Source organism: Cinclus cinclus, chromosome 14, assembly GCF_963662255.1.
Source record: "Cinclus cinclus chromosome 14, bCinCin1.1, whole genome shotgun sequence".
NCBI classification, from domain to species: domain Eukaryota; kingdom Metazoa; phylum Chordata; class Aves; order Passeriformes; family Cinclidae; genus Cinclus; species Cinclus cinclus.
In genome coordinates, this window is record NC_085059.1 from 16,965,409 (window position 1) to 17,037,497 (window position 72,089).

The window sequence follows — 72,089 nt, forward strand, 5'->3', positions numbered from 1 at the left end:
TCTTTTTTTGCTCCATTAATTAAAAAAAAAAAAAAAAAAAAAAGACTTTAGGTGTACAAGATGAAGGCACCAGCTTACTCAGGAAGCAGCCTGCAGTGACCCAGCTGGGCAGGGTGTGAGGGCAGGAGTGAGCAGCAAGAGCCACGCAGGCATCAGTCCAAGGGGGGGAATGGCTCCAGGCTGAAAGAGGCTAAGTTGAGGTTAGATATTAGAGAGAAACTCTTGGCTGTGAGGGTGTTGAAGCCTTGGCACAGGTTGCCCAGAGAAGCCGTGGCTGTCCCATGCCTGGAAGTGCTCAAGGCCAGGCTGGATGGGACTCTGAGCAATGTCGGTTGGTTAGCGGGAGGAATTGGATGATATTTAAATTCCGTTCCAACCCAAACTATTCCATGATTCTATGAAGACCCTTCCTCAAAGAGAATGGTGGGAAAACCAGCTCAAGCTCCCCCACTTGCTGTGAGTCTGGCCCTGGAACAGGAGCAGAGGCCCCGGGGGAGCCCGGGGAGGAGGTGGCAGTGCGATCCCATCCATCGGGCCGCTCCGGGCCAGAGGCTGCGGGGCTGACACAGCGGCTGTGCCGCAGCTCCGGCCGTTCCCTCTCTGCAGCTCTCGGCTCTCCGGCGCGCACCAGGTCGGTGCCTTTGCCCCAGCACCGTTTGCCTCTTGTCAGGTTCGAGGGCTGAAGGCAGAGGCAGACCCTCTCCCTGCCTGTGCGCTGGACCGTGCTCTGCTGGCCGTCATTCCCGAGGCCCAGAGCCGCTGAGATGCTGAATGCTGGGGAGAGGGGAGACCGGGGCAGCTCCTCCGCTCAGCGCAGTTTGTGTCTAATTAAGTTCAAAACTGTCATCCTTTCTCTCCTCCTGCCTGCAGCCAGCCCGAGGCCTCGGCCAGAGGCCGTGGGCAGCTGACCCTCATCACTACGGCTGCCCCACACTGCAGGCCAGAAAGCTCCCATAATTTTTCCAACTTTTTTTTTTTTTTTTTTTTTTTTTGTTCGCAGGTATATGAGGTTTCCCATGAGCTGCAAGCCCCAGCACAGGGAACAGGAGGTGACGAGCACCTGGTGTGGTTCTTCCACATCCCAAAGGCAACGCCCATGGGACAGAGCTCGGGTATGACTTTCAGCAGTCAACAACTCCCTTTGTATGCCCAGTGCCACTTTCCTGAGAAGGGAAGTGGATCTGTGACAGTTGTATGTATATGAGAGAAAGATGGAAAATGGCTCAGCACCACATAAGGACATTTATGCACATCAGACTGGGCTGGAAAACTACTTGGACGCCAGTTCAGGAAGCTCAAGGTGGGAGCAGACACTTCCTCATCTCCTCGGGAGGATGTGCTTTCTTGTCCGGAAGGTGGAGGGACGAGAGGCAGAAGCAGGTAGAGAGAAAACTGAAAGAACCAAATTTCCTGGCTTTTAGGAATTTAACCCTTAGTGCTCTCCAATCCTGGATTTTGTTTGCAAATCAAAAATAGGAAAAGGTTTTGGTAACCTTAGAGTATCACCAACAGTTTGTTAAAGGACTAATTGCCAAGTAGCTTATGCATGTGGGACCATTAGTAATTCTGTAGCTATGCAAATTAAAACAGTGATGTATGATTTATAGCTTTAATAATGTTCTGAAGGCTCTTAAATTTTAATCACTTGCAACATCCTTTTTAATATTCAATTACTTTATTAACTAATTAGGTCACTTGCTGAAAAAGCACATAAGGCTGGTGCTATTTTAATATCAGCTGAACATCACAAAATACCTTTGAAATAGTGTAAATGGTTTATTTATTTTAAATAGATCATTAAGATGCTGTAATTAATAAATCAATTACAGAAAAAAAGACAAGAAATTGATAGATGCCAAATCACAATTGTAGTGGCTTCTCTGCTTACTTTATAATTGTTCACAGGGATGCTGAACTTGGTGGACGTGGCCACTGAAGCACCTTCCTGGATAATTCGTATTCAGCTGAAGGGATAAGATTTGAAGTATGCTTGGTTCATTATAGATGCTTTTTGTATGGATTTAGCTTTCTGATTGATAAAAGCTCTACAAATGACCTTGAAAAGTGAAAGTACTTAAAAGGACAGCCCTCCTTTGCCTCGTACTCTTTTGTCTGCCTCAAAAAAGATAAAACCGTGGCATCTGTGAGCGCTGCTGAGGCCGGGCTGAAAGGGAGAGCTCCGGGGAGGGCAGTGGGCAGCTCTCGCTGACCAGCCCGCTCTGCTCACCATGGGCAGCCCTTGCTGCTGCCCAGGAAGGAGAGAAAATTCCAGCCCTGCAGAAGCCAGGAAGATGCTCGGCTGCAGTGCAGAGGTTTACACCTCCCCTTTATACCAAGCCTTGAAGTAAAACTTCGAGTCTCAGAAGTTAAACTTGTCACCGGTGCACTGCAACTCTGAAAGAGATTTTGAGTAATCCACTGTCCTTAAAACTAAGGGTAAGACAAACACTATTCTAGGAATTAACTCAATCTTATTAAGAGATTTTTGGTTTAAATTATATTGATGTGATGATACAAAGTGCAAATTTTTTCTCTTGAGAAGCTGCTAGTAAAATCTGCAGTAATTACAGAGCACTCAACTTCCCATTTTAACTTCTCTTGCTTCCATTTCCTTGTAACAAAAATCTGTAAATCCAGGGGCAAAAAGCTTAATGTTTTAATTTCTGCTAAACTGAAAGCTGCCCTTTACAATTGAGCTGCAAAAAAACTACTCCAAATCTCAATTTATAGAGTTTCCTGGGAACTGAAACATACTTGGTGTAAGTCTGGCTCTCAAGCAGAGTCCGAGTGAGGTACCAGACTGCTACTCCAGCTCCCAAACCCAAAAATAAATACTCGCCCTGCCCCCATCCCAAGGGCTCCTGCAGCCCAGCTCTACTGCAGCTGACAGTGCCCTGTTCCAGTAGTGGTTTGAGCTGAAATAACAGATTTTCTCCTGGGAAAATGTCACCTAGGTACCATTTCTCACTGCTTTGAGAGGTCACTGCGTTGGGTGACCACCCCTTGAAAGGAAGGACACACTGGACTGGCACAGGCTGTGCAGAAGGGATGGAGAACTCTAAAATAAATCCATTTCACATTTTATGTGAGCTGCCACAGGAAACAAAGGTGCAGAACAACTGCAAGGTAACAAATGCTGGTACAGCCTGGGACAACATACCAGCTTCCTGCCTTGGAACAAGTGCAGATACAACTCTTAAGGGGTCAGAGATACCTGTACAGTCACATGAGGTACTGCTTTAGGGGGATTTATTTCACCCTACAACACTGAGGTTGTACAACACGGCTCAGGGGCTGTTCTGAGCCTCCTTACAAAGCCCCAGGTCTCAGTCAAACTGGTGCATTTTTATCACATTCCTTAACTTCTCCCCAGTCATTTATTCACGTGAGCGATTCCTGCGCTGCTCGAATCATTTGTGTGGGAAACCCCACGTCCTCCTCTGTCAGCCCCAAAACGACACAACTGCTGGAGTGGTGAATAAAAGGCCAGCGGTACCTCAAACCCAACCGGTACCAGGAGAAAGGAGGAGGCAAGAGGCAGCAGCAGCCACCCGCAGAGCTCGGCGGGCACAGCCCTGGCCCTCCCCGGCGCTGGAGCCGCTTCTCCGCCTTCTCCACCACCGAGCCGCCGTTACCCTCCCCGGCTCGATTCAATGTGACAGTGACACTTCACAGCACATTGCATCCAATCTCATTTGAAGCTGACAAAGATTGTTTCTGTTTTATATCTATTGGTTTATTAATGGCCTACAGCCTCTTAAGCAGATGCATATTCATTAGATAGCCAGCTGTTAGGAGGTTCCCAGATGTCGAAAGTAGCTCTGTCTTGGTATACATTCTTCCCCCCCCCCCCCCATGAAACAAAGTAATTGTAGCTCGATTAAAGAACCAGTTAATTAGTGAGCCAGTACCTTATGGCACGATTAAAAAAAAAAAAGTTGGGAATTTGTGAGGAGTAAAGACTTTTTAAAAAACAGATGAGCTGAGCCTTTGCTGTGTTGAATAGATGCAGGATTTACACAGAGACTGAATTACTCCATGTAAAGAAGCCCCAGCTGCAGAATCCAGTGATACACTGACTTCTGCAAACACACCTTTCTTCATTTTCCCCTTTCTGCAGATTTCCTCTTATCATTCCTTAGGCAAATGGAGGATGCAGAAACACATAAAAAATGAAAATGAGACATATCTGTTTATAAAGGTCATTTTACAAGGAGAAGAAAAACTCCACAGCATCCCAGCTAGATAAAACTGTGACCAGATCATTGAACAAGCTGTAGAGATTGACTTACAAATTCCAGGGGCCATCCTTCTGAGTCTCACAACATTAACCCAGCTTACCAAGGTGTCATTGCAACTTCTTTCCTCAAAGCTCTAAAAGCAGCTCCCAAAAGCAGGGCTACCACCACCATCCTCCCACCACCACCTCCAGGAAGCCCCTTGCCCGTGGAAATGTTGAAAACTTTGAAGTCAGCTCCAGGTTCACGGGATCTGGGCAAAAAAGGTTCCTGGGGATTGTGATTTCTGGCTAACTGCACACAGCAACAGCCCCACTCTGCCCCAAGGAGCTGCACTTCCATCACCAGGAGAGGAAGAGCAGTTTGAAATCCTGAAACAATTGAAAACTTGAAACAATTCGAAATTTTAGTCAGTGACACCTTGCAATAAAACCCGCGAGGAAGGGAAAAAAAGTTAAAACCAAAAATGCCCTCACAGCATTAAAAGCCTTAATCAGAAGCCAGCGATGGCACTACTATAAAATGTCATCTGCTGTGAGTGTTTACAGGCAAGCACAGAGGAACATGGAGGCAATTTTGTAGAGTGACTCCTGGAGCAAAGGCCTCTGAGAATAAAAGTGTCTTTAGATATTTGTTATCCTGTTATAGCTGGTATCACCTTGAGTATACAATGCCTGCCTGCATTATGTAAACACTTCATTGATAAATCCCTCCCCCACCTCCCCTACGCTGTGTCAGACTGCTCTTAGCTGACAGATAGAGCTGAAACAGATGCTGCTATAAATACCCTTGTTTAGCTGTTTAGAATATAATTTCTTTTGTAGAACATGGTGGATGCTCTAGTTATCACTGAACTTGCACCTGTGCTGGAATTTATTACTCCTTTGTACACATCAAGATGCACTTTTTTTTAATGATTCTATAAAAATCCAAATACAGAGCTGGGCTCTGCTGCCCTTTCATCCCTTCTGAAGCAAAGACAACCTTTACAAAGGATTGCACTCAATTTAATTGAACTCGTTTAAAGTTTAGAAGCTACAGATTCCAGAGGTGGTAAAAGTTTAACTCTCAGGACCAAACACACAAGTTATAGAATCATGTAATTCTATTATTGAATTCTATGTTTCTGTATACAGATAAACAATACCCAGCCAGCCAAGCCCTTCTGGAAAGATCACAGGCACAGCCAGACCTGGCTTGAAAAACGAAGAAAGCAGTTGTAGTAACACACCAGCACAATTTTGGTTGTATTTGAATTCTACCATGCAGCAGCTGATAACTGGTAGATCTGTCCCCATTCACACAGTAGCTCATTTGTATTTTCACCCCAAAAGGTAATTTCTAGCTTAAAGTTATTATTTTGTTCATAGCTGAAACATCAGAGATGGAAACATTTTATGGCATTTATCTTAAACAAGTTCAATATTGTTTTCAGCAAATACCCATTTTATATTCAGTCTTTAAATAAAGATGTAAACCACATTCTGCTAAGCACTGCTACTTGTGATCCATGTACTTGAAATGGGGAGAAAACTTCAAGGGTTTCACCACTGCAGAAAAGATGTACGGGGATGCACCTGGCCCACGTTCTCAAGGAGTCTTTCCAGGATTTCTTTTCTGATGTTTATTTTGGTTTGAAGGACCTGGTTGGCTGACAAAACTGCTTCTCACACTCCACACACCCTGCTTTGTAAGGTAGATATGGGATGAACAGAGATCAGCTCACCCCGTCTGTTCCCTGAGCCAGGGCACCCTGGACTAAAGTGGAGTGGCACAACCACAAAGACACACCCCACAGTGACCACGTTTTCCACTGGAGTTACCCCAAGCCCTGACAAATCTACTTTGTTGCCACCAATGTCAATTAGAAACAAAACCAAGGGTTCCTCTGAAGAGACCTGCACAACCAGGACAAGGTCCTTAACTCAGAGCTGACTATTTCACTGGCCAAAGCCACCTTAGAGGGCCAGCACGAGGAACAGACTCATCCTATTCATCCCCAAACCTTCCAAGCAGGATTGAGAAGCACTGCACCCAACAGCACGACAGGATAACAACACTGACTCCAGGTTCAGCTTTCCCCAGGCCCATCCCCAGCCCTGGAAGGAGCTTCCTTCCCACCACAATTCTGCATACATTGAACCAGTCTGAGCCTTCCCATCTGTTCCAACAAGAGGGTTTGAAGATGATTATTCCAAGTAAGTGTAAAGGTTTCAGAACAGGAACCAGAGCCATCTCTCCTACTCAGCCACTGAAGGCTGCCTTGATTACTTTGATGTAACAACACTTGAAAGCTCCTATTCTTTGAAACTAATTTAAACACATTGAATTGTTGAAAGATTAAAAACCGCAGTCAGCTAATTACACTCACTCTCATCTCTTATTCAGCAAATGAATCACTTTTCATTACCACTTAGCTGAAGTACATGAATTTCTGCCTAATTAGAAATGTTGTAGATGGAGCATTAGCAAGGCTGGAGCGGGTCAGGATATCTTGCCTGCTTCATTTTTAATTCCTAACGGTAGAGCCAGATAGGAAAGGCTTCAGATAAGAAGTCATTAAGCAATTTTAAATTATTTATAAAAATTACTTTGCCCAAATTATAATTATTTTTTTTTCCCAAATGCTCTCATAAACGTCAAATGGAATGAAAGGAAAAGCAGCCCCACATTGATTTTAATGAACATTTTAATGTTATGTATAACAGAACATTATGAATACAATGGAAACAAAGTTTTATCAATTTAATAATAAAAAAAGAAATCCAACATAAGAAAAGGGAGGCAATAAATTTCATACCTATAGTATAGTGCTTATTCTTAACAATACTCCCAATATTGTGAATATAACAATGTCTGTGTTCCAGATTCTAAAATCTTGATTCATGTGAACTTAAATGCAGAATTACAGAAGGAAAAAACAACCCCCCCAAAACCTTAATTCATTCTCTTGCTTTCAGTAAATCAGTAAAATCTTTGACTGCTACAGGTCTCCTTTATTAATATATATATATATATGTTTTTTTACTCCTCTATTGGTTTCCACAGCTGCTAATGCCATATTTACACAAAAGAATCACCAAGTGTTGTATAAAAGTCAGGATCCAATGCCATTAGATTAAGTTAGGTTCTAGATTTACATCTCTGAACTGTGATTCACCTGCTGCTGATGCCCTAAACCAGTGGCTCCTTAGGGACATTGCTGCTATAAAGGGTGCCAAGTGCCACTGGAGAAGAACTCCAAGAAAGTGCATTTTCTGGAGTTTTCTGAAAGGAAACCTTCCAGCAGTCTTGGATAAAGCTTCTCCCAGACTTGCACAGGGTATGAGTTGTAACATTAGAAGCACGTTAAGACCCCAAAAATCTGTTGATCACCAAATTGCTGAGAGAGGATTTTTACAATAAAAATTTGGGTAATACAGCAGTGTGGCTGGAACATTAGCAAAAGTATATATACATTCCAGGTCCCTTTGAATTAGCCATAGTCACATATGTAAGCCAGTTCTGGACAAAAATATATATTCTTATAAAAAACTGATCATAGTACTTGAGTGACTTCACAATCGTGGACTCAGTGGTAGTAAAAGGAATGATCCAATCATGACAAAGCGATCAGGGAGAGGGGGAAAAGAAAGTCAAAGCTCTTCAAGAAAAAAGAAAAGTATAAAATTAGATTCAAACATTTTTTACTCAGTCCCCAATCCAGTCTTCCATCAAGTCTCAAAGTTAAAATTGGTTCTTCTACGTAGGAAAGGCTTTTTGATGGTCTTAATACAAATTATTTTGCAAAATCATCCAACACATTCCTTAAAAGAATCTCTGACCTCTCCAGAATTTGAACACTAGTTATTTCAACACTTAGAAAATAGCTTTTGGTTCTTTATGTAGACACTTTAACTGATAAAGAAAAAAAACTGATCCGTGTTTCCCATCCCTTCCCCAGCTATATTTGTGCAGCTAAAAATCCTTCATTCAGTCTGCCCATTTATTTTATTTTAACCTCATTTTATGTACTTATTTTACAATCTTTATTTGCTAAAATTGGCAAAATTTGCAAAGGCATCTTGCTTGGGTTGCACAGTCCCAGGAGTCAGAGAGGCCATAGCCATGCTGGGTACCCCCATTCCTAGAGTGCCCATGTTCATGCCCATCATTCCCTGGTTCATCATGGGCGTGGGGGCCATGGAGGCCATGCCCACGGTACCTGCCATGACCCCGGGCACCGCCAGCCCCACGGGCCCTCCCAGCAGCGCGCCGCCCTGGGCTCGCACAGGCATCATGCCGGGCTGAGGGCTGAGGTTCACAGCTGCAAAGTTCTGCGTTATGACATTCATCGGTTGTTGCATATCTGCAGCAAAGACAAAGAGCACAAAAATCACTGAGTGAAACCTGCTCGCACTGAAGGAGCTCGTGTACATCGAGAAACTTGTGTGAACATGGATACGATGGCCAGGCCCGCAGCCATTTCCCAATTTGGACATCAGCAGAAATTTCTTTACTGCAACGGGGGTCAGGCACTGAGAGGAGCTGCCCAGGGACATCTGGAGTCCCCGAGGAAGGGCTGGACGTGGCACTCAGGGCTCTGGGTTGGGTGACAAGGTGAGGATGGGTGACAGGTTGGACTCAGTGATCCCTGAGGTCTTTTCCAACCTTAATGATTCTATGATTCTACTGCACATGTTCTGCATGAACACTCAGAAAACTTCCATGGAAGGTATGAATTTCATTTTGTACCAATAAATACTCGAGAGAAGTTCTAAAGATTAGGAAGCTCAAAGTCAAGATACAGCAATGATGCAAGCTCTACAGCAGAACCTGCACAGACACAGCCTCCTGACACACCAATCTCCATTTAAAGAACATCACTTGTGTCACAATGTCACACTGGTTTATGAAACAAGTGTGACTAAAGGAAGGAAAACAGCAATGGACAGGAGACTTGGATCTCATGGACAGCCTATGGAACATAGACAGGGCTCAACAAAACATTGCAATCATCACTTACTCTGTTGTTGCATCATGGTGTTAAGCGATGGCTGTTGGGGTTTGGAAGGCTGCATCCCAGGTACTAAATTGTCCAAACTGATATTTACACTGGGATCTGACCAAGTTGAGGGAAGAGTTTTGCTTGCATTTTTCTGGACTATCTCTGTCCTTGCATTATAAAGTGAGTTAGGCTTCGGCATCATTGGATTCAGGCTTTGCAGAGGCTAAAAAAGAAAAGTTTGTTGGGATTCACTTGAAACAATTTACTGGTAGGAAACAGGACTAAATAACAAGTATTTAAGAAGATAATAAAACCCCACAAGGCCACGAACTTTAGCTCTTCCAAAGCAGGGCTGCCAGGTGCTGTTCCACAGTTAGATGAGCATTTGTAAGCAGAGATCAAGTCCCACATCAATGTGGAGTGACAGTGACCAGCAGCAGCCAAGGACTGAACTCAAACATGCTTGATTCCTCCTAATACCAAGCTGATCCATTACAGTTTTCAAACCACTCTCCACTGCAGCAGGCACTTCTGTCTTTTCCAGTCCTCACCTCCACCTACTTGAGGCTGGAAATCTGTAGCCATCTATGGAGAATGGCTTTACACTACCAAACTCAACTGCTCCAAAAAAGCAGCTGCACTTCCTAGAGCAACGAAGCCTATCTTCAGGAAGAGACTTTTCTGTTTAGGAGACAATTGAAACATTTTGACAAAATGCTGATCACATTTGAGTGATCAGGTCTAATGCACTCCAGGAGAGGAATGGATTCATTTTCAGTGCTTCAGAAGAGAGGAAGGTCATTAGCGAAGCGTAATAACAGCAGCATACCTGTGACCTGGACATGGGTAAACTGACGCCCATGGAATTGGAACTCATCATGGAGAAATTCATGCTTTGTGAGGAGGTCATGGTTGTCTGAGAGGGTCCCATCAAATCAAAAAGATCCATAGAATTGGAAGCAGCTGGAGGCTGGCTTGGAGCTGGCTGTGAGCCACTGAAGAGCTCTAGAGCTGGCTGCTGCACTGTGCTGCTGAAGAGCTCTTCAGATGAAGCACTGGCACAAGGAGAAGCTTGGTTGAAGGCACTCCAGTCACCAAAATCTCCATTTCCACTTGTTACTGTACCTGAAGGAAAGGCAAGTGTGGGAAGAAGGAAGAGAAGAAAGACAAGACTTAGAGAAAGGCACAGAGCAAATGCCATATTCCATGAACTGAAACAAATGAGAGCTGATCTGTGTCCGTCCAGATTAACATCTGCAGGTAGAACCTCCATCTGGACATCATTCCCTCTCATGAATATTCCAACATTTTAACAAGGTACGAAAGGAACTATGAAACACCCGTACACAGAAAGTAGATGTTTGATAAGATGTCACCTGTGGATTCCAGCTGGGCAAGTGGGGACAAGTTCGCTTCAGCTGAAGTACAACTGGAAGATAACTTAGGGTAGACTGGAGACTACAGTCAGAACAACACTGAGAACTTGGATAATATTTATCAACCTTTCATCTTGGCATTCTGGTATTTGCAGAGAGAGCAGTTGTCAGGAACAAGCAACTGGATAAAGCAAATTCCATCGTGATAAAGACAACTACATCCAAATTTGGTTGTATACACAACTGTGGCTTTTTGCATAAAACCATGCTGAAGGGAATAAAACCCAGAACTTTGAGAGAAGGTTGCCAAGGCAAGCTTATTTGAGGTGATAAGGAATAAGCACTTCCCATCCATGAAGTGCTCATGTAAAACACATTGGGTTTTTAAAATATGATTCCTGAACTAAATGCCTTTATTTGAAGCAGAAATTCAGTCTTGGGTCAATCATTTCTCTCAGCAGCAGCTTTGCTGAACTCTTGTAGTTCATCACTTAAACACTGTTCCATTTCAATAGATGGGGTTTTTGGAGACAAGTGCTTAAATCAGAACACAGAACTCAGAGTTCTCTCCGTATTTCTCTGTGAAGGCAGATCCAACAGCATGAGCTGTTTGTAGACACCTGCAAAGGCACCTCTTCAGCATCACAGATGTTGTGACACAAACCAGTGAACTGAGAGCATGTCAAACCTTGGAGTCAAACAGGAGGAGATGTTCCCTCCCTCAAAACATGTGTTTCCCTATTAACAGGGAAAGTGTTGATTCACAGCAGTGATGGGGGAAGAAAAGCTTAAAACAGCATTTGCAGACGATGCTGAATATAAAGCCACACCATTTAAACAGGTCACAGGCTACACAGTGAATCTCACTGAGCTTGGGCCACTGGCCAGATCAGCTTTTTGCTTCTCTCACTGATTCACTTTCGGTATTTCAGCTGCATCACAAACAACAGCACTACCATAGGAAATGAACTTTGAGTGCTGCTGAACATGCAAATAATCTCTTGGATTTCTTCAGCTGACTGAACCAAGACTCAAACATGTAGAGCAGGGGCAGCTGAATCCTGTGCCAGTTGCTGTTTCCTGCCCTATGCAATGGCTGCTTCCATAATGTACTCCACCCACTCATGGGTAACTGCAGCACTCTTTTACCCTTTCTGTAAATATTTATCAACAGACACCTTCAGCCTTTAGTCACCTCCCTTTACCAACACATTATAATTTAATGAATAGTAGAAGAGTAAATTTGTTCACAAAATCCAAGTATTGCCAACAACTTCAGTGCATGAAGTGGGCTAATATTCATTAGCTCAGGGCCTTACTAGAACATTTGCTTTGATCTTCCTCACAAAGAGGCACCATGTTAGAATGTTTCAATTAGTATTACATATTAAAAATTAAAACCTACTTTAAATATTCTTGATAGATAAGTAAATGCTGAGTGTGCTCCTTCTGCGTTCAGACCTGTGCACTGAGCACCAATAATGGAAGTGGGGGTAAAAGGGAGAAGGTTTTGCCCCTTCACTATGACTTCAAAGATGATTAATCAAGAAGGAAAAGATTTCTAGAGGGGCTTACACTGTTCAGGAATGATTAATCATTTCACAGGACTCCTTGTCCCTTGCATAATGGTGATTGGAATAGATTAATCATGTTAATGCAGATAAAGGATTGTATCAATTTAGGCTGTATTAACACAGGAGTTATTTGCATAGTAGGCAGCTTTGTGTTTGCAAAACAACTTGGGTTTGACTTATGAAAGCCTGTAAAAAACCAGAGCACTTCTTTCCTACCAAGTAAACTGAAGCTCTATTAACTAACCCAGGCCCAGCAGAGCCTTCCCAACACTGCAAAATAAAGGAGGAGATGTAAACATGCTGACTAAAAGCTGGCTCCCAGGTAGATTTGCTGCCCAGCCTCTTTGCTGTTCTTTTCTTATTTTATATTTGATCCTGCAGCCTGGCTGAGAACCCCCTGTCACAAACAGCACTCCTACTAAAATTAACTTCACAAAGGACAGCCAGCCAGCTCTCCCCACTCCAGGGCTGCCTGCAGCCCTGCTGGATCCCACAAACGTTCCACCAAAGGAAAATGGATCACTTTTGGTGGTTTCCAAGCATATTTTATTGATTTCTAGTTCAATTTTAAGGGAAACCTTTTCAGATGGTGGCCATGTCTCCTGATAAGCTTGCCTGTCTGCAGGTAAAATGTCTGCACATGCACTGAGCCAGGCTGCATCTTCCTTCCTCCCAGAGCACTTGTGGTCCAGCTACACACACAGAGTTTACCCTGGAAAGGGAAGGGACTTTCAATAATGCCCCATGGCATCTCTTGCCCTCCTTCCACCCTCCAGCAGCACTGCAATCCCTAAATCAGTCCTACCTTGTGACGATGGGAAACTCGCTGAAGCAGCAGGTGAACTAAAATCAGCAAATCCTCCAAATGGGTCACTTGATCCACCTAGGAACAGAGGGAAGCCAAAAGCTGTTACAGGACTGTGCAAAGCTCCACTGCAACAACTGCATGTGGGATTTATGAAGAAAAGCTGTTCTGCACTTGACACGATGGATTTATTGATTCTACTTAAGCTCTGATTCCTAAGCTGGCTCTGTTTTCCTGTTCATCCTCACACCATGTTTATACAAGCCTGAGCAACAATAAACTGGATTATTTCCAACTGCCTCGTAGATCTTGCAGTTTTGTTTTCCATGGGAGGAACTAAAACATGTAAGTTTTTGTCACCTCTAAAAACAAGTTCTGAGATATTAAAAAGATTAACAAGTTTTTAACTAGGGAGTGATGCTACAAGTCTGGCACTTTGTAAAATTAAAAATTCGCAAGCATAATATAAAAAGGCTGAACATTCTTACTGCATAAAAATTAATTTATTATGCTTCCTATGAAAAATTACATGTCACCTTATATTTAGTTTTTGTGTTACTTAAAGCATGAATGGTTCTGCAACGATCTTGAATTAGGATTTCAGGGACAGAGCTTGCATTTGTGTTCATTTTTTAATAAGTTTGCTTCCTTTCTACAGCAAAAACATTAAGTTTTCCAACTAGACATTTGTATACAGCATATAAATTATTAACTTCTGAATACAGCATACTAACAATTTTTCACTAAAAAGATATAGTCACGGTATAAAAGCAGAAGATTTAAGAACCATACTGTAAAGCTGATTTTTAAAATAAACTCAGAAAAGTTACAAAGATCACCTAGATATGGTTGGTACTGCTTTTCAGCTGGGATTCCACTGACCAGAGGAATCCAAGAAGTTGACCTTATTTGTTTGTCCTCAAAGATTTCACCTCCAAGCAGTCCCACCCTCAGAAGAAGCTGCAGCAGTTCAATTATTTTGCTTTTAGTGTTCTGAGAACATTATATAGGTTACATCACAGCTGCTTAGCCTGCAGTGCTTAGGAGGCAGCCAGGTGGGACTGGAACATCTGTGCTGCACTCAAACACCACCAGGGACAGCTTCCAACATCTGGTGCCATTTCGGAATTGTCTTATCGCTGCAAGACATTCTGCCCCATCTGCTACTCTCAACTGGGTTAATTAAACCAGAACCATCTTCTTTTTAATAAATGGCCAGCAGTAATAAAAGGAACCATTCACTTCCTAATACATGTGTACTTGTATTTCTTTTTAATGTTATTTTACTGTAGACATTGCCAGGGAGGCGACTGCTCCTCCAAGGGGAAATGTCTTCTTGCTGAGAGTGCAGGATATAAAACACGAGCAGAGAATGCAAGGATGGTCTCTGAATTTTCAGACACAGCACTACAGAAACTGTTTTAAAACACCTTTTCAAGAGGGAAACAACTTCACACCAAGTTAAATAAGTTCTTCAACAAACATTCTGAAGTGATCTAATAAGCATCTCATGTTGTTTAAATACAAGTTTTGTTCTGACCCCCAAGAATGAAGAAGGGACAGTGAAATATAAACTAAAAACCTGATCTGATCCTGTTTGCCCTGTCTACTGCAATGAACATTTTCAAGTAATTTCTTCCTCACATATGTGCTTCCAGAGTTCAGAACAGGTTAATGGTTTGAGAGTTTATATGCTGAACGAGCAACACAGATGACACACTCCTGACCACATGCCTGAAGGAAAAAATAAAACTCAGTGCTCCCTGCTACACCCATTATCCTTGGGCTGCCTGACAGTGCCTAGGGATTAATTTAATTTTAAAAACAGAACTAGGTTCAAACCCAAAATAACCCTTAACATCTTCAGTCAAGTTTAACTTTTCCTCCCCATCTCTTGCCTGTTTTCAAGTGAAACTGAATTTCAGAGAGAGGTGACAGATTAAGCTGGATGCAGTAACTCCCTAAACAAAGGAACCTCAGCTCAGTAACACCAAGAAGTCCTGCCAGCAGGTCTAACCAGGGATTTTACATCTTCTCTTTTATGGGAACCATGCACCCCCTCACATACAAACTGTGCTCCTCCAGTAAAGAGTAACACTGAGCCAAATCAACCCCTTCACATCTCTGCACCTGAAAATACAGATAAGCAAACCCTAAGTTGCCTGAATTCACATCACTTCCCTGCCAGTTCCTTGACAGGACACATCAAAGGCTGCATCTGACCCCTTCCCTCTGCCTTGCCTGACACTGGGAACGTTCCCACACCCTGTGCTGCAAGGAGCAGTGGTCAGAACAAGTGACCTGCACGTGAAGGACAGTGCTAATCTTCTCAACATGAGCAAGCCTCAAAGATTCCCACACGTGATCTGTCACTACAAATGAACCCTTTCCACCTGCCTGCTCAGGTCAGCAGAGGTTATTTAGCAGGACTGGCTGGAAATGTGCCTCTTCTCAGCACCATTCCTAAATGCTGCTTTGGAAAAAGGAGGAAAAAAGATTTAAAAAAAAAGAAAAAAAAAAAAGAAAAAAGGCTGACTACAGCAACGAGTCAAACTGATGAGAATTCAAGCACACTGTAGTATAGAAGCTGCCATAGTTCTGTTTGAAATACAGGCAGGTTCACTTTGAAGTGGAAATATCTATTCTCAATGAGATCTTATTTTTATAAAAATAAAAACATACACATTGCATATAAAACAAAAGAGGTTCCAATCTCTTCTGCCATAAGAATTAGAAAAAAATTCAGTATTGACTTGGGACAGTGCTTTGGACCCAGGATCTTAAACTTTCATGGAACTGTGGGAACTCTGGTGTACCATGAACACCTTTGTATGTGAAACTAAAACAATAGGAAACAGAACAAAATTAAGTAGTTCCTTAAATTTACACATTTGTGCATAAAAACAGACACATGAAATGAATTGTATTTCTTAATCTCTAGGAATTAACTCATTTCAGAACAGATATGAAACACTGTCTACTTGCCCAAAAAATAAAAGTGAGCAAAGTTTTAAAGATCTACTCAAAACAAGATTAAGACAGATGTCTGATACCAAAGGAAAACCACGACAGTTTTCCTCCCCTGCAGTAGAGTTGTGATATATTTTCTGGTGTATTAAACACTTACAGAGGTAGGGTAGTGATGAAAGGAATCACAGTCACACAGAATGGTCACAGAACTGCCTTTGGTCACCCAGGATAATCACACAGGCCTGGTGTGACCCTACAACACCCCCAGGAGTGGTGTAGCTTCAGTTAGGTGTGAGCAAAAGCAGACCTTACAGACCCTGACTGCAGCCACAGGGCCACTCTGAACTGGCACTCCTTGGTGCAGCCTCTGTCATCTCACCTTGTCTTTAAAGCAAGGGCCCAGCAGAGCCTTGGCTCAGTGAGATACACACAGCTCTCTGCAGTGCCAGCACCACCCTGTCCACCAGGGGACATTCCTCATTTGCAATGGCAAGGTCTCTGAAAGGTTTCTCTCTAGAGAAATGCTCCCATATATTTGCTACTCAAAGTGGTCTCATGCTACAGCTCACTTTCTCCCAACTGTGCCACCAGACCACAAGTGCACAGAGTTCTATTCCATGCCACCACAAACCCACTGACACCAGGAACCTGTAAGAACAATAACAACGCTAAATTTCAAGTCTTGGGTTTTGAAAAGCAAAGCACCAATCCTCTGAACTCCTACCAATCCCATAAGAATGCACTGAAATTTAACACGCTCCTAAAAAGAATTTGCATTTTGGGAGCATAAGGGTAAGTCCATGTGAAGATTAACAGATTTGCTACACATTTAGAGAGTGAGGATGTGTTTTAAAATTAATAATTTCACTTTTAAGTAACAATTTCTATTTGGTTTTAGGTTTTGGATCAACCAAGTGCCAAGAGAAAATGAGACAAAGAAACAAGTTTGCCATATACCTCGGAAGAAAGCTTCCATGAGGATTTTCCAACTCCACCTGCCCAGCCTTTTAATTGCAATATGAGAAATGCTTGAATATGAATGGATTGTGCTTGCTTTTAGAGTTAATTATAAATAACTGCACTACATACACAGTTTCTGACAGACTGATCTTGATCTAGCAGTTAATCTTTGTGCTCCTAACATTTATTAGTCCCATGCCATAGCACACACAAATACCTTGCCACAAAGGGTTCTTTCTAGGTAGTTTTACAGGTTTTTTTCAAGCATTAATTTCTCAATTTATCTATTTTATCTTTATTCTAGCAACAAACAAACTTCTCCTCAGAACTGGAACAGACCCCAAACCTACCTGTGGAAGCTGGCTGGCTGGCTCCATCAAACAACAGGTCCACCAGGTCATTAGAGGACTTGCTGCTGGAGGGGACAGCTGCCTGGAGAAGAAATTACACCAGATCTCAACTCATGATGTCATTAATCAAATGATATTTACAAATTTCCTGGGGTTTTGAGGGATTTTTTTTGCTTTGAAGAGATAACAGATTTGTCTTTAAACCAACAATCATGTGGCTAAATGTGAAATCAAGTACTGAAAAGCTAAAGGCTCATAGGTTTTTTTATAACTGAAGCATTTGGTAAGTTTTCAGTAAGTATGCAGCTTCATGCAAAATCTTTAACACTTCGTGCCAAAATTCTCTTTGCTGTCCTGAAGAGAGCGAAACATGCTAATGACTATATTTAAAAAATTCTGTACCTTAAAACAATCACAATTAATTACACTTATACTGTTCCACAGACTGTGATAAGTCCAACTAAACATTTTTGATAAAACAACTCCCTTGAAGGCTACATCACAAAACCTACCCTAAATTAAAAACTGTCTTAGAGGATAGAAGAAAACAGCTTCCAAAAGGATGTGTTGTCCTGCTGTCTCACCTTTGTTGTAGGCTGTGCAGGATGAGCAGCAGAGTTCTGTTCTGGACTTGCTTTATCTCCTGTGTAATGAGCTGCTGCTCCCAAGTCAATGGTTTTTGAAGGGTTTGCTGAGCGTTTCTGTCTGATGGTAGTAATTTCTGTAGCTTGTGCAATATGAATGTGTTTTGTTGTCACAGTCTCCTCTTCATCTTTAAATTCAGCTTTGGGAGATTTGCCTCTTCTTGATTTTTCTTCATCACTGTCACTAGAAAAACAAAAGTGATAGCACAGCATTTGTGATGGAGTCCCTCAGTTCCTTGAGCAGACATCTGGCTTAAGCTACAAGAACTTTGGTTACTGCAGTTTCTTGTAGCAACAGTTCAAGATAAAAATGCTGCTTTTTCCTACATTTGAGAGAGAACTGTTTCAGCCTTACATAACACATCACATCACACAGCATTGCACCTGTTGCACAGCAGCAGTGGAGAAAAGCAGGTTATGTTGTTAAACATGAACTGCAAGTCCACGACAGAGGATAATAGGAAATCAGTGTTTAAACCCAGTACATTGAATCACCTGCTGACAGGAACTCCCCCACACATTATGTAACACTTCAGCAACAGAAAGTTAAGTTGGCAGGTGTGCTCAGTACTCACACCAAGAGACAGGAAGCAGTGAACCATACTCTGTACTGTCTTTCAGGTTTGAACAACTCCATTTATATTTCAGCTCATTTTCTTTTCCAGGGAAACAAGCTTTCATATTCTTTAAGATGTTTGTGGGAAAAGAATGCTCCCAAAATTATGCAATGCAATGTCACCATTATCAGAGCAGGCACAGTTGTTCTCAAAATGCAAAAGAATAAAAATACCACCATTTAAGGCAAAAACATTTTAGATGTTGCTACACATTATTTGATTCATTTGTTACATTTTCTACTTCTGCATTTTAAGTCTTTCACAAAGAAAGTAACTGGCCTCCACCAGCAGTCATGTTTCCTGTTATCAGGATTTGTACATAACAGTGAGAACTGCTGTAGAGAAAGCTTAAATACATTGGAATGCATTTTGAAATCATAATTCCCTTCGCAACAGAGTTGAAAGTGGAAGGGTTTTATATTTTAATAATGCATTAGAATACTAAAGCTGAAAAATTTAAGAAAGGCTGTCCCTTTGTCAGAGGGAATGTGACAGTAACTGCAATATACTTTGCGGGGGGAGCCTTTGTTCCCTGCTAACAATGGTGGCTTTTGGGGAACACGTTGCATGTGCCATTTCCTCTGTGCATGTACCTGCTCACCACTGGGGATGGCTTAGTTCAGTAACATCACTCAACACAAATGCTCACTTCCTTCTGCAATTCTTCTACTGTTAAAAAGCTAAATTTCACAGCTGCTGATCAACCAGCAGCTCCTTGGCTTGAGCCAGCCTTTCACAGATAAGGGAGATCAAATGGCATCATTTAACTTTATTTTTCCAAAGCACTTCAACCCTGCCATGTGAGCAAAGCTCTGCTGCCCCTCCTGTGTGCACAAACCCCCAGAGGGGACCACAGCCACAATTCCATTTGTGACATCAGGGCTTTAACAGGAGCCCCCAGGGCAGAGGGATCTGAACATTATCATGGTGTACACATGGAGGGTGTAAAGGAGGGTGGAGGATGCTGCTGGAAGCATCCAAGAGCAGGACAACACAACTAAGGCCCAGTCTCTCCATAGATTGTATTTAATACCTGCAATGCATTTCTTGTTCACACTACCGAGTCCAAGAATGTTTTGTGGGCTGAGGAAATAAGTGATAAGCAAAGTCTGATTGATACAGCACTGCTACAGATCAATCTAATCTCACTAATGCAAGAGTGAAAAAAGTCAGTCTTTGGTGATACACAGCAAAATAAATGACTACATGCTCTGAGGAACAAAATTAAACGTACATGCCTGAAAGGAGAATAAATATTACAAGACTCAATTTTCTATGACAACCTGTACTGCTTCCAAACTCTCTCAGGAGATACACTTTTTATTTTTCTTTAATGGTCACATTAACAAAAAAAATATTACAGATTAATGTTAGCTCTAAGTGTGTTTACTGTGCTCAAGAAAATTGCAGTATTTCACCTGAGAATTACAGAGACAACTTAAAAATAAAATTATAGCAATGTACCAAATAATTATAAAACATCTGCAAAGAAAGTATATAATTACAACTTTGAGAAAACAGAGTATGGACACACATTCTTTTCCTTTATTTAAGTTTTTCATAGTGTGGGGTTTTTTTAACAAGCTTTAAGAAAACAAAAACAGCTTACTGACATTTTAAGTATATCTAAATTACACCCCAATATAAAAGTAATTCTTTAGATTCAAGTTGCCTTTAAACATGGCTGTTGCCTCCTTTCAGGAGCACTGGAACCTTTGCTTTCTTTCTACTCTGTTACCTGCACTAACCTGAGTACTGGAGAAACAAGGATTAACAGAGTTTTAAAAATTGTCAGGGAAAAAGTGCAGAGTTTTAGAGCCACCTCTGTGCTTCTGCAGGTAATTCAGAAAGAATTTCAGTGTGCAGTGCTGGACTCACGACAGCAGCTGGTTTATTCACCTAAGAACTAACAAGCACTAAGAAAGAAAACCAGAGGTTTTCCCACCCCATGGGGTATTGCTTGTGGTTTTCACTACTTGCATAGGGACATATTACTGGAAAAAAGAATCCATTTCCCCATAACACTGTTAGAATTTTTAGTCTAAATTAAAAAAAAAAAAAAAAAAAAAAAAGGCAGCAGACTTGGCTTCTCCAAAGCTCACTGTGTAAAGCAGTTGCACTGAAATTTACTGTACACTCAACATTTCATCATTTAGCTCTCTGGTAAAATGCTTATTTCTTTCAAGCATTTTTTTTCCATCTATGCAAACCACTGACTTGGCAAGGAAAGTCAGAAATCCACAAGTTTCGCCAAGTTCTTCTGCTCTGTAAAGATCAGGGCTTCCAAATTTTGCTGGCCACAGGTAAGAAGTATAAGACAAATTTATTCTTTGTGCTTCAAGGTTTTTATTGGCTTTACAGTACTCAAGCAATAATGGTTTATAAAGATATTAATACAAAAACAATAGAACATAACAGCACGTTTGCCAGCTGAGTATCACCATTTAGCCACTTTTCCAAGTGAAATGGCAACTTAATTGTTATTATATGGCAGCAGGCTACAGATAAGCCAGCACATTTTTGGCACTGTTTTCTACAAAAAAATTGCTGAGGTGTGAAAACACAAATCCAGAGATTTCATGAGGCATTTACAAAATATTATTTTGAGCCAAAGTTATATGATAATTAAAATTTCATGCCACCTTCAGTTTTAATATTTAAGTATATTTTGCTAATAGAGCATGCACTAAAGCATGTATTTACAGTACCTTTAAGGATAAATATAGACATTCTAAACCTTCAGTTCAATCTTCTAAGATCTTCTGGTGGCTTCTGTAGAAACTTGTTCATTCAAACCCTTGCATAAAATCCCTTCCATAGTATTTTATCCCCATGCCAAAAGAAGAGAAAAAGAAATTCCAGGCTGGGATTTGAAGCTGAAATGGCACAGCCTGGATTCCTTCTCACAGCAGAATAATCTACAACCAAACTGCCTTTGCTCATCTATGTCCCAAAAATTCCTCCCTTTATTCTGAGACCTAAACTTATCACTTTTATCAATTTTGAGACAAATACCCCACCCGGCATAACCAAAAAAATAGGAGAAAAATCAAACAGAAGAGACAAGTGTTACAAAAGCAAAGCAAAAATGAAAAAAAAATAGTATTAGCCAGAGAAAAAGATCAGTGTAACCTGGGGTAGAGATGCACAGTGAAGTCATCAGCATAAACTGTTTCTGCTAAAGATTAGACTTCAGAAAGGACTATCTACAACACAGAAAAATACAAGACTTCATCAACACAAATATGCCATTCAGAAATAAAACAAAGGAAGTAAGATTAAAAAAAAAAAAAAGAATTTTACTGTATATCCCCTATGTGAAATGTGGCTGGTGAGGTCTGCAGACATCATGGGACAAGTGGCTTTTGAAAGATAAGTACAGAAATGCACATAGAAATGCACCATTGTTACATGTGAAATTGTTTACTTTTCTTCTGATCCCTTCTCTTTGTAGTCCATTGATATTAAGTTCTAAGAGGGAACCCTGATGTGTGCAAAGAATACCAGTTTTATGATTTATTAATGCCCCAGCAAGAGGATCACATGGGCTTTCCCCCAGAAATGCTGCCATTATTATTTTTTATTTCTGTGCAAAATTGCTTTAGTTTTGCATCACACAGATGTGTGCATGTGTATTTTTACGTTCATATACATGTGACTATCTAATGATATTCTTGTAAAAAATAGTAATCAAATCTCAGTTCAAATTTGAATTTTCAGTTGTTTCCCAAAAGGGAATAATTTCAATATACTTGAGCACCTTCTCTACAGCAGTTTCAGATTCTGTTAAGCACAAACCTGATCTCCAGATAATTAAATTCAATGTACCTGTTGAAGTCTGACAGATGTAAAGTTCTTTCCGTAGCCAAAGCAGGGTAGATTTTCTCCCATACTGAAGAAATTTAATTACCAGATGTAAAGTACCAGAACCTTCTTGAAAAGCCTCAACTGAAATGGACTTTTTTTTTTTTTAAGAAATCACCTGCAGGCTGTTCTTTCTAAGATCAGCTCAGGGAAGGAGCACTGTATCAAAGCAATTTCAATTTTCTTCCTTGGCACTCCAGCATTCAGAGCGTGTGCAGCATTAGCAGCCTTCAGTACGCTGGCACATAAGCACTGAATTGCTGAGACAAGGAAAAGCTGTGGATATTTCAGCCAAATTCCCTGCTTTGCCAGCAGCTGGGGCAGTAATGGAAAGCAGCCAAGAGCAGTTAACTGCTGCCAGAGCCACGCTGCTCCCCAAGGCCAGGGGACCTGCAGAAGCCCAGGAAGCAGGTACTGGACCCAAATATGCTTCCCCCTACAGACAAAAAAGAATGGCAGAGGATTCTAAGTCTTATCCAGCAATGTCAAACTTCTTCCTAAGAGCAATCTCACAGATAATTTCAGGCTAGAACAGCTCCAGTACCTGCACCTTTCTGGAGAGTCTTCTCTATCTTTCCTTCGGAACTTGCTGATGGTGTCATCGATCGTGCTGCCAATTTTGTCACTGAGCTCCCCCAATTTATCACTGAAAGGAAAAGATGACTTCTTATCCCATTCTTCATCCCATTTGGACTTGGGCTCAGGATCGTATCTTTCACCTGGTAAGACAAAGATAAGGGCTATTAAAGGTACCAAAAAAAAAATGTCTGTGGTCTTTCTGAATCCCTCTCAAGCCCCCCTGCCCTACACACATGAGCTGTGCAAGTTCACAGAGCAAACTGAAGGCTCCCTCAGTGCTGAATCAACTCTTACAGCAAGGCACAGCATGGAATGTCCATCATTAAGTGGCACGAATGGAGACTCAGAGACTTTTGTTTGTGACAATGACACAAGCTCAATGCACAGCACATCAGGAAGCTGCTGGGCTCTGCTAGAGAAGCAGAGGCACAAGCAGCCCTGGCTGCAGAAGCAGCTGGTCAGGAAGGGCTCATGGCACTTCTAGAACAGCCCCTTAGTGCAGGACATTCCATTCCTGGCTGAGCTCTGGGATCACAGGTAAATCACTGGGGATTTTATACACTGACATTAATACACAAAACCACCGTACCAAAATACTGAAATAATGTGCATAATGACTCTTCATTTTCCACACTTAGCCATTAAAAAAAGTTGAAAAAATTTTCCTGAAGAGATGAAAAAAGAAAAGGCAGTAAAGCAACTCACCTTTTCAGGGGCCGTTGAATACCCTGAACCTCTTTCCTGAGCACTATTATCAAGAAATAAAAAACTTTTCCCTCTAATTTAGTATTCCAGACCTCCATACTGGTATTTTAGATTACAAACAGCTGCCAGTTTTACTTGAAATAAGCACATTCGTTGTACAATCCCATCGAGGAAGTCCACAACACTAAAGTCTTGTTTATTTATACACAGACAGACAACTTCAGTTGAACTGAGTTGAAAAACCCAACATTTTAACAAAGACTTGACTATCAGAAGCACTGCCCACTTCAGCTTGTATTGTGATCTTGTATCAGATCTTCTGCTCAAAATATAGATGTATAAAGCAAACCAAACCAGCTCAGTTTCTAGACATTTGTAGGCAAACATTTTATATTGAGCTATTATACACATGAAGCAAGCCATTTTTGTACATATTTTAAAAATGCGAAACAAATTTTTTTTGTATTTAGGCAGAGTAAAATTGAGTAGCAGAAAGGGAAGACAGTGAAACAATCCCTACTTCAAGTTACATACAAATGATATTGTAGCTCATGTGATGTTCAAGGTCTATTCAATTAAGCCATTTTATTAAAAAAAAAATATGATTCCAGCACAAGGTGCAAAATTTGAATTATACCTGTCTGATAATAACTTCATATCATATAAGGTGTATTTGCTTAGTAAAGACATAGGTGCAAGTCTCCAATGGCCTCTGTTTAGATCCATAGAACTTTTCCAGTAGAGAACCTGCTACAAATCCATGAGATACTCAGTGAGATCTTTATCATTGGAAAAGGAGACACTGCTCAGAAATGTATTGCTGTTAAATTTTGCAGGAGAATAAAATGGTCTTATTTCAGTTTATGTTAGGCTCTCAAGCATTTTAATGCAGATTCCTTTAGAGGGGTTTTCCTGTGCAACAGAAATTCTAAAATTAAAGCAGACACCAACTAGGAGCTCAGCATTTTCAGGACAAAATAAATTAATGAAAAATCTTAGTACAAGCATTTTGTATTTAAATAACTAGAATCTTTTTTGATTAGAAATCTCACCTGGGAAAGGGTTTGTTTTGCATTGCTAGACAGACTTCTTTTTATCTTCACTCAACAAATGAAGAAATAATTCAAAACCCTTAACCACAAAAATTAAATACAAGACAAAGAAACTAGTCCTTTAAATTAAAAAATCTGAATGATACCTAAAGAGCACATGCAGAAATGATTCTATCCAGCCTGCAAGGATAGATCACGACTCTGCACAGAGAAGTCAAAGATAAGCTCAGTGAAAGAACAGAGGGACAGGCACTCAAAGTACAAATACAGTGACTCATAAGTATTTCCTAAAAAGAGCATCACCACAATTCCAAGCGGGCAGCAAAAGGCAAAAGGAATGTAATAAAATGAGAAATATCCTGCCTTGGAAATTTTTCACTATTCTGCATATGAGGAAAAGGGAGAATGGAGAAGCAACCTGTCAAAAACAGAAGGGATCAAATCTAAGTGGAAGGCCGACAAAGAAGAGTAAAAATCCCAAAAAGCATCAGACACAAACAGGTGAGATTTGAGCCCTGCAGAGATACTACTGAGCTCTTACAGCAAACCCTTCTCTCAAAGAAATCAGTTCTAGCAAACCAGAGCCTTATGCCATTGGGACTTTGGTACTTGTCCCTTACTAAAAGCAGCCAAGGACTTACTCAGGCCAAAGAAAACACAGACTGGCAGCTGGATCATGGATGGCATGCTGGGATACATCAGATGGAAGCCCCAGTGCAAGCTCAGATCCCTGCTACATACTATGGCAGGCATTGGGAGCAAGGAGAAACATTGGTGCCTGAACTTTAAGTCAGATCTGACAGACCCCAGGAAACACACACAAAATCCACAGATGTATTTCAAGGCTCCAAAAAGTATTATTTGGGAAAGCAAAAACAGATTCCAATCCTTGCCCAAGGCAGCCCAGTACTCACTGTATCTGAACCCTCCAACACTGTCCGAGGACACCCCAATGTATTTGTCTTTGTTCTTCTTTGCTTTCTTCCTCTCTTCCCGAAGCCGATCGTCGTCTTGAGCAAACTCAACCATCTCCTTCACCTTCTGGCGGATGTTTATCCCCTGGTCTTTGCCATTCTCATCTGTGCAGGTAATGCAGGACAGAGGTGATGGATAGAAGATGGGAGGGAAAAAGGAAAATGATGAGTAAGAGGCAGCAATACTGAACAACGAATTGATAAAAAAATTTGAATCATAAACACAGCGGTCAAAGATTTTGTGACTACTGCATGAGGTCCACTGCATCTGTTTAAAAGGCACCAATTAACACAAAATTTAGATAAATGAGTTTGCACTGAATGGTGTACTTAAACATAGGAGAGATTAACAAAGACTGAGACAGAACTCGTACTCTCCACTTGAACAATTTTAACCCCTCAAAACACCACCCTTTTTCCTCAGTCTTTTTGCAAGTTTCATAGCAAGAACTCAGTCTCATGGCAGAACTGATTTTTTGAAAAACTGCTTTCAGTTGGGAAGTACTATAAGCTAAATGTGCTCCTTTCCAGCCTTTTTCAAATTCAAAACACATACTGGCCTTGCTGCCTTTGCACTGTAAATATTATTTGGTGGGAGGAAAAAACCCCAGCTTCAAACAGATGTGTGTGTTTTGGAGCTCTAACCTTTTCTTCCCATATGATTAAAGCTATTCCTTTACGGACACCACAGGGGACCAGTCTCTAGTGCATATTTTAATATAAACCCCAACACTCATGTTGTGTTGGTTCTGTTGTTATTAGCCAGTCTTTTCTGCAAGTTCTTGTCTTCACTAATTAATACTCTAGGGCCCCCGTCTTGGATTCTGCACTCTTCACACAACTGGCAACAGTCACATTTTAATTAGACTGGGGAAGCTTCTAAGCTGGTTCAGGTGACTGACAACTCCAACTACTGTTTTAATTTGCGTATAGGATTTTTCTATTGCTCACCTACAAAGTGGTAATTTTCCAGGGATCGCAAATCATAAATGTGTTCTCTGGCACTTGTAACAACACGCTCTGATCCATTCCTTATGAGGTAAGCTAGGAGCAGCAAAGACTATAAAATACAAAGCACTTCATGATTGCATGAACAAAAATTCTACTTTTTTTTTTTTTTTTGGTAAAAAACCCCAAACCTACCCCCCTCCCCAAAATAGTAAATAATAACTTTCACTTTTAAAATAAATGTTTATTATACAGGTCTCATGGAAAAAATTTTTCCTCATATGAATCTTTTGCTCTTTAAACTATCAAAATTGTATTTTTAAAACTTTAGCTTGTTACTACTAAAAACAAGTAGTTACCTTTTTCAGCTATTGCTTGTTTTAAGATAAAGCAGTAGCAATTAAGGAGAAAAAGTTAACCTGTGCATGAAGTGTTTTCTTTTGTTCATAATTTTCCAATGGCTTTCACTGAAAAGTAACTTGTACAGGAATTTAAGAAGCCTTCTGCAGGATTCAATGGATATAAAAAACTGCATTTCAGGATGATTTTAGACAAGTGACAAAACAAATGAAGTTTAAAATATACTTTAATTTCAGTTCTTTTTGTTGAGGATTAATATCTAGAAAGAAATAATACACTTTCTCTGAAGTAGTACCTTTATCAGCTAAAACTATCATTTCATTTCAACCAATCCAAACCTGATAAGCAATTCCAAGAAGTCTTTATAACATCAAGTAGCTATGTGTGACAGAATTAAATATTAATTTTTATTGTACTTCAGGGAAAACAATTGCTATGACTACAAAACATCAAGCACCTGTGAAAAGCACAAACCATGCTTTAGAATTAATTGTGTCTTACTACAATCCTGGCATCAAGAAAAATAAAATATAACCCAGTCTAATACATCAATACTAAAAAAGGAGGTTATATTTGCATAATTCAGTGAACACTGAACACCACTTTAAGTATAGCACAACACAATCTCAAGCAAAAACTTTCTGCACCAAAGACAAGTAAAATGCAAATGACTCTGATCTTTTCCAAAACACAATTAGGACATAAAACTGTCATGTAAGATCTGCAAGGAAATTTGGCCTACTCAAAGGTAAACTACAATTTTTCAAGTATTACAAATTGGCAGAAAATTAAGATTAGTTTGCATTTTATTTCAGGTGTTCCTGAATTCCATCAGAAAATGTATTCCTGATAGCACTGTAATTTAACATTTCGTTCTCATGGAGCTGTGTAGCTGCTACTTTGGGTCAATTAAAACAGAGTAGTCTGCTACTGAATAGTAGCAAAATGGAATTGCTCTGTGTTTATTAAGTAACATCTTAATGTGCTCCTAAAACCAGAAATTCTGTGGATTTTTCATATACAGCATTTGAAAACACCAACAGAATTATAAAACAGGAAGAAATGCTAGGTTGCTAGAGGAGGAAGTGCTGCAGGATTATGTGAACAAGAACTCCACCAGGACACTGCAGGAGCACCTAGCCTTGATCCTTACACACCTTGTAAACTCTCCTCCAGTTCTTTTTGTTGTCTTTCAGCATCCGAGTCCACAGCATGTTCATGAGCTCTGGAAACTGCTCGTACATAAACGTAGCCCTAAGGAAGGGAACAAAAGCAGCACAGAAATGTCATTTTCCCGGGTTTGCCACAAGAGCTTGTTCAGACTCGGGGCTGGCAGTAGATGGCAGGAGTGATCTAAGCCCAGGCACATCGGATGACATTACAGAGAAAAAGCCTCCCTGTTTTAACTCCTAGATCAGTCATTTACATCCCAGGACTACAAAATAAAAGAGTAATTCTAAAAGGCTGGGGCAATAAAAGAGCCTTTTATCATTTGTAATGAAAATAATGCTGAATATGAATACCCTAGTAATCACTGCAACTGATGAAACATGTAACTTCCAAATTGATTTTAATACAAAGGAAAAAAAAAAAAAGCTCAAGGAAGAATTCAACATGTTTTGCTGTTTTTGGAGAAGTTACAAGAAAGCACTTTTAGAGATAAATACTCCAAAATACTCAGCTATATCGAAAGAATTCTGAGGATACATAAATGAAAAATCAAGAATTTAAAAAATATCTGGGCTTCCTTTTTTGTTTGACAGTTTTCAATACATTCTATGATTACTCATTAATAGACTTAAGACTTTATTTACAGCAACTTTTTGGCATTATCAGTCTGAACACCAGAATTGACTTAGCATCAAATTTCACATTCTTATATAAAATGTACCTTTATTTTCTTCATCACTGAGTCAAATTATCACTTACTTGGCAATCTCTCCCATGAGCTGCCCTGAAGGTCCCCACGGATCATCATTGGTTGCTTCTCGAACCTTAGACTCTATTTCTGAATAATTCATAACCACATTGGTGCTGCAAAGGAAAAAAAAATTCACACACATGAAGATTAGCATCAAAACTGAGAAACACATGAAAACTTAATAATGACACTAGTGCAGATCTCACTTAATGAGATACCTCTACAGAGTGGGAAAGAAAACAGCTTTAGTGCACAAGTTACCCTGAGGACACTAGACACCACATTTAAGTTATCTTTAAGAAGGTTTTACCATTCTATTAGTCTTCAAGAATACAGAGGAGAAACTGGGGATTACATTACAGCTGGATTCAGTCCAGTAAAAATGACTTTGGGTCAAATTAAAATGCAAACCAAACCAGCAGAGTCAAAGCTGATGGCTTCTGCAGCTAGGTATGGCTTGCTTACAGGTTTGTAATGCTACAGCTACATGCAAGAGACTTTATAACTCAATCAGAGGCAAATTTTTTTGTGAATGATGTTACAAGAGAAAATCAAGAACATCAGTACCAAACAGGTGTTAGTGAAAAATAACAAAATCATCACATGGAAGAATGAAGTAAGGGAGATGAGATTCACTAGAAAGTCTGTTTCCTAGCTTGAATTTAATTAATTAAGGCAAAACAGCAAAAGAGAAGCTGCAGAGCACTCGGTTACAATTACAGCAATGCAAATACTGCAAAGAGCTCAAGCTGTCTCTTTGAGAGGTCACAGGAAAATCTTACTTGTAAAAATTTTTTTTTCTGTTAATATTAAAATAGTAAATATGTGATTTCTTTTCAAATAATCTATAAAACAGGTAACATATGAGCCCAGCAACCTCCTCTGTGCCCCTAAAAGCATCCACATGTGTTTGATAACACAAGCATTTCCCTCATCTTTTACGGTGAGGGAGCAGCCCTGAAACCTCACTCACAGAACATTTGAAAACTGCTCTCTGCTTCTGGAGCATCAGGACTCACACCAGCAATGAAACCAGCAGTGAAAGGAGACCAGGTGGTCTCTGCTTTCCCTTCATACCTGGAGTGTACTGAAATAACACATTTACACCTAGCATGTCAGAAGTTTGAAAGTTCACTTAAAAGTACATCATAACAGATTCAGAAGCTAAGAAAAAACCCTGTGAGTACTTTTAACACAAACCAATCCACAACGACAAATTAATTAAACTGGAGGAAAGATCTAATGATTTATGATGCAATGTGGAGAAAGCATTTGCTGCTTAAGAACCTCTTCTGAACCTAAGCTAAAAGGAGAAAAAAAAAAAAATCAAGATGCTCAGTAGTCATCCTAACAGTTATCCCTCTGTCCATGTAGGAGCTTGTACAAAGCAGCATTCAAGTAACTCCTGCTCAACTTTATTTGGCATAAGGAGAGCAAAGATCTTGGAACTGGGATTTATAAACAGCAGAAACAAGAATGAAATCTCCCTAAGTCTAAAAGGGGACACAGAAGGGAATTGTTAAAACAGAATAAAATTTCTGGACTTAATCTTAGATTCTCAGCATGAGAATTCCTGCTGTCAGATCCTGATGTATGATTTTATTCAACTTTGTGTCTGAAGAGAGCATAAGCTACATGACTGAATAAATAATCAGCAAGCTCATAGAACCTATGTATATTACAATAAGCATGTAAGAACACAGCAGTACTTTGGAACAACAGCAATTAAGGTTTTACAAATTCATTTATGCTGAATGCACCTCAAGCTTCTGTTTCTGGTATTTTCTTTACTGTACATACAAGTGTAAACCAATCCCATCTTTATTTCCCACATGCATGGAAAAGACACAACCCCAAAGCTCCAGGATTTGCAGCTTCCAGCACACTGGTTCCCTTGTCCAAAGCAAGGAAAGGCAGGGAACTGAATGGAAAGGTTCTGCTTGTTTTTATAACCCCTCCTTCAGCATTTGTTTGAGAGACTTGATGGAGACTTGGGAGTGGGAAGCATAAAATGAAGTATTTCCTCCTTAATTTCTTAGAGCAAAGAATTTAAGAATGGAAAATGCTTGAAGAGATGCAAATTTAGTGTACAAAAATAAATGGCAGCATTGGCTATGCAAGAGCTCAGGGCACATGGCTAAAGCAGCAGCAGGGCTGGGGGGGAGAGAAATGGGAGGAAAACAAGGGAAATTAAGTAATGCCAAGAGAAAAAAGGTGCAGTTAAGCCTCCCTAAGTACAGAAACATGCTTGACTTCTAAACCCCTCCTGCAGAAAAGTTATTGTTCTTAGCAAATAGGAGAATGTTCTTTTATAAATGCCAGGCTGAGATTTAATGGAATGAACCATTCCAAACCAAAGCATCTTAGAGCCACATTTAATTCAGCAACAAAAGTAAACTTCAAGGAGAAAAAAACCCCCTCACTGTTGTGTAGTTTGGCATCATTCCAGGTCACTTAAAAATAACCATTTCTAAAAAGGTGGAAATACAGTTTTATTCTTCCTTTCCCATGTTTTCTATGGCCCTCATTCCCTGCCCTACCCATGATTCCTGTGACCTTAGAAGCAAAAAAATAATTTATGTCCAGATGTGAAGGGAAAAAGTGACTAGCTTGATTGCCAAGACTTCCTGTGATTGATATAAATTTAATATCCGAGGACACTTTCCGACACCAGGGGGGGCTCTCTGATTAGTTTATCCTGGGCAGCTTCCAGGGAATCCTGCTGGATCCTATGGACAGGCTGCTCTGCAAACAAACGGGGCTAACAGAAAGCAACTTCTCAGTCAGGCAGGGCTTACAGCCCCCCTTGTCTGCCAGACTACATCTGGATTCACCCCAAACGTTCAGAGAGACCCTCACCACCGGAAAGTGGTGACAAGAACATTTACAGAAACTTCTGACGTGGACAAAGACATTAAGCAGGAAAGTTTATTTTATAAGTTACATCCAGAAGAAGGGTACAGCAATCAAGGGGCTGACATGAACATCACAAACTGTTACATTCTTCTGTGCCTTACACTTAAGTGTATCAAAACAGATTAATGACAACAGATTCTTTTTATTGTACCCCTCACAAATGATTTCAGTATAGTTTTCTTTTTTAAAAAATAAAATTGTTTTCAAAGGCCAAGAGAGGGCACTGTCACATCTCCATGGAACAAGCAACACTGACAGTCAGTAAAATGCTTTTAATTTTCTTGCAACTTTAAATGTTTGCATCTGCAATTTGCAGCAACACTGAACAGGTAGCTCAAGTTTGAGACTAAATTCCTCTTAAGTGAATAAATGGACATTGCTAATGAAGTCGGTGGGTAATAGCTGTAAATACCTGACCATCTTCACCTGCAGCAGAAAAAGAGACAATTCCCCTTAAATGTTTTATATTAATTTTATTAACTATCATTTGACATATTTTGAAGCCAATTTGCACACTGAAATCCTACTTGGTCCACAATTTTGTCTGCATTTTTCAAAGAATTCAATCAGTTGTAAATAGCTTCAGATTTTGTTCTAAGTTACATTTTGAGATTTGTACATTTGAAATAAAGATATCATCGGGGTCCAGGAGTCATAAAAAAAGTGTACTAAAAACCAAAAAATAAGCAAGAGGGGGAAAGGAGAGAGAAGTGAGAGAGGAGATCAGTATTGAACATATCACAATTGTGTAACTTGAGGTAAGAATGATGTTTAGCTGGTATTAGGGAGAACAAGCAGGCAGCAAGAGGGGACAAGAAGTTCTGTACCTCCTCATATAAAACTCAAATCAGAGAATCTTTGAAGGTACAGCCAAAACATCATCAAGTGTCTGCCACTTCAACCTTTACAGTTCCAATAGTCTGAAAGCACTTGAACTTTCAGGCACGAAGAGGATAAAAATCCTACAGGTCTGAGATTGTCCCCAGCACTTTTCTTTGAAACAGGGAAATGAAAGGCAGCTTGTGGACAGCCTGCATGAAAATAAAACCTTACAGACTGCAGGAACCCTTCACAGATGACACACAAAACAGGCAGACTTTAAGAGCAGCCCTGTCTTCCTCCTCCCTATCAGCAGATACTGAACATAACCCACAATGTGGACATAAATACACATGACCACTGGTAAGTGATAAATGTATCTGCAGGAAACTTCTATTTGTGTTTCATTTCAACAGACTCCCACAGATACATCTGCCTACTCTGCTCAGGCTTCTGATTTTACACAACACATGAATCAAGCTGTAATGCCCAGAAGGACAATACTGATGGGCACAAAGGTATATTCTGCTCTCAGTAATATATTAGTGCCTCATAACTGTTGTTTCCCCCTCCGCCCCAATAAAATAGCTGCAAAATAATTACTGAAAAACAATTCTTTTTTCCTATTCCAGACTAAGAAATTCTTTTTAAAACAACTTTTATGCTGGCAAAGTAAAATCATTGCACTTCCACCCAGGATGCTACTAAAAAATTAAATAAACACTATATCCTGAACTAAAAAGTTTGTTTCAGAGAGAAGATTTTTTCATTGCTCGGGATCACAAGGTTCTCTACAGATTCATATGCTCTAACTGAAATCAATTATCTGTTAGGAGATTACAATCACTTATACACAACTATAACTGTACTGCTTCTGGTAATAGCTTCCAATTGGTAACATTACAATTAGTTTTGTTGTGCCTGAACTAATTATCCACATCAATCATTGCTGGTTCCACACTGAAAAAAAACCACACTAATTCTCTCTATACCATCAAACTTGAATCAGAAACTCTTTGGAAACATGGATGTGGGGACACAAGGCTCTGCATATAAATGGAAGAGTATTTTCTCAGCTAATGTCTACTCTAATATTAACCCTCAAACAACATTTCATAGCATAGATTTAAATACACTGCCAGCAAACCTGCTAAAGGAAAAGATGCAACAATTTTTGTTTATGTGATTTAACACTGGTGAGAACCCTGGATGCAGCATAATGCACTAGGAGTAAATACTTCAATGCTCATGGTCTCCCCTAAAGAATGCCACACAGATATTTCCACTTCATGCTCCCCAACATCTCCTCTATCTTCCAAATTTTTTTGCACGATCAGTGGGGTTCTGTTCCCTCACCACGCTGACAATACATTCAATACATGCTTGAAATCACAACTCATAAAGGAAGCTTGCAGTTCATGGACAGATTTTGGGAGTAATGTTCTTTAGAAGAACTATACCTAAGATAATAATTCATCAGGAAAGGAATAGTGTTATACATCAAATTTTCAGATCTTCAAACATCACATAAACTCAGCATTTTGTAAAAATGCTCAAATACCAGCACTTTCTTAAACACGCAGAAACCTTTCAACAGCATGTGCACAGCTAACCTGCACTTGAAAAAACAGGCACCATGAGAAAAGGATGAATTTATACACTAAAGGTAATGAAAGAATAATAAATATCTATCCATCCATTCAGAATGGAACTTACTTGAAAACACGTTAAGAAATCAGAAAGCCTAACAGATCTTTGCCAGTGTTTCTGCACAAATGTAAAAGCCTTGAATATGCCCTGGGGCGAGAGTCAGAGCACTCCATTAAAAGCAGGGTCAGGATTAGAGCTGCTATTGATGTGGGTGGCGTCACCGAGGACACAAGCACAACTCTGGGCATCAGACCCACAGAAGATTTGTGAAATGCCAGGTCTAATCTTAGGACAACTAAAATAACCAGAAGCCACAGAGAGGGGACATTACAACAGTTTCGTTATAGTGATGATAAAGGTATTGGATTGGACAGGGTGAGCCTAATTAGAAACACTTCTCAAGCCTCTGGGAAGCTGCCCACTGTGCTGAGGGACTCGGTCACAGGAACAAGAAACCTGGCTACACAGTTCATTTTTTTTTTTCAATGTACATTTCAAACCAATTACAATGTCATGTATACATGGGACTTCTATGTGCATAATATTATGCCTTTAACTATTACTCCAAGGGCACCACTGGATTATGCACCTTCTGTTTTCCTTTTTTTTTTTTTTAATTTTACACCTGGGAACACTAAAATACTAAAAGCTGAGATGAGAAACTTTGTACATTTTATCACCATTAACAGTTTCCGCTGAGACAATGCTCTGCAAATATCTGCTTAAGGACTAAGTGGAGAAGAATAAAAACTTAAAGCTTTACTCACATGCATGTTCCATACATCCAGAATGAACATTAATGCTACTCAAACAAACAGCAACACTAAAGAATTTTGTTTTTTTTAAAGAAAGAAATTAAGTCTATTAGAGCAGGCAGGATCCAGATAAACAGAGGGCAAGAGAAGCTCTGTTACTGTACAGCACTATAAAGTGTGGTGCCAAAGTCTTACAAGAATATTTTAACCTTTTGTTATTTAATGTGCCAAAACAGACACAACATGATTTTACCTTTTGAATAACGTGTTTAACATTATCCTTTCAATAGGCAGTCTCACATACCAACAGTTTAGCCTCATTATTTTAGTAATTTTGTTAGCATTTTTTTTATTTTTATTATTTTTATTTCCCATGTTTCCTGTGACTTTCACAGTGAATAAAGGCAAAGCACACTTTAAATTTGGTCATAACAAAACAGATGTTACTGACTCTGAATCAAATCTCATCACCTCAATTGGTGACATTGCAAGGGAGGCCATTACAGTAGCAGTCCTTACATTCCACATGCACAAATCCCAGTAAGGAAACAATTCCACAGCTCTGTGTTGGTGCTTCTCTGATCGAAATGGACTCCATTATCCAAACCAGAGAAGTTCATAAAAGGCATAAAATAGTTAAGAAAACATTCAGTTACAGCACAAGGATGTTCACTTGAACTGAATAGAGAACACATGCATATGGCTCATCTATCCACCTTTCCTAAACCCACCTACACATCCCACCACTTCTATGGAAAGGCACCCAGGTGACAAGGGCAGTGCTTTCTCCAGGGGATGGTGCATTGCCAGCACGGCAGTAGCTTCAGGGAAAGCTCTGAACAAAAGCAGCAGGAACTCACACCTGGAGGCTGAGCCAGCTCCCTGCCCCTGCAGCTCTAGCACCGATTTTGCCTTCCAGCAGCTGATTTTCCCAACAGCTCCCTCTCGGCTGAGAAGTCTTAGTCACCCACAAAGACAAGGCAGGGACCACAGGTGACTGCCCACAGAAGCCATGGTGTATATTTTAGGAGTGTTATCCAAATGCAACAGCAGCAATTTGTGCTCAGATTTCCCAAAAAACAGTAGAGGGGCTGACAAGGCAAAATGACACTAATATAATGCAGAACTGCTTCTAGACATCTGAGACTGTAGCTGTATTTTTTTTTTAAAGAATGAAGGAATGAATACACTATATAATGAGCCAAGTGAACATCCAACATCTGGAGAAGAGACAAGGCAGGCCCTGGCAATATTTTCACAAGACAGTTATCTAGAAGACCCCCACCCATAGCCACACACATTTAAGATGAAGCCCTCAGAGGAGTGAACACCATCTCATCCTCACCATTCAACTCCTACGAGTCATGCACTGAACTATTTTTAGTATCTAGATTAAAAGGTTCCTGTAAGGGAGGGGTGGAAATAGAGGGAAACCTTTCTGAGAATGCAAAGAAGTTGCTTTAATGTTAAATGATCCTTTTTAAAATTGAGTGCAGGAGAACACATAGTAAATAAAAAAGCTACACAACCTGCCTGAGTACAAGATACATCTCCCCCACTCCCAGGTGTAGGAATCTTGGCATCTATTAAACTGTTAATTAGTTTCCAGAAACACTTTTGCCAATTAAAAAAATCATTTAATACTTATCCATCTGGGCATGAAATACTTTCAACAGAGCATTTGAATTGGTGAGCTAAAAAAACTGATCCCAGACTACACAGCCCTGCCTCCCAAACCACCAGAGACCAGGACACGGAGCAAGCAGCACCCCATAACCAGGGGCAGCAACTCTCAACTCTGCTTGTTTCTGTGAGCATCCCTGCCTTCAGGCTCTGAGGAATTTCAGATGATCACTGGTCCAAACTTGTGTTCCAAGAAACTGAAAGGATTTAATACAAAGTCAAACAGAAAAATGCATGTCAGGACCAGATTTAAAAATGCATTTTGGGATAAGAATTCACTACCCTTAGACATTCTGTCACTCATTATCTTAGAGAACTCAATATGCAGACTGGTTCACAGAGGACATCACTTGTCCACCTGTTATCCCAAACAATACAATGGATATTCAGGAATCTATGTACCTAATGCTATTAACAATTACTCAGAGAAGACATTAATCACCCTCCAAATAAAGATGCTCTTCCCTTCAGTGAACTCATGTGTTCAATCTCAGCCAGCCTCTCTCCCCTTGCTGGGTGAAGACAAACTAACTAAAAAACATGTAACAAACTTAATGCATTTTCATTTTGCTCCTGTCAGTAATGTCACTTTTGTTATAAAACATGCAGCTTAGATTTAGAGCCTTACAGATAAAACATATGGATACCAAATCGAAAGCCAGCAGTCTACATTCAATGAAGAAACAGATGGGAACCCATCTGCCAAAATGCCTGGTGAAATACCTCAGGTTACAGAGAAGTAACAGCACAACATTAGTGATACTTGACCGTTTGAAGTTCTTTATTTTTCAGTCTTAGAACCATTACAAATATGACACCAGTCAGTTTAGTCCATGAATGCCAGGTATTATTCCAGACCTTCTATGCAAGGAGCAGTCATACTACTCCTGACCAATGATACAATCTTTGTTATGTACAGTAGGATTTGAAATACATTTTCAACTTTTCAAGTTCAGTTTCATAATTTATGTGGCAGATGTGCAAGGCAAACTGAACAGAAAGAGATAAGCCAAGAAAAACATCCTGATGGCCACAAATGAATTACAACTTGTGGGAGGAAGAAACTATAAAGCTATTTCCTGTGCCTTACAACTTCTAATCACAAAAGACTACCAAGTAAACAAAATAGCCCCAAATCCACCACACACACTGTCAAAAAGAGCAGTGACTTTGAAAATTAAATAGCAGCCTGTTACAGAACTCAGACTTTTCACGTACAGAAACAAACACTGCACCTTACTGAAGTCTTCCCTTTCAAGTTTCCCCCTCTCAGAAGTTCCCAACTGCAGAATGCTATATCCTAAATGGTTTTGTAGTCGCTTGCTCCAGCTGAATTATTTTTTGCAGATGTTGGGAACATGAAGCATGGGAACATGGCAGTTTTAAAGTGTATTTGTGCAAGGAACAAACACTTCCTCCCCCACTTGATTTAAGACTGATTTCACCTCTCCTACTGCAGATTCCCTGCAGTATGTCAGTGTTAATACTTTCATACTCTTATAGAAAACAGTCCCTTGTGGTTCACCAACAGATACATGGCTGCTTTATGTATCTTAAAATATGGTAGCAAATAACATCTCAAACTCATCAAGAATTTTGCCATGTTGATAATACTGATTGTGGGTTTGTATCACTTCTATACAAAGTGTGCCTTCATTTTAAAGTTCAAACCCATTTCTTTATTTCCACATTTTTAATAGGAAATTTTCATTTCAAACACCCACCCTCACATTCTTCAGTTACCATCCCCTAAACTTCACCCATTATAGACTCTCTTCCCTTTAAATACATATTTCTGCAGTTCCACTTTTAAAGGCTTACTAGTATTGTCATTTTATTATACTTAATTCAAAAAGCATTCTCTAAAAGGTAATTTATGAAAATAAATGCTGCGCTCCATCAAGTAGAATGAATCAAAACATTTCCTTTTAACTTACATAGTTAGAACACCATAATAGTATTTCCACTGGTTTTCAGTATTAGTTTTTAGGTCATATTTTTAGTTGAAATTAGAGGACAATTATACCTAAAGCATCCTTGCGACAGATTCGATGAAACTTAAGCATGAAAACCAATCTCACAAACAAGTGGAAAAAAGCTGCCATTGAGGCCACACTTGACACTTTGGTGGGACAATGACACACTAAACAGTACCTCTGGTTTTGATTCACACATAAAAAAGATGCTGCTACTGCCCCTGTGCAGGCTTGCAGTCTCCTTGCCTCTTGTGAGCTTCCATCTAGCACACCTGATTAGAGTCACTTCTTTGCAGCTCCTATTCCTCTGGATTTAATCTCTTTCAAAGTTCAACATGCTATGGTCACACAACAGCAGCTCTATAGTCCAAAAAGAAGTGGACATAGGAAATTTGTGTAACCTTTGGTAACTGCAGAACTAAAGAGACTTCCAGATGCATGCTGCAATCACATGACTCCATTTACTACTGCTCAAGCCTCACACTTATTTTGCCACTTTGCTCCTTACACTTCAGTTCTTTTTTCTTCTGCAACAAGCAAGCTGCAACAATTTAAACTTTTTTTCTATACTTAACTACATCTCCTTACAGAATTCAGATTGCACTTCAACCTTTAAGAGTCAGCAACCACCACCACAAATTTTCCATCACGTGATTTATCTTTAGTTTTTCCCTATTTGTGATCCAGTCCAGGTAACATGACTCCAACTGGAAAGAAAGATTTAATCAAGTAGGTCAAAGTGTAAGTGAAATCTAATAAAAAACCCCCACTTCAGTAGAATGCTTTTTATATTAAAAAATACCAGCACAAAACTGCCAATCCAAATAAACCCTGATAGACAATTATAACATAAACCTAAGATTTAAACACCTTATTTTGGGGGAGAGAGACTGAGGCACTTCTCACCATAGCTTACACCCCCCAATCCACTGTACTTCTTTGGGCTTCACAGCAGTCAGATAACTTGGAGTGTAACTTCACCTGAAGATAAAAAAGCTGGTTTCAGATGTTCATAAGGTGTGGCCTAAGTCCTCCTCCACGTTAGTATCAAGTGCTACTTCCTTCCTTGTACGCACACAGAAATGACAGACCACATTCCAGCCCACAGCTCAAGTGTTTTAAGAAATCTTCAACAGATAGAGACTCACAAGTACTCCCAGTCAGTGAGTTTTCAGGAACAGGGCACAATATTTTAATGCTGAGAGAAAAATATTTACAAGGAGGATAAGGTCCTATCCTTCTTTCAAAACAACAAACAAAAGGGGTAGAAGTTTTCAGAGGACAAGGAAGTTGTAGCTACACTCAGCATGAGGCACCAGTGAGCTTTGAAGCTGTGCAACTTCAACTTGCTCGTGTACCTCAGATTTCCTATTTCTGACCACAAAGAATTTTGAATGACCTTGAACGGAGGCTAGGGAGGAAAAAGAAAGAAACCAAAACACCAACCTCACAGTAAAAATAATACTAACAGCAGGTGTAATACTCCACCACCCCCCCAAAAGTTCTATAGTGACTGCTGTAGGAAGTACCTCAAATTTTCAGAATTTCAGAAAACGTGGCATTAGTGCTTTAGGATGATTCCCAAAAGGTGCCACTGATAAGCTTTTTTTGATAAGCTTTTCACCCTCTAAAACTCTGGCAATTCTGTCCTCTTTGTAACAACCACGGAGTGAATGTATTCACTCATCTTTGTAACCATTAAGTGAATGTATTCACCAAAAAGCTTCATACCAGAGTTTTCTGACACCAGGAAGAGCTTTTAACAGTTCTAAGCTCACAGTAAGGCACCAGCTGGCCAAGGAAACCTCCTGATGCCATACATGCTATTAGCTGAACAGTTACAGGTAAGAAATTTTACTTGGGAAAACAAGAAGATTGCATGGGAATCTGTGCATCTGTGAACAGCACAGACTCATTCAGTGCAACTAATCACAGTGAATTCTAAATAATCCAAACTTTCCCTACTCAAAGAACTGTTCCAATTATTTGTCAGTTGACAGAGTCTTTGGTGAGGACAGAAGAATGAACATGCAGTTATATGGAGTTTAATATTGCCAAAAACCACACACCCCAACATTAATGGGCCATGCTTAATGATCCTTGTAGTTTCAGCTATCCCTTCATTGCAGGCTGAATACCATTAAAACATTGCCCTAATTCCAGATTTATTACAAATTAAGCATTACTCTAAACACATGCTTGCTGTTCCACCAGGGAGGGCTGATTAAAGTTTAAACAATGCAGGCACTGAAGCTTTTAACACACTAACTGCTCATTCTCTGCTGCCATATCACCAGTTTGGCACTGCGACATCCCGGGCACCGCTGTACTTGGCAATACCAACCACCTCCTGCAATCATATTTGAGGAATAAACCTGGGTACAGGTAACTCCTCTAAGTGAACACAGGTACCTGTTACAAGCTCTTTTCTGATCAGATTCCGGAGCAAAGTAACATGAACATATCAGTCTGGAGTCCCACTCTGGAAGTTGCCTCCAGAGCTCCAATTCCTATCAGCTCCTCTCCCTGGCCCTTCAGGCTCCAGGCAGTCAGGGTCAGACAACAGCATCCCAACTGCACATAAATCACACACACACTGAACATACCCAAACTTCAACAACACAAGCTGCTCTCTATCCCTAACACCCAGACTCCCTGTGAAGGGCTTGCAGCTTCCTCCTGCCTTTAACTATGCAGCCACGACTCTCTACAGCTTCCCATTCCATCTGTGTGGTAGCAAAGTATTACCAGCACCTTTCCTAGGAAAGCCTGAGACATCTATCTCATCAACACAAACATGTCCAAGTAGCAGGTGAAGCAACTAAACCAGAGAACCTCTAACTGCACTTTTAACATGGCCTTGTGCCCTGGAAAATGTCCTAAGGCTGAGGTAGAAGCGGAACTGCACTTCTGAGCAGGAGAAAGGAAGAGGAAAGAAGCGTTTACAAAAATAAAAATTCAAATTGCAGGTTCATAAGCAGTTGATTTCCTTCATTTATGCAAATGTCCTGCAGTGGAATTGCTAAGCAGGAAGTATTCAGGAGGAGTGATAAACACTTGAGATCACTACCTTTATCCTGGCTATTATAAAGTGAAGTGCATTATCATTCACTTAGCTTATTTCTAAGCTTACAGGAATTAATTCTACGGTTGTTATTGTTTGCAAAAAAACCCAAAATGCACCACCTCAACATTGGACCTCAGACCTTTTGTTTCTGGAAAATAATCAAAATAAAACCAAAAAATAAATACAGATGTCATTACAGAGAAGCTGATCAGCTTCTTTTCTCAAAATCAGCTCCTTTCAGTCTGCTTGTCTGCTATTTGAAGCTGAAAGCAAGAATTATTCCATTATTCCATGAAGAGCTACAGTAGCTCCTACATGCAACAGCTCTAACGTACCTGCACAATTTCCTTTCATATCCAATACTGAAATCCAATCCAGAGGACCACTACATGTCAGACAATATAAGGAAGATGCTGTCTTTATGTAAGATTACATGGAATATGTCTGGATGCAAGAAACTTATGTCTTGACTCCACTGCACACAGACAGAGGAGAACACAAAATCAAGGTCCTTCAAACTTCTGTGTCAGTGTCTCCAGAACTATCCTCTCCCTCCTCCCAAAAAGGAAGCTATTTGAAACACTAAACTTTTCCTGCATCCCACCTTGCTAACAAGAAAGAACAAGAAATTCAACATCTTATTAAATTGCAACTAAGACTTTGCAGTCTCACAGCAAGTACTTTGTACATCTTTAGCATAAGCAGGGCTGTGCAAGTGGAAACCTCAGCATCACAATCTGACAACGTCCAAAAATGCTCATTATTGACAGAGTAAAGGCAAATATGCAGTGATAACTCTGCAGTATAAGCTGGGGCATCCAAGATTTTACAGGTAGAGACAAAACCAGCCCTCTTCCTGAACTTGCTCCGCCCTCAGGTCTTTACTCCTGAACTGCCCATTCCTAGGAATGGCACAATTATTTAATTTTCCAACAGCAAATTAAAAAAAAACCAAAAAAACCCTAACAGTTTCCTACTTCAGATTCTTCATCTGTTAATAAACCTGAACTACCACATTTCTTCTCTGCTACGAGTTTATCCAAGAGTAAAAAGTAGTCACCATAATCTTAAATAGACTAAACATGCTAAACACCAATTGTCTTTAGTCATTCTATTTTCCATGAAGGCAGGTGGACAACCTAGACAACCTAGCAGTCCTGCTGCTGTATTAAGTAGCTGGACAAAGAAATTTTGGTTCACAGTTAATGACAAAGTGTTCTTCCAGAGCTTTTTACAGCTGAGTATCCAAAAATGGGCGCGAGCAGCAAGAACACACCATTTGGAATAAGTATTGCAACAGCAATGCCACATTAATGTTATTTCATTAAAATTTGCAGGTTGGTATCTCACATTAACTGAAAAGTGTAGCTTGGCAAACAAAAACACCACCAGTTCACAAAAGGGCATTTTGAAACAGAGCAAGTGTTCTTTTGTGAATTGAGTCTGGTCAATTACAGCCAAATTAACTTTCACATTTCCAAGCCATGTTTATTTGTGGAGGATAATGATGTTTCCTCTCCTTTCATAGGTATCCCTTTGTTAAACTGGTTCCTCCAGGAGATCAAGTAACTCATGTCCTAAAAAGGTAACAGGAGCTGTTCCATTTGCCTCAGAGAACCAGTTTCTGGTTCCTGTCCACACAGAGATGGCAATTTCAAATGAAACCGTGTATTTGCAACAAACAAATTTCACAATGGCTCAACACAGGCACTATTTATGTATTTACTCACTAAAGGTACGATTACTGCATTTTTCTGAGCTAATGTCTGCAACTACAGGAGTCACAGTGACTGTGTGTGTAATTAACAAAAAAACAGCATTGGCTGTCTAAAGGCTGAGATTAACACTACATTTTCAAACTGTCTCAAGAAATGCAGTCATCTGTTTGGTAGCAAGGAGAGCTAGAACACTGTAATAGAAGTTAACTCATTTGGAATAAATACCTCTGAACAGAGTTCCCCCCACACTTCACATGATCATATAGAGAAACAGTTTAAATAATTAAGTAATTGTCAAAACAAGGAATAATTTAAAGTGACAGCAATCTTTAAGATAGCAGCTCTATTTGTAGATGTAAGTTACCAAGACTAATTTATTTTCCAGAAGATGCATTCACCTACTGCAACTCCAATAAATCTAAGGTTATCAAAAGCCTTTTTCTTCCCTCCACATCCCAAAAGATCTTAAGAGAACCTTTCAACTGAGCAGTCTTGTAGAACGCAAAACACAAAACACACACCTCCAAAAAACACACAGGGAGGTATTTGTTTACTAAGTATAAAGTAATGTCTTGAGAGGAAACACTGAGCACAGTCTGTAACCTAGATTAGGATGATTCTAAACAGCTTGACAGGATGGGGAGAATAACCACCAAGAAACACATTTATTGCTCTGACTCAGAATGGAGTAGAGAAAAAAAATCCTACCTAACTCCCAATAGGTCCCATTATTACTACAACAGATTAAAACAATGCAGGCCAGTCTCATTAAATAAGCTGAATATACACTAATATTTCTAATCATATCCCAAATGAACCAGTTAATATCTATTAAGCATGCAGTCAATATTTAACTGGCCAGGATAGGACACACCCTTTGGATAAAGGGAGGAAAAAGTACAACTTGGAGGTGGTTTCCTTATAACCCATTAATAGACACTGAAAATATTGTTGTCGTGGTAATTTCATTCTTATTGACAAACCAAGCACCTCTAGAAAGATTTAATCAACTTAAAGCAACAGTCTATAGAGAATAGCCACTTCACCATTCTGATATAACCCAAATATATACCACCAGTATTTCTATTAAAATAAGATGTAGAAATTTAACCGGAAGCTTCTCATGTGAAGATCTGTTGGATCCTGAGATTAATTTGAGCCTGAATCACTCAAAGCAGCACCACACAAGACACAAAACCGTATTTCAATTTATATCCTTTCTCAGAAGCTTGTGACCCAAGAGTGGGACCAAAATATTGATGCTTACCCTCTCCATCACAACAGTGACACAAACAGAAAGGTAGGTTTGGGACCTTCAAGTTGTGATATACGAGACAGAACAACCTTAAATTTAAACCTGCATTTAACAAACCACTAACAGGACAGCTTTAAATAACAAAAATATGTAAAAATGTCTTATGGAAAAAGGCTCCCACAGCCCATCTTCCTATCCTTTCCCCATCATAAGTGTTTCTGCTGCCACGAGCAGCTGTTTGTAAAACACATGTCCAAATCAGTTATGAACCCTAAAACCATGGGGATGTTTTTAGCTGTTATCAACAAGAGATCACAAGCAAATACTGAACCACACACCAGCAGCACAAGGAAGGCAAAGACAGGGAATGGCCAGGTATCAGAGCTCCTCAACCTGCTTGTGAAATCATATGCTAAGGGCTGTTTTGCACTCAACCTGCACTTTGCCCCCAGACACTTATTCTTGCCCAAATACCATTCCTTCCTTTATGCCAGCACAAATATTTGTGTGACCATGGAGTTAACTATACCAGGGAACCAATCCAGTGGAGAAGTAAATTGGCAAAAACAACTGGTTAGTCAGAGATTGTCTCATCAAGCAGAAAGTCTGCAAGTGCCAGCAAAAGAGAGAGAAGTGTGCAGGCTGTGGCAGACAGGAGGCTGTGAAACCTCTTTCACCATCAACCTACGCTTACACTGACTGTGAAACTACAAACTCTGATTTCATGCCTTGGGTTAGGTTTTCTTATTGGTGAAAAGTGCTGACTATGTTTGAGATTTCAGGGCAACAAGGGGAGACATAACCCTGTGTCCAGTGTCCTCCACTTAGATGAGAACTTTAAGGGTCCCTCTCCTCTCCTTTCCCATCTCAACACCACTACTCTAACTCAAACCCAGATAATCTACAAAGTCCTTTTGGGAGAGAAAGAGCTTTCAATTGGGTCTGTTCCTCTTTCCAGTTCCTCACACAGCAATCCAAACATCATCATTACATAGCACACCATGCAAGAATGAATGCTCTTCCTAACTGGTACTGAAAAAATACTGAAGAGTACTCAGAGCACCACAGCCTATATAACTTTCTGGAAAGTAGTAAGATACCAACTTGTAACAATTTCACATGACCTCACCTTAGCATACCTTAAAAAAAATGAGTACACCCCAGTTAGAATTAGATCTTATTATGCAGAGAGGTAGAACAGAAGGACCATTTTGTTCTGGAGAATTATGTTCTCCTACACAAGTCCTCTTTCTAAAGAGGCTACCATGCATCATTCAAGCTTTAGCTGTGTAACAGCTTTTCATTCCAAATGGAACAGGTAAATAAATAAAGTTCCTGCTCCAAACTGAAACATGACAGCAGCTGTAAACCCTTGCGTCTAACTGGATCTATATTTGATCTGTGTCAATAAAATCCAGATCACTACAAGGAGCTGGAAAAAGACCAACTGCAAATCTGACTACTTTCTTCACTTGGTACATTTGCTACTAATTCAGCTTTTCATTCTCTTGCCCTACATTAGTTTTGCCTTATGAATACAAAAAAATTGAAATAAGCATTTAAACAATGTCTGTGAAACAGCCAACTTTTAACAAAATGTTATGCTTTTGTACATCAGTTTAAAAAAAAAAAACTGTTAAAGGGAATAGCTCTTCTCAAGGAGTTTCAACTACCTGCCCCTCTTCTTTCAATACCGTCTCAATTTAAATTCAGAGCACACAGTGGTAATTTGGAAACTGAAGCTCCTCATCAAGCACGTGCCAGCAAAGTATTTGAAACATACTTGAAGCAACAGGTCAACAGGCCAGTACACTCTGTATGATGGAGATGAGTTCAAACTGGAATTCTTGTATTATGACTTCGGACAAGCTGTACCAAACTTCAGAATAAATCAATAAAAGATATTCCAAAAGTTCCAGAATGAAGCACACACCTCTCAATCATTACATTTTTCTGTTCTTAACCTCTACCACCCTGTGAGGTAATGCTTCACTCATTCTCGAATGGCTCATCTTTGTTTTTAGAAAAAAATATCATTTTCACATAAATACAGAAATTAATTTAACACTTGAAATGAATGAAGACAAATACATAAGAATCAGACCAGCATTTTAAGATTGTATTTTAGGACAACTGCAACACTTAGAGTTGTACACTGAAACCGCAAAGCCTGAGTGAGGAGAGAAAGCAGCAGTGTACCCAATGCTTTGGAAGTAATTATACCTTGGATATGAAATCATTATGCAAATCAGCTAATATTCTGTAATACACTAAGTGGAAACACAACCAAGAGGAATTAGCATAGAACTGAGTTAAGCACCTTGATCCTTTTGACCACAGCTGCACAAAGTCATGTAGGTAAGGCTCTTATCCTTGACCAGTTTCATGCACTCCCCAGGCAGGAGCCCAGCCCTGCCTGGCAAGGGCACACAAAGCTCTGCTTTAGAAGCATTTCAAGAACACAGAAATTGTCACGCATACATCACTTAGATACCCAGAAAATACATAAAGCCAACACCTGAGCTAGCCTTACACAACATAATACAGACTATTGTGAGCTACCACAGGGTGGAAAATGGCAATAACACATTTGAAAGAGCACTAACAAAAGCACCACTTGGAGTGTGCTGATGAAACTGTGTGCTTGGCCACAACTACCTTATGCCAATAATAATAAATCTTAATAAATCCATCAGCTTGTCATATTTGCCTGTTTGATGAATTACTCCACCATCTGAATACTGAAATAAGAGAACACTGTATCTATGAATGTGAGGTAACAGAGCATAATACTTTCACAGATGCTTATCTCCCATGCTCAATTACATGGCCCAAAGGCTAGAACCCTTTTTCTTCCTTATTAATACCATCAACTTTCTAGAAGTTTTTTAAGGGAAGGAAGAAAGTCCTAAGAAGTAACTTGCTGTTACAAGTGCTTGGCAGAGACAGCCATGACTGGCTGCAGAGCCAAATGCTACATTCAAATCCAGTCCTTTTTATTGCCAAGACTTTCTTCTCTCTCTCAGCCCTCTGGTAACCAGGCAGAGCACAAACCCTTCCAGGGCTGAAGATCATCATCATTATCTTGCTTGTAATAATAATAATATAAAATGCTGTTCTTAAAGCAGTTATCAGCAGGACACCTCTTTAGCACCAATAGCAGAATAACTCATGCAGTGAGGGTTAACTAACCGCCCCTTACATAAAACTGTGGAAGTGTTCACTGCCATGAAGAACTTGCTTATGCAAACCAAAATAAATCTTAAATATAGAGAAAACTAAATGATCCTGGGACTGAAGCAAAGGGCTTTACAAGAGATTCAGATAGCAATGGACAAATGTTAGACAGTCATTTACCCTTCTGCTGGATATATTATATGATGGATCATTTACAACAGTACCTACTATTACTGAACTAGCAAACAGCATTTCATTAAAGAGCTCAACAGTCGGGGTGGACAAATCCATGAACCACAAGAAAATCGCCTGTAAATAAGAACAATTACAGGCACATCAAATAGAGAAAGCAGTTAGGCTGCAGAACTGAAAACCCCCAGCTAAGGATACATGGGATCCTGCCTATTTCTGGGCAGACATGAGCATTCCACAGGCAGAGAGCAAACAAAAGTCAACGGTAAGGTCTGTAATTGTAGGGTAAATGACTGAGGTGCATTTATCACATTAGCATCCTGCAGACATAGCATGCAGTAGCAGAGAACAAACAACATGAGACTGGAAGTCAACAAATGCAGAATTTTGTTCTGCATTTAACTGTTAGCAGCACAATGTGACTTGGTTTACTCGACAAAATTCTCTTACCAGCTTCCTTCATCTGTGACCTGGGAGTGAAGTGCAAGGTCTCATTACATGCTTTAGGCTGCAACAGCAAGGAATTGCAATGACAACAGAAGCAGTAAATCACTCTATTTAACCAATTTTACCCTCTTCTTTACAGACTGTACAATTAGAAGCACTAAAGAAAACATGCTGTTTATCAACCAGAACTTCTCCCCTGCCTAGTTCTATTAGAGCTCATGACAACAGCTCCTTTAACCCTTCCTTTCCCCCAAACACTTAAAAAAAATAAATCCTTTCTCATTGCATAGGTTTCATATCAGAATAAATAATAGAGGACCCAAGCACCTACCTCTAAAATAAATTGTAAGGTGTCATAATGCTTCCCTATTACAATCAATTCTAAACAAGACTATTTGCTCTCCATTTGAAAAGAAATTAAACCATTATATACTGGGGCAATTCATCAAGCTTGTGAAGTGTATGGAAACATCTCTGCAACACTTCACCTCCTACTCTCCAACACAAGGGAGTGCAAACACATTCCTGCTGGGCCACTAGAAAGGTGTGGCTAAGAGCAGTACCAGCAAAGCAGTTAGGGTTCAGTTCAGTGGACAAAACAGAACTGGAATGAGCGTGGAACAAAACAGGAGTATGGCAACTGTCATTTTCCTATTACTGGCAAGAAATTCAGAGTCTTCCCTCCTTTAATTTTTAAGTGAAACTACCTCACTCACCTGAATTAATGCAAATGAACATCTGGATAATACTGTCCTAACTATTTTCAGATTTGTCACCTTCATCCCTTTTTCCATGAGACTGGCAAAAGGTGTTGCAGTCACTGAGAGTGAGCTCAGCAGTCCCAGATGTGGAAACACATGAGACTGTTTCTTATCCTTTGATGTGTGGAAAGGTGCTCAAAAGGAGCTTTCTCACATTAAGGTCATGCATGCAGATCACAAAAGCTAAGAATGGCAATGGAATTTTAAAGAAAGTGGCTGTAAAATCTCACTACACTGTTACATAGGCAGCAACCTGATCTCAATGGGTCCAAAGGTCTTCCAGCCTGCCTGCTGCATGTCCTGCATGTCTGTGACAGAAACCAGGCAGCAAAAACGCTAACATAACATCTTACATTAAGAGAGAAATAATTGCAGTGAGAAGTCCAGCTGGCCTTGCTACCTATATACACACAAACACTGTGTTCTGCTTTGAGTTGAACCCCCTCGTGCAAGTTAACAATGTGCAGGAACCTTTCAGTAAAATAAGAATCAGCAGTTTCTGCTTCAAGAAGAGGAAATTCAACAGAACTAAAGAGAGATGACGGCCTGGCTTTTGAACTTGGCCACTAGGCCAAGCTGACCTTCAAGTTTCTGACAAGTTAAAAACTGTTTTAACAGGGTTTCTTAATATTCCCTGGTTTTCTTTTAAAAAAAGTAATGAGGTTTTCTTTATAGAACTCTCCTGGAAATCTCACAGGGAACACAAAGCACAACATGTACTTGTCCAATAAGACTTAAAAGTGAAGTTACCAAGTTGCGTAACACTGTGTTTCCACAGCTGGGACTCCTGAGCTCACTCTCAGCGACTACAACACCTTTTGCCAGTTCTGTTACCATACAGTGAGGAGAAATTTGGTTAAGGCCCTCGGTGATTTGATTATCAAACTACTGATACACCTATACCAATAAAAATATGACTTTTCTTGAGTAAGCTGCTTCTACGCAGTACCAGGCAGCCTGCAGATCCTTGGTCTCCCACACCTCACAAGCAGTAAATGCAACACTTGGCCTCAAGTTTCACCACAACTGCAAGATTGTTTCAGAGCAGGCATGGGGTAACCTGAGCCCTCTGCCACGGGTGCCACAATATCTGGACCGCTTTCACCAGAGCCTCCAGAGACAGAGCTGCAGATCCCACGGTGCAGTGGGAGAGAGGGAGACCAGACTCCTTCCCACCTGCCAAATGTTCCTGAAGCTCACACTCCCATCAGCAGCCCCGGTGTGTGACATGTGCCTCTGTAGTCTGTCACAGGAACTGGCCACCTCCTGCCTGAAATGCTGAGGCAACACAGTTACACTGCAGCACTCACCTAAGCCTATGACAAAAGAGAATGGAACAAGAAATCTCTGACATTGCCTTACGAGTGACTCAGAACTGCCACCTGACTCACCAACTTTGCACCAAGCACCACTCTGGCCCTGAGCCATCAGAAACCTCTGCCATTTAAACAGAGTTCACTGTCCTGGAGCCAGCGAGCTGAGCACAGAGGGCTGCATTTATTTTTGCAACTGTTTAGTTTACTTTCCAGCTCAGTTTTGAATTACTAGGGAAAAAGAATCCATACAAGTGATTACAAGAGTGAAAAGCTGCCTTCTTAAGTTAATTTATTCACATAGTAATATGAAATAGAATTTACTCCAGAAGAAATAAGAGAATGTAGACCTGCACCTTCTAAACTATAAACTAACCAGAAGTTCAATATAATTTCACACACTTTAAGAACTCTTCAACACACTGCAAAACCCATTAAGAAATCTGAGGTTGGAAGCATTTTGACAGTTATTTTGAAATTGCAAGAATAAACCTTATGACAAGCAGATTTTACTGGGTACAGACAGGTTTAATTAATTATTTGATTTAGACTGCAACCTTATTCACAGTGCCCAATCAGAAACAAGGTATTATTGTTCAGTAACAGACCTGATAAAGGCACTTAATATTTAAGGGAGGGAGTTTCACTGGCACTGAAGTTAACAAAGGGCAGAACAAGACACTTAACAAAACATCCTAGATCAGCAAATCTAATACCCTACCAGAGAGTCTTCCTCCTAAACTTCAAATCCAATAGGACTAGCACTCAGTATCTAAAATAATGGCCTCATGCACAACAGGATGCAGATCCATACTCTGGAGTTACTAAAAAATGCTACCATTAAAATAAGATTACTGTGGCATGAAGAGAATTATAAAGCACAATTCCAACCACACCAAAGAAATATAGAGACCAAATACTTCAAAACCACTAAATACAATATATATGTATTTTGCAGTTGCTAACTTATTTTTTGTTTCTAAGACTTTGATGAATGTTAACAGGTTACCATTTTTACCTGGGTTTTTGCATTTAAACTAACCCACAGCTATTTATCATCACTTGCAGAACTTTCACACACCCAAGTATCTGAGCATTGTGTAAGAAAAGTCCCCCTTGTTGAAACAGCTGACCTAACCAAGCTTTCAGCCACTGAAGCAAAAATAAGGATAAAAAAAAATAAACCCCAGATGAGTAAACTGAAACTCTAAGATAAGTATCAGCTGAATATGGAACCAAGATGCAGAACTCAAAACCACTCTCAAAGCTATCAGGATTTGAACTAGGAAGATTTCAAGATATTTCCACATTTTCGAAATCCTCATATAATCATATCCCTTTTTTAAGGAAAGAAAGGCAGTTTCTTGTTCAAGTTCAGTATACTGCTGCCACAGCATCAGCTGTTATTTATGAGGCAGATTATATCACTTAGCTTCCTCTGCAGAGAATTTGGTAAGTCATGGCCTTAAGACAGAAGACATTATGACAAATCTGCACCACACACAATGGGACTATTGATCCAGATGTCTGTAAATACTATTTACTCTGCAGGCACCACTTTTGTCCTGCCCATCCTCCATGTTTTTTTTAAAGAAACCATATGCTTTATTTGGATAATGTTATTCCCAGAAAACCGAAGTTTATTAAAAAAAAAAAAAATATTGGAAATGCTTGCTTCATGCACCTGTTCTGGAAATAGGACGTCTTTTCCAACTCAGATTTTGAAGTACTATTGGACTTAATAACTCATATCCTTAGAAGTAAACATTTTAAAAGCAGTGACAATATTATAATGCTACAGTGATCATTAATCCTACAGACAAAAAAGTACACAAGTAAAACTTAAGAAAAAGTTTATTTCCCCGAGAGGTCCTGGAACTCAAGTTAGGGTTGTACTCCTAAACACCTCATCTGTCACATTATTAAAACTACTTTACCCAGGGTTGACTTTGCACACAAATGCTGCAAAAAGTAAATAACTTCCTCAGGACAAGACTAAATCACAGAGGTTTTTAAATATCATCCAAATCTTGGCCTAGAAAAGTCTCAGTTTAGTACACAGCACCATGAGCAAAACAGTTGATTATCATAAATAAGCTGACACTTCTCTTCAGTTTGCAATCTTTAAGACTATACATCACACAGGCCCTTTTAAAAAATGTTCAGAGAAACAAAAAAAATAAAAAAAGTTTAAAACAGAGCCTCAGTTTTGAAAGACTTTTGACTCATAAGGGCAGGTACAACTTTGTCATTAATACCATATGGTATATACCAATCTACAGACCTTCAGTCAGTTATTCCTCTTAGCATTCCACAATTCATAGAACACAGAATGGTTTGGAGTAGAAAGTAATTTTAGGGAGCATCTAGGCCAACCCCCTGCCGTGAGCAGAGACATCTTCAACTCACAGAATTACTGGGGCTGGAAAGGAGTTCTGGAGAACATCCAGCCCAACCCCCTGCCACGAACAGGTACACCTGGAGCAGGCTGCACAGGATCACATCCAGCCAGGTTTTGACTATTTGCAGAGAACGAGACTCCACAACCTCTCTAGACAGGCTGTTCCAGTGCTCTCTCACCCTGAAAGCAAAGAAGCTTTTCCTCACATTCAGACAAAACTTCTGTGTTTCAGTATGTGTCCACTGCCCCTTGCCCATCTTGGGCACCGCTGAAAAGACTGATGGAGAAGTGCTCCAAGCTTTCCCGTATACACTTATTATTTGAGGAGGCAAAGCAACCCTTGCTAAATTATCCAGCCTATCAAACTTTTCTCATGCCAAAAATGAAGGAGCGGCTGACACACGCAATAATAACGTCATGCTCTCCATTTGCGACACAACAATCACGACAACGAAGTTTTCAGTGGGAGGAAGCTCTATTCAAGGAAACAAACTCGTAAATATCTGAGCTATTTAAATGTGTAAGGGGTGCGAATGGGCATCTCAGTTCTCTATCCCGCTTCGCCTCTGAATGGCCGGGGCTTGAGAGTCAACGGCAATTGCAGGCAAACCCGTCCTCAGAAAGGAAGGAAACACTTTAGAGAGCATGTCGTGACTTGGGAAGCTCTCCCAAAAACGTGCAGGTGATTCTTTACCCACCTCCTGCTTTGAGAGACTTGCCTGCTCCCCCTCAGGGGCCTAAGGGCCACGCTGGGAGCCAGTCCAGCACAGACAGATTCTAAAGGCTTGTACACCAAACCGGGCACACACGGCCCGCGACCCTGGCACAGGAGGGGGCACCCAAAGCTGAAGCGCTGGTCGCCAAGAGCTGGAAGGGCCCAGATACGCCCGAGAGGGGCGGGAAAGCAGCCAGCCATAATGGAAAAGCCACAGACTACCTGAAAAGCAACTCCTGCCTGCCTGCAGCCCCGGAGGGGCCACAGAGCCACGCCGGGAGGGCGTTCAGGGGCCACCCCGGGCATTCATCGGGGGACAGGGACGGAAGCAGGGAGAGACAAGGGGGCCGGGGTCAGCCGGGCACAGAGGGGGTGCGAGGCCGCCACCTCAGCAGGGGAGGGGCCGCGGCCATGTTGGGGGGGGCAAGGGGAGCGCGGGCCCGGCGGAGGGGCCACGGCCGAGCCGCCCCCGGCCCCCGCGCGCGCCCCGCCCTACTCACGCCTTGTCCACCAGCTCCCGCACTTTCCACATGTTCAGCATTGGCGCTGACCGCCCGGAGACCCGCCCGGCCCCGCTCCCTCCGCCGCCGGCCCCAGGAGGCCCCGCTCGCCGCGCTTCGGCCGCCGCCGCCTCCGCCGAACCAGGGACGCGGCGCCGCTCCCGGAAATGAAGGGTCGGGCGGCCGTGCGGGCTGCTGGGAGATGGAGTCCCGGGGAAGGGGGCCGGGCGCGGAGCCTGCGGGGAGCCGCGGGGCTGCCGGGAGTGGTAGTTCGCGGCTGTAGGCGCGGGGCCTGCCGGGAGCGGGCCTGAGGGGCGGGGAGGGAGGGAAGGGGCGGGACGGGACAGGACGGGGGTGAGGTTGGTCGGAGCGAAATTGGTCGAGGTGGGAAGATGCTCCAGCGGCCTTTTCCTGAGGGCTTCACGGGCGCTCTCACGCGGCGGGCGCACCGAGGGGTTGTGCCTGTCTGGGGAGCACGGACAGCCCGGCTCAAACCTCCCTCACACCCCTGCAGCGTGCAGCCTGCATCCGCAGCCCGGCGAGGCGCAGGATGGAAAAAGGCTGTGAAGGAGTTGGTTAAAGTCAAAACACTGGCGTAGAATCCATGTCGGACCAGAATGTGGTTTTACACTCGGCTTTTAGCGCGAGGAACTCTTAAGAGCAGCATCCTGTCCTTAGGCCGTCCATCTGCTGATCACGGTGTACGGTCTGGAGCGAATTGCCACTGGAATTTCCAGATCCCCAAGGTGCAGATTTGGGAAAGAAACGGCTGGAAAAGCAGATGGGAGGGTGCAGCATTGGGGGGTGCCCCAGAGTCCGCTGAGGCACTGCACAGGCAGACCCTTGTCTGCACTTCTGGAGAAAGACCAAGTTGATTGACAAAACCCAGGGAGCAATCGCGTAAAAGCTGCCTCAGGAGAACATTGGCTGTTATAACATGCTTGTAAGACAATATACATCTCCAAACTCTTTTCCAGAGACAAATGCAAATTATTTTAATTTCAGATATTCTTTCAGAGCCAGCAAAACAAGGCACAAGAAAGATCAGTTGTAATGGCACTTGCTGCTCGAACAATTCACTTCTTTTAAAAGTTAGTTGTTCTTGAGCTTGTCAGGAAAACTCAACAGCTGAATTCCTGCCCGTTTTCTGACATCTCACTGTATCTTTTCACACAGACTTTCATGGCTTCTGTCTCCTGCATATGTCCATGAAATCTCTTTGAATATAAGAACTTCCTGAACAGATCATCAAATCCAGCATCCTCTTCCTAAGAGCAGTATTAGAGGTTCATTAATTTAAAGAATGTGGATGGATCAGTCCTCAGGTACATCTTTCAAATTTTCAGTTTTCTGTGGCTTAGAGAGTCAGCTCTGGAGTATTCATGCTAAAACTTTCCCTTTAGCAGCACTGGATGCATTTTTGGTTTTTTTTATTTAACTGGTTGTTTTTTGAGCCTCGCTACACCTTATGGTAGTGAATTCACTGTTCTGTCATGACAAAATGGCTCCTTTTGAGTGATTTAAATTGTCTGCTTCATAGCTTTACCAGTTCAAGTAGTGTGAGAATTCATACATGACAATTCCCTAGCACTCCTTTCCTGGTCACTTGCAAATTTAGAAATCTGTTGATTTCTTACTACACTGTTTATTACTGCCTAAGACTTGCAATGTACTTAATTTCTGCAGAAGGCTGTGACCAGCCTAAAGGTGGTTTATGGATTTTTTTCTCCGTTCCCTTCGTAAGAGTTCTTAACAGAATTTTAATTTCTGAATGCTGCTGAACCCTGAGATGATATTTTAATCTGCAGCACAATAGCAATGATGACTGTGGTTGGTGTGTAACTGAACCAGTTTTGGTGCCCCCACAGATGTGAGACACGTGGCCATTGAGGACTGGGAGGAGGGAGATGCTTAATTTCATACTGTAACACCTGGCAAAGCAAGCTGGGTGAGACTCTTGCTGTTTAATATCAGCCTTTTAGTTTTTTCTGTGAGTACACTGACATTTGTCTTCAGGAGCAGATGATGTTTATAACCTCTGTTTAATGAAGAAATAACAAGGTTTAATAACTGGGGCTTGCAGAAACACACCTTTTCTGATTGGCTGGGAATGTTGTTATTTTTAAGTGTGGCTTCAGTCCATATTGGATCAAGATCAGATTTCTAAATACATTTCTGATGAACTGCAAATTCCCTAGATTCTGCTGTGGTGCAATGAAACTGATGCTCTTGTTAGGTCTGGTTTTCTTGAGCAGCTGCAGAGTGCTGGGGCAGAGCTGCCAGCTCATGGGAGGCTGCCAGATTCCAGGGTCCAGATTCAGCCACACCTCAAAGTGCACATATCCCCAAAATCAAATGCACCCATTCCTCAATATTTTCCTCACTATTTAAACAGTGTTTATTTGAAACACTTTGATTCAGGGATAACATTTGAATTGAAATAGTTAAGGGTCAATAAGCCACTGGGATTTGGCTGATGTGTTTGTTTTATAGAAATTGTTGTTTCCATGTGAGAAAAAATTACAACCCACTGTAATTGCATTCTTCAGAAAAAAAAAGAGAATGGTAAAGAGTATTTTAGGTGCAGGCATAGGAGAATGACAGTATATGCAGAAGAAAGAAAGGCTGAAGCAGGGATTTAAAAGATGAAGGTGAGTATATTCTCAGCATTGCTTGCTATGTCTGGATGCAGTAATGGGGCAAGGAGAGATGACTGGCATTTATTGTCAATTTTAAGGTATGGTAAAAAGCAAGTCTTTATGTGACATTGAATGCAACGTGAGTGACAGTAATTTTGCCATCCCCATTCTGTCAGCTGCTGATAAAGTGCATGAGCATATGTATAATTTCTGAATGATGTGAAGACACTTTCTGGTTCATAAGTAATTCCTTTAAAAAAAAAAAAAGATCTGATCGGTGAAGGGAGAGGGTAATGCAGTTTCAAAGCAATGCAATATTCAGCATAACAGGTAGTACTTGTAACATATATCATGTAGAGGAACTGTACTTTATTATAATTTGAGCCATCAATTACAGGAGAAGCAGTTAGAGAAATTGAACTAATTTGAGCACTGCAATAGAGTTTGCACCTGGCTATTCCAGAAGTTAATATGGGCCATTTGGTGCACAAAAAGTCTTGCACATTCCAAATGCCTGGAGAGCAATATTGTTGTTAATATCAACCATATTAATGCACAGTAGAGACATGTCCAAATCAGTGATTAATTTACAATTAAAATGCATGGGGGGGAAAGAGGAATGTCAAAGAAAATCAGATTGTGGCAGCATAGGGAGGCTATGACACAGCCTGAGGAAAACTTTTCATTTAAAGCAGTATTTATTTCCATGATTTCATAAAGCTCCACTTTTTACCCACTTACACAGCTGAAATCTGAATTTCATAAAGTTTGTTTGTTCTAAGAATTAGTCAGTGGGCCAGAAGCAACTCTGGAATAATGTTTCCCATTTGTAGGCTGGTTACCATCCAGGCTTTTCTGAAAAATTGCAGCTTCTCTGAGTCCAAATGTGTCTTTCTGTAACACATCCCAGCAGCACAACATCATATTCCAACCAGAGGGTCCCTAGCTGGGCTGTTTCAGAACCTGTCTTCCTTCTCTGCCACAGAATGGTTTTGCCTCTGGCAAAATCCTCCAGTCCCTTCCATGGGCAAAGAACTGTCTGTGAAGCTTCCACTACCTAAGCCCACATCACACTCATTTCAGGAGAGAATCTTGAGGGGCAAGCAGTAATAGAGAATATTGGTGGGGAATGCTGGAAAGTGTGGGGGTTGTGAAAAAAAGACTGTGAGTGATGTTCCAGTGTTATCCCCCCTCAAGCTGCCCTGCTGAGATGATCCACCCTTTTACTGACAGCCTCTGCATGGCCAGGACCTTTCTGACTCACTGTAAAGGAATGTAGGTAGCAAACTTCAAAGTTTTTTAAGAAGTGAAGATGATTCTATTTTAAGCTTTAGAACCAAGACTACAACTGCCCGTGTTATGCATGTGGAAGACTAGGAGCGCCAGGCAGAGGGGATGATTTATCTCAGGATCTGGGAGGACAACCCTGCCCTTCAGACAGTTTCTTCTGCCAGCAGAACATGGGCAGAAGTCCCGGCAGGGGGGCTGTGCTGACTGTTAACACCGGGCTGCATCCAGCCCAGTGCTGCTTTTTTTTTCTAGCCTGAAGAAATGAAGGTTGATTCCATACTGTGGATTTTCAGTCTGTCTCCTCTCCCTTTTGAAACGGTTGAACCAGTTCACTTAGATGAGGCAGAGATGGTTTGCTCTCAAAGTGAATTACAAATTTATGGAGAATTCTTGCAAGTTGTCTCAGAATAAATGACTGAACGGGAGAGACCTTATTGTTGCTGCTCCTGGAAAGATGTGCTTAGCCTTTAATGAACAACATTTAAGGTCAGAGTTCTCAGGGTTCTCCATTGTCCAGTAAGCAGTAAACTCTGGCTTTTCCTGTGCCTGGGTTATTCACAGCTTTGCCTTTTTGTTGTGGATTCCCTAATGTCTAGAAGGGGGTGAGTTCCCACTGCCAAAATATTACCATTTAATTATCAAACCAATCAACTGTGAGACAAATGTCCCCAGGGAAGCAATCTTCATTAGTTCCAATTTTTGCAGAGCTACTTGGGGTTTTTTTGGTTTCTCATTTTCTCCCACATTAGTAACTGGCAGTGTATGTATATCTCCAAATTAGGATAGAAACGTGGGGTTTGGGGATGGCCAGTTAATGGATAATATTAGATGTTCTGAGCTTTCCTTCAGGCTGATGATGTGATTTGATCTGACACTGTTCTTGGGGAGGCTTTGGAGATACAGGTTTTAAAATGTTACCACTGTTAGAAGTTTAAAATACAGGGAAACCCTGTGTGAATTATGTCCTGATGTCACCACAGCTGTCTCTGTCACACCCTTAGACACCTCCTTTAAGTGGATATGGTACTTCCCATGGAAGATTTAGGAGTTTGTATTTGAGAACTGATTCTCAGTAGAATTCTCTCATATGAACCACACATGATCTTTATTCTTCTCCCAGAAACTCATGTCCAGATTCCTCAGTCTTTTGTTACAGCTCCGGTATATTCTGACTCTAGAGTCTGGATTGTTGCTGATTGCTGTTGTGCAGCTGTTCCAGTAAGTTCTTTTGTCTACTGACAACAATTCACCTCTCTGGCATTTAAACTATACAGGAGGAGGAGAAAAGGACAGGTCACTGTCTGCTTTTTGTAACAATCAGCCGCGGACAGATTTGTCTTGGTTAGCAGGCTGGGTTTCAAGTTCCAAAATGCCTGTGACAGTGGCCAGAGTTAGAAAACTGGTAGCAGAACAGGGCTGAACCAGAAGCACATGCCAGACTAGTGAGGTCAGGATTCTTGAGGATGGTTGCAGCCTGTAAGTGTTCCCATTTATTACACTGTCAGTTTGATTGCAGTCCAAGTCACTCAGCTTTATGCCAGATCCCCGAGCCAGAAAGGTCTTGTTTGCCTTATTTCCTAAGGATACAAATCTTCTGAGATCTCCCTGTCTCTGTATTTGTGTCTTTCAGTCCCCTTGCAATATTACTGTTGGGCCAATTTCAATCAGATGAGATACAGGGGTGGCCGGCTTAAGGATTTGAAGTTGTGTTTTGTGAAATTGCACAGCTGTGTGGAGAGAGATACCATAGGAAAGCTCTGTAAGGATGTAGTAGGAGTAGAATGGCTGGAGTAGGAGTTCAGTCAGATACTGAGGATCCCCTTGGAGAGCATTCCTGCCAATGTTCCTCAGGGACTTTGTCTTACACATAGGAGAATCCAACCACAAGACACAAAAGGAAAACAGGTCTCCTTTACTGCTCTCTGAAGACCTCATTTCACTTTGCCTATTCTCATATAGATTAACTGCTGCCATAAATGCCTTACATAATCCATCAGATAAAGCCCTACTATGACTTTCCATCAGCTGTGAACACAGAGAGGACAGAGTTATAGACTTCCTTCTTGGTGCATCTAAATAGCCCCAAAACAGCTGAAAGAAATGGCACTTCAAAGTCATCTTCAAGCTGTGGTCCAAGGCAGCTGCTCTTTGGTAAGGCAGAGAAACATGGTCAAAGAAATCACTGCAGCTTTTTCTCTTAAAGGTCATAGTACATATTTTCATGGATGCAAGCTAACAAACAAACCCAGCGAGAAGTGAAAGTGCTTGAACAGACAAAAATTAGTCTTATTTTCATTTTGGCTGGAAATTAACCTGGCATGGTAGCACTTCACAGGATGGCCCTCAAAACCCCCTTTTTGGAATATTTAGCTGGACTTGGATCAAAACACAGTAGATGGAGACATTTTCACAGACTGGCAGACTGGGACTCTCCAGGCTGGAATTATCCAGCCAGTTTTAGTCAGAAGAACTCACTTTCTATCTCAAAGTGGAAGACAATGCCTTAAAATGCTGCCCTTTTTTTTTTTCACCCACCACAGTTTTTAATTCAGTCATGTTTCAAAGAAAATAATGGAAAAAAAGTGCTGCTGATTCTTCTGCATGCAAATAATAATCAAGAAAGTGCTGTTTAATGAGTTCCTTTTCTCTGTATTTGTTCACATAATAATTTATATGCATCAACAGGAAGTCCTGTCATGAGGAGTTCACACATGAGTAACTTCTGTTAGGTGGAAGAAATGGTGTTTTAGCAACTTTGACTTCCATGCTTCCCTCATTCCTTCTTCTCTATTTCCATTGCCTGCATGGAATGTGGTTGTTTTGGTTCATATTTTTTTACAAAAATAAGACTTTAAAAGCTGCTGTTGGCTATTAGTATTTTACAAAAGCAGACTGCAAACACCATCACCAGCATAAAAACTACTGAGGTTTTAATGTAATAAAAGGAAAAGACCAAAGACCAAACTCAGTTTGAAAGGTGAAAATGATAAGGTTTATTGTTAAGTTGGGAGAGATGTCAGATGGATAAAAAAATCACAAATTAACAGCACGTATTTCTTGTCTAACAGAACCAGATCTGTTCCACTGGGATTCACTGGACATTTTTGGCATCACTGGGTAACCTTATCTGCCTTATCTACAGTTTATTTCTTAGGATTATTTGGCCACCATCAGGTGAAAGGCTGAACTGAACATATTGATCATCTCCAGTTCCAAAGTTCTTCTGTGAGGTTTTTGGCAATTTGTTCAGCTTTATTCAGTATTGAATTTACTGTGTCTGGACCTTCAATTCCTAGGTTCCATCAAAGCAAGAGAGAGCCAGCATTTACTCTTTCTCTGATGTTGAGGATCACTTTGGGAACAGTGATGTTCATTTCCAGCTGCCTGTCTCCTCCTCCTGGAGTAATTGCCAGACAGATCTAAAATTTTGCCTTGCACTCAGTACCACCCTAAATAAATATGTTGCACAAGACCAGAATGCAGCATCCAGGTTAATTATGTGCTTCTTTCTTGATTTACAGTATTTTCAAATCCTCTGGTTCCCATTGGTATGACTTTTATTTACTGTCCCCCACTGTATCATGAACTAAATGGTTACTTTTGAAGGGAGGCTGAGGGCTGAGTTGAGAGAGGAGATATTGGCAGCCCTTAAGCTTTGACAAGGTGCTTGTTCATTAGAGTTCATCAGTTTGGGGACTCCTTGCTGTTTTGGGAGACAGGATCAGAAAAAGAGACCATAAATGCTGCTGGACTGAATAAAAGGTTCTGTTATTGGGAAAAGGGGAAAAAAATGAACCTACCACAGAAACGAAGAGGTAAGAGCTCTAGAGAGGCAGGAGTTGTCAAAAAACCTTCCACATCAAACAGACTTCAGACAACCATAGCAGACGGATTTTCAGTACCAGTCAAATGTAAGAGTGTAGGAAGTTGACATGCTGTCCCTTGGAGAGCCGAGCTATTGACAAAAGACATGCAAACTTGAAAAATGTACATTTGTGGGAAAATCCATCCTGACAAGTGACTGCACTTAAGTCGCCAAATGGACTTCACCCCTGGGATGAAACTCAATTATTGTTGCACATCCAATGAATCCATCCATGGAGAAAGCACATGGCCAATAAAAGGGAACCGTTCAGTAATCAGATCTTTCAAAAACTATTTAGCTCTTTGCCACTGAGTCCCTGCTCTAAGTGACGTGTGCTTCCCTGCAAACCTGTTTGGCTCCTCCACTGGCTGGTGAGGAGTGCTGAGCCACTGGGAGCTCTTCTGCAGCATAAACACATCCTGCACAAGCCACTCCAAATCATTTCTCAAACCCTTCTGGGTTGTCCGACATCAAAGCTTTTTCAGTTGCAGCTTGTGGTTAGTGCACATGAAGGATGCTTTTGTGTTTGGAGATATTTTTACAATACTGTGAGTAGAAGCTATTTATTGCCTAAAGGATTTTGTTAAATGGTTTAGCCCAGTCAAGGTTCCATTAAGTAAGGAGCTTGCAAGCTGCAGTCATTAAGACAATCTTCCCTTTTGAGTGAGGAAGTGTCTCATGTGCATCTGCTGCTCAGAATTTATCTTTCCATACCAATATTTACTAGGTGCCATCTCTCTTCTTTTGAGATTACATTATACTTTGCACAATCTGTGTACTTTTTATTTGCCATCTTCTTGATTTCTGCAAGTCTACACTTATTATCATGAGTAAATCCCTCTTAGCAAGAAGTCTATTTTGAGTAATTTTTATTTTCTGATTCACAAATGAAAGCCAGTCCCACTATTGGCCTCGAAGCCATTGGTTTTAGGATGCACCTGCACATGTTTGTTTCATAACAAAAACATCTTTGTGAAACCGAAACACTGCAACTGTTTTTTGGGGAAAGCAGGCAACAGTGGCTGACAACAGATGCTTTTAAGAACACGTATATTATGTGCAAGTGTTTAATAAGTTTACTTAGTTGCTATATCCAGATTTGAAACTTTTTCCTCTTTTACCACACATCTAGTTCTATGTCTGTCTGTTCTCATGGATCTATCATGGTGATTTTTAGACAGTATTGTTCTCTAGAATAAATTGAATATCGAGTTTTTCTTGAGAATTCAGAATGCAGTTTCCCTCAGATACGTGAAATTCCAATACCAGCGCTGTGTACCCACATATATGTGACATGAACACAGACATCTGCCCTTCCACCCATCAATAAGAGGAAAGATGTCCTGGTGACAAAGACAGTTTTTTGTCTTTATTTTTTTTTTTCACTCCCATTGTTTCAACCATTTCATAATGTCTGCCTTTCTCTTTCTCTTTACAAGCAGACAGTTTGGTCTTGGAGCATTCTCTGGGCTGCCAAGGAACAAGCTTCTCCTTATTCAGATTTTCAGGGAAAAATGTAGCACATCTGTTTATACTGTCACCTTGACATAAGTTTGAGCCCACCCTCCAGAGTTATCAGACATTATTATGTCAAGCACCAGTGTTGAAAGAACATCAGCCACCAAGTCTTGCATCATCCCAGCCTCAGAGAAAACTGTGCAGCACAATTTTATTCATATGCTGTAAGTGCATATGAACAGGGTACTGGATTTAACTCTTGTTTCAGCCAAAGCCTGTTTAACATTCCTAGCAATGACATTAGCAGTTTTATCTCAACAAGCAAAAAAATCCACATTCTTTGAAGCATCTCCTTGGGGAACTGAAAAAAAAAAAAACTGCCTTCAAACCCAGCTTTCATAAAAATACCCCATGTTTGCTTCATATTTATGGCAAATCTTCATCACACTCAAAGTCTATCCAGCAGGTTTTTTCTCTATCTAGCATTCTTTTCATCATTTGTCTTCGCTGATACAGTGACTCAGCACAACATGAACATAGCATGCAAGTCTACCATTAAGCAAATATTTCTCATTGTTTGCAGAATCCCTAGAATTCAGCAGAGGAATACACTGGTATTTGAGCCAAGAAACATCTGAATGTCATGTAAAGTTCAGTTAATTATTTTCTAAATAGTCACTAGTGCTGCTCTTGCTTAGAGTAGAGTTCAACTCGTATTGTTGTGATCACACTGGAGCCTTTCAGAGGAGGGGGAATATTTGCTTTCATTTTGGCCTGCCTGGTTCCACATTGTGACAGAGCCATTTCACTAAAGGATGCATTCACAAAGACTTAGAAAAACCATGGCTGTGGTCTTTTAAAAATTGCACCATTGTGCTTCCAGGGAATCTGCTTAGTCTGATTAGCACTGCACATATTCCACGTGCCCCTCAGCCAGGAGCGCACAAACCAGCTGTGGCCATGGCAAAATTCAAGTGAACTGTGCTGTCATTGTAATCTCTATATGTGTTAATGTCACCATAAATTAAAGAGGAGGTATGTTTTGAGTGTTTATGTTCAACTTTACAGGGCTTGAGCTTTCTGGCTCTGCTCTGGGCTCCCTAACCTGTTCTGGCAGTGCTGAAGGGATTGGGAACTGATGATAAAAGAGTTGCTGTAGCAGCAATGAGTCAACACCAGTGAGCAACCTCTGAACACATCTCAGCAGGAGTCCTCTAACGTCAGAGGTTCCAAAGGTACCAAAAAATCACCTGATTTGCAGTTCATATTCCAAATCTTGACTTCTACAAAATAAGTTAGATCTGACTTCGTTCTATTTCCAAAACCCTGGAAAACAACATGAGGAGCATGGGAATACAACCTTGCTCAGGTTTACAAAGGTATTTAAACATACCAAGATGCAGACAGACACCTAATAGGATTTATAAAAGTGCCTAAGGGAGTTTGGGACCTAATTCCCATTGGCTGTCAATGGGAATTAGATGTGTAATCTACTTAGGCAATTTGAAAATCCCACTGGCTGCATCTTTTCATGGCTAAGTACCATTACAAGCCTTAGCCTTAATGAATAGAATTATTATTATAATTGGTTTCATTTCCTTAAATTCTGATCTTGGTATGGAGGCTCGGTGAAAAACTGCTTGAATCCAAGCATAGATGTGTGCCATGGATATACAGTGTCAGGAAGAAATAACTGAGCTGCTGAAACCATCTTCATACCACCACTGCATCTTCAACCCAGAGCCCAGAGGGCTCCCAAGGGGTCGTGTATTGGTCAGCTTGTCCAATGTGTGTCATATAAAAAATGCAAGTGACTTGGTGAAGGAAAATTCTGCTCACTCACAGCAAAGTAATAAAGAAAACAAAATCATGAGTGCCCAGAGGCTGTGGCTAGTTGAAAGGGTTTAATTTTTCCTGCAAGGAACAGCATTGGAATCTTCTCACCACTCCATGGACTGAATTAAGTTCCATCTGGTTCTGGAGAGAATTTACAGCTTTGGGCACTACAAAGACTCTTTGGTTACCCTCTTTTGCTCAGGCAGCCCAGACAGAGGCTGCAGTGCAGAGTTCAACCAAACAACGCTCTATTCCTTTCCTTTTTCTTGCCAGGCTTGAACTCAAACAATAACCAGAATTTCCCTATCCATACAGCTTTACAAAATCTGTGAAAAACTTGATTTCCCTAGATTTCTACATAGTGTACATTTCATTAGACCCAACTTGAACTTCTTGTAATTGTTTATCTAGTTAACTTTACATGTTTAGAGTTGTGTTGTGCAAGTCAGCCAGCATACAAAAGAGTCAGAACAACATGTTGGGATAGGAAAATGCTGGGGTGCATTTCTACACTGTCTGAAGCTGCAAAAAGTTACTAATTATTTACAGGGCTTCAAAAAATGTGTATGAACAAAACAAGGTGGTTGAAATGCTCTTTGAGCTTGGAGGAATTTGAAAATACTGTTTGTGTTCAATAAGAATAATTTGACACTGAAAACTTTAACAACCAAAACTCTTAAAAATATTACATGTATTGCTGGGTAAGCCCCTTGCTGGGAGTCAGATGACAACAAGCTGGGGAGGAGTGTTGGTGTGCTGGAGGGCAGGAAGGTTCTGCAGAGAGATCTGGACAGGATTGATGGGTCAAGGCCAGTGGTGTGAGGTTCAACAAGGCCAAATGCTGAGTCCTGCACTTTGGCACCCTGAAGTGCTCCAGGCTTGTGGCAGAGCAGATGAAAAGTGTCCCAAGGAAAGGACCTGGGAGTGCTGGTGAGCAGCAGCTGAACAAGAGGCAGGTGTGCCCAGTTGGATGAGAAGGCCGATGGCACCTGGCCTGTATCAAAAATAATGTGGCCAACTGGGGAGGGGATTGTCCTTCTGTACTGGGCACACCTCAAGTCTTGTGCTCAGTTCTGGGCCCCTCAATTCAGGAAGGACATTGATGTGCTGGAGCGTGTCCAGAGAAGGGCAGTGGAGCTGGGGAAGGATTTGGAGAATGAGACTGATGAGGAGAGGCTGAGGGAGCTGCTGGGGCTCGGCCTGGACAAAAGGAGGTGCAGAGGGGACCTTATTTCTCTCTAAAACTCCCTGACAGGAGGGTGTACCTGGGTGGGGGTTGGCCTCTTTTTCTAGAAAACTAGGGACAGGACAAGGGAAAATCACCTCAAGCTGTGCCAGGGGAGGTTCAGGTTGGACACCAAGAAGAATTTTCTTCATGGGAAAGATTATCAAGCATTGGAACAGATTGTCCAGAAAAGTAGTGGAACCACCATCCCTTGAAGTCTTGAAGGAACACCTGGACATGGCACTCGGGGCTCTGGTCTGGTTGACATGGTGGGGATTGGTCACAGGTTGGAATCAATGATCTCGGAGGTCATTTCCAACTTTAAGGATACTGAGATTTTTTGCAGAATTGCTTGATTCTTTGATTTCTTGATTTTTTTCCTAGCAAGAACTCTTACTGTTCTGGTACATCTGCACATGCAGAGAGCTGAGCAGTCAATTTGCTGCAGGATGGTCACACTTGAGGTTCAGTTTGGTTTTTGGAATCATACAGAAAAGGTCACACACTGAATGTGTCTGTAATGCCCACTGACAGAGCTCAAGACCAGGGAAGAATGTCCTCTGAAAATGGGTCAGTCCCCAGGTGCAGTCAGCCCTGGGATCCAGGAGTGAACTGACACCAGGAACCCACAGGAGCCTTGGCTGTAGCCAGCTGAATTCAGTTTTACTGCAGACAGCAGCAGCCTGCTGAAATCTTGCCACAGCCAGAATTTCTTCCCAGCACACCCATTGCTGAGCAACAATGTGTGTCCTTTTCCAGAGAATGGGATCAGCCCGGAGTGGCTCTTGAGAAACACACCAGCTGCACTTGAGAGAGCGCTGGGATGAATGTTCAAGGAGCTGTGCAGCCCAGCAGAACGCTGGGTTTCCATAGCTCAGGGCGCTTAGGCAGTGTAATCCCCCGTGTGAAAGAGACACCCTCTGCCCGAGGCACAGGAATTGAGGTGCAAAGGGGATACACCATTACAGGGAGGAGAGGGGTTTTTTGTGCTGAGAAGCCAGTTGATCAGGAATAAGGACAGTCAGCTTATTTTTTTAATTTTTTTTTCTCTTTTCTGGTAAGTAAATTTGATGCTAATGAACTGGAGGCACATTAGGACTAACTGCTTACTGGCACAGACTACATAGACATTGTGCAAGATTCCTTTCAGCTCAGTTTTGCTGACATGTTTGTTTCTGACATCAAATGTCTCAAGATTTTCCAGTTCTGAATCTCTGCAAGTGAAAAGGCCTTCGACAGTGAGCTTGTGCCAAAATACCTGGGGAGCTGGGGTAGACTGGAAAGACTGGGTTGTTCTGCCTGTGATCTCAGGCAGGAGGCTGAGCTGCTCTGCAGCTCTGGGAGACCAGTCTGCAGGAGAGGAAGAAGTATCAGGTGGGATGTAGTGAGTTAGTTCCAGTGGGATGAGTGAGCACACTGACAGCCAGCAGACAAATGGCTCAGTTCCTTATTTCCAGTGGAAAATATTTCAATTACAATTTTTGTTTCATCAACATTTTTATTAGATCCTTTTTCATTTTCTGAATAAAAGGAAATCATCCTTGGCATAATAATGGTGAATATTGTCATGAAATAGCCAGTTCCCACTAAGTGCCCCCTGCTCCTCCAGTAGACATTTTCCAACAAAAGGCTCTGAAATTTCAGCTGTCCCTGTATGTGCTCCAGATGAGTTTTACTTGGAGTGGTTCATGTTCCTTCCAGTCTCTGCATGTTCTGTTTTCAGTGTTGGTCTGATTCAGCATCCCTTGACAAGAGCAGACATCGTCCTGTGCCTCCATCAAGACTGAGCTGTACTCACATCACAGAGGATATACAGGTTCTGGTTTCATCTCATTCTTCCCCTCCTGATAATGATCACAGTAATGGTTTTCACTCTGCCTGACTTTTGCCTGTCTTTAATGGCAAACCAGGGAACGAATTCTCCTGCTTCACAAGAGGTTTATAACCATCTCTCTGAATATACCACTTAAATGCAGCACTTTGGATATTTCCTAAATTATTTGGTTATTTTTAAATCTACTTCTTCTTTTAACTGGCGAGAGAAAATGAGCTAACAGTTGGGGAAACCTCGTGTACAGTTTTATTTCCCTGTGTTTTCTTGGTTCTGAATTTTTCTTGATCTTTTCATTTGGAAAATATCTTTGAAAAATTGCTTCTTTGCCCACCCAGTCCCAGGGAAGGATCTGTGTCTTTGTGAGAATGTAGGCATGCATGTGAAGAGAGTAGGATATCCATGAGATGTCTCTCTTCCTTGGCTCTGCAGTTTGAACCAACAACTGAAACATTTGTTACTATATTTGGGTGAAAATCTGGCATTCCATTGACACAATAATTATTTTCTAAACTTGCTTACCTGTAGCTGTCCACAGGTCTTAAATCCACTGCTGGAGAGGTTGAGGGAGAGTTTGGTAACACTGAGAGTTCTGCTTTGTCTTTGATCTCTGTGTGGCCATCTGTAATTATCTATTTTACTCACTGTTTCATGATCATGTTTGATGTCTTAAAGCACTGCAATGATTTTAATGCTTTTTACTCAGATTGATCTGAGAGAAAATTTAGTTCTGTTTGGAGAAGGGAGCACTGAGACTCTTTACAAAGCCTGATGTTCAGTAGTTTTTGACTGCTGGAGCTCTTCCCAGCAACTGAAGGGCTGTGTAACATAGAGGGGACTTCAGTCAAGTTGAGCTCAAGGGGCCTGGGATTCATCTGGAAGTCTATTTTTGACTAGCTGGATTTAGCTGGTCAAAATTTACACAGCTGTGAACAAATGCAGCTGTGCTGGTAGATGTTGCTGTTCCCAGGAGATCATCATCATCTGCCTTGCCAGGGGTTACTGCCCCAACCCTTCTGCCAGTGAAACGCCAGTGAAACACCCCATGGGTGATCCTGAACTCAGGCAATACCAGGTGGATGGATGGATGGATGGATGGATGGATGGATGGATGGATGGATGGATGGATGGATGGATGGACGGACTGACTGATACAAATGTTTCTGTAGGGAGCAAACTACAGCACACTCACACTGAGCCTGGTCTATCAGCATGTCTAAAGAGGGAAAGATGCTGTAGTCTGATGGACAGATCATTGTCACACAGCTGGTCTCACAGTGGCACAACTACAGGAAGAAGAGGAAATCTCTCTCTGGCTTAACTAATAACAAACTCACTCCTCTCGCTGTGTCACAGAACAGAACAGGTGGAAGTGTCTCTCAGTCTACACACACAAAATGTTTAGTGCTCATTCCACCCAGCAGAGTACAATGGAAGTACAAACCCTAGAGACAGGAAGAATTTTTATCTTTTGGGAATAAGTGGCAGAGTCTGACCAAAGGTCAGAAAGTGACATGGAAACCAGCCAGAATGAGAATTGATTATTTTTAGTAGGCAGCTCTATTTTCAACTGTTCTGTCTGGGTTGTTGTAGCCTTGGAGCCACTCCTCCTAAACACACAGTGAAGGTTGCTCTTGAAGAATGAGGGTGGAAAGGGAATAATCAGTTCTCCCAGCAAACATAACGTGGTACAGAAGAGAGGAAGGATTTCTCAGGCTTTAAAGTACCCATTGGCAGCAGTAACGAAAAAAGCTTTAAACTGATGGGCAAATATGGAAAGCAAACATATTTGCTCTGCTGAGCAGGGACAAATAATATCTAGATAATCTAAGAGAAAGATTTCACTTTTGCCTAATCCTCATGGCATTTCCAGCCCAAAGATTTCTGGGAATCTGGCGGAGTCCAAATCGCATGACATTTCTAGCCAGCTTTGCTGACCAAGTACTTTGGGATCAGCCCTGAACTTTGGACGATTAGTCAAAATGAAATGTTTTGGGCTTAGCTATTAGCAGTGTCTGCAGCTCTGTGCTGTGAGTGGAGCACCAATCATCTCCATGAAATCCCAGGAAGTCTGACTAATTTCCTTGTCTGTAGCAGACTCAACCTAGACCATCAGACCTGGGGCTGAGATGTTTATTTTGTGTTTTGCCCATTTTTAGGTTCAGTGGGGTTAGTGAAAGAAGCTACCAATCTACATGGTACCATGAAACAGTGCTGCTACAGAAGTACCTGCTGTCATCTGCACTTTACCCCGGGAATTACCAGCCCCTGCCTCCTCTTTTCTTACTCCACACCTTCAGCATTGCCCCTTCCTCCCTTCTTCCCTCATTCCCAGCCCTGTGGAGTGAAGGCTGTGGCTCCATTTTGCCTTCTTCCAGATTTGAAATTGCAGCTTCTGCCTCCAGTTCCAGGGCCACCACTGAGGCTGGGCATGGTCTGGGCTGTTGCTGTGCAGAGCTGCTCCACTGTTCCTGTGTTAGGCTTTCCAGCACCACGGGCTCTCTCACACAGCACAGAGCTCCTGCTCTGACCTGCAGGAGCTGGCTCATGCCTGGCAGGACTTGGGCTCCATGGTGGGCAAAAGCAGCTGCAGCACTGGAGCCTGACCGTCCTTGGAAGTGCTGCAGCCAACAGCTGCATTTTAGGAGATGCTTATAGCTCAGGTAATGTGCAGTAACCTTCCTCTGGACATCTTGGAGTGCACTGTGCTTGTCTGGGCACCTGCCACAGATCCACAGAAGGGATCTTGGTGGGAGTTGCCAGAGTGAGTTGGATTTAGTCTCTCATCCATCAGCAGGCTCCAGAGTACTTGGCACGGGGTCAAGGCTCTCACAACAGCTGTGCCCCTTTGCTAATGGCTTGACAAATATGAGCATTTTTGCATTTGTCACAAAATCCCCAGGCCTGTCGCTTTCAAGTTTCTCAAGGCTTTAATTCCATGCCAGTATATTGGGCTGGGGGGAGAGAGGGAGAAGCAATGCTCCACAGATGTCCAAGGCTGGAATATCCTGGGAAGCATTAATCCTCTGAAGACAAATATTCCGTGAAGAGAGAGATTTTAAATATGTGCTGTGTTTCTACAAACACTTTAAGCTGGCGTAAGCCAGCTCTGCAACAGCTCCTTTCAGAGGACAGGCCCCCATTCCTGTTCCTCTGCCTTCTCCTTCCTGGCCCAGCACTGCTCCTTTCCCCATGCTGGCACCAGCACACACATGATTGTGAAATGAAGCAGGCCAGGGAACTCTGCCAGCTTAAAACTAAATAATTTCCTTTTCTTCAGGTTAGTTTTGACCTGGATGAGTTCCCTGATGTGGTTCATTGTGGGGCCACAGAGCACTTGTGCAGCAGAGGGAGTGAGGAGGAATGTGGGCTGTGGTATGGGGAAGGAAGGCCCATTTCCTTCAGCAGCAGTGCTGGTTTATGCTGGCTTAGAAACTTGGTGTATCTGTGGTGTTAATTGCTGAAAATTATGTGCTCCAAACTGTGTGTCACAGCTGAGAGATTTTCAGGAATAAAAGCCTCTCTCTCTCTTTTAAAATGGGACCTGATTTCTTAGGTTCTTCTTAGGTTAAAGTTTGGTGGGTCAGAATCAAAACGAGTTCATAGTGTTATTATGCCAAATAATTGCCAGTCTACCTAGGCAAGATATAAAGGGAGGTGGGGGCATGGGTCAGGG

At 41.2% G+C, this 72,089-nt stretch overlaps 1 protein-coding gene across 1 annotated transcript; it reads right to left on the bottom strand.

Moving 5' to 3' along the window:
• Positions 1-7,024: 7,024 nt before the first annotated feature.
• CLINT1 (clathrin interactor 1) lies at positions 7,025-54,331 on the bottom strand. Its single transcript, XM_062502269.1, has 12 exons — positions 54,270-54,331; positions 28,933-29,037; positions 28,161-28,257; positions 26,647-26,755; positions 25,636-25,800; positions 22,930-23,104; positions 17,845-18,088; positions 17,261-17,342; positions 12,981-13,058; positions 10,055-10,350; positions 9,244-9,448; positions 7,025-8,586 (listed from the first exon to the last, which is right to left on the bottom strand). The coding sequence occupies exons 1-12, from the start codon at positions 54,308-54,310 to the stop codon at positions 8,267-8,269; spliced, it is 1,917 nt and encodes a 638-aa protein (XP_062358253.1). The 5' UTR covers positions 54,311-54,331; the 3' UTR covers positions 7,025-8,266.
• Positions 54,332-72,089: the final 17,758 nt, after the last annotated feature.

Bases quoted from the DNA above. Each gene is read 5' to 3' on its own strand.
- CLINT1 (XM_062502269.1), bottom strand. From the start codon at position 54,310: ATGCTGAACATGTGGAAAGTGCGGGAGCTGGTGGACAAGGC. The intron at 10,351-12,980 runs GTAGGACTGATT...CCTTTCCTTCAG, and splicing joins GAGTTTCCCATCGTCACAAG to GTACAGTAACAAGTGGAAAT. The intron at 8,587-9,243 runs GTAAGTGATGAT...TCTTTGCTGCAG, and splicing joins CACCATGATGCAACAACAGA to ATATGCAACAACCGATGAAT.